Source organism: Lagopus leucura, unplaced genomic scaffold (genome assembly GCF_019238085.1).
Source record: "Lagopus leucura isolate 7727_CA_CO unplaced genomic scaffold, USGS_WTPT01 Super-Scaffold_73, whole genome shotgun sequence".
Lineage (NCBI taxonomy): Eukaryota > Metazoa > Chordata > Aves > Galliformes > Phasianidae > Lagopus > Lagopus leucura.
Genome location: NW_024962252.1, coordinates 88847796 through 88908743, shown reverse-complemented (window position 1 = coordinate 88908743; position 60948 = coordinate 88847796). Strand labels below are relative to the sequence as shown.

Genomic DNA, 60948 nt, shown 5'->3' with positions numbered 1-60948 from the left:
CTAGTGACCTGTGAAGGGAACACATGAGAAAACAGTAGATATGGGAGAGGCTGTTACTGCCACACTGGTCATGAGTAGGTCAGAGGGGAAATAAAATCACATCTGAGCATTTCATTTGCACGCTGGCTTTTACCAGGGATGCTTGCCTTGATTACCTTGGCAAACTCCTTGCTGTTACAGAAGATGCTCTTTTGCTCCAAGGTTCAGGTTAAGACAGCTGATGTCTCATTAAACAGACAGAGGACATTCCTCATTTTAAGAGGCAGTAAACCAGATAGATGCATTAAATAGGGAGTCAATTGCTTGGAAGGAGGTTTTGTCAAAGCTGGTCTGTACATTGCTGTCAGATATGCTGGAGAGATACTTGCAGTGCTGTCTTAACAGATTATGTTCGTGCGGTGAGAAAGAGGCTATGGTTGCAACTTAGCAGCAGATTAAGCTTTTAGCATAATTTTTCTTTTGTGGTGATAGTAGCAATTTCCTCCACACTTCAATTCATGAACTGGCCAGCAGCAGGAAGAGCTGTCTGTTGGAGCAGAAGCATCCCTGGCTCCTGGTGTGCCGAGGGCTGTAGCTTCCCAGGGGGTGCTGTCTGGGCTGCAGCAAGAAGTCACAGTGCTTTAGCATGCTTGGCATTTTCTTGGGGGATCCATAAGGCATGATATGTGAGCAACTTAGTGATAAGGGAGGGAAGAGGAACTTTTAGCATGATTGGTAAATAATGATCGGTAAAGTCATGTGAAGATGGCGTATCAACATGAACGGAGAGAAAGATTGATGTGGGAAGTGTTACGAAGAGCTCAACTCGTTTTGAAGTAGATGGAAAAGTGTAGGGGGAAGATCAAGAGCAAAATTGTGTAGGTCTGATCCGTAGTTCTTGTGCATACTTCCATCATAATTATGTGCAACTGGATTCAGCAATGTATTAATACATTTAACTATTGTGCAGTGCTTAAGGTTTTATGCTCTAGAACAAATACCTGATTTTCAGCACAGATAATGCAGACTGTGAGAAAGGCAGACATATCCCCAGGTTTTGTGCTGGGAGCACAGAGAAACGTCATTGTAAGCCAGTTTGCATTTAAATTGTATTCGTTGTGGATGTGTGATGAATGCCTGATGATGTGACTATGCATATTGACAATCATTCATACTAATTTCTTCCGTGAATATTCTAAATGGCTGGGAAAAAGAACCCCCTGCACACCTTGAATGTTTTAAGCCAAGAGGCCCTGAGATCTGCAGAAGCATTTTGAAATGGCTGCAAATTTCTTAGGCGACAGCCTCGTTCTCTTTAGACAATTCTCGAACCTGACCGTCCAGTTGGCGCCATCCTGCTGCAGTCCCTGAAATATTCCCCCAAAGATGCTTGGCAGTCTCATCTGAATCTTAAGCACTTCTCTCAGTCTTTGCAGCATACTGTGTTCCTACCTGTTATTTATAAACCAGCAGCAGAGATGAAGGTTGTGGTTTAGCAGAGGTTTGTCTGTGTTTAACTAGATGCCTTCAGCAAGACTGAAGATTTAGCTAACATCAAGTCACTTAAAGCCACGTGTTGTTGGAGGAAGTAAGCTGCAGATGTACTTCTGTTGCACTACATTTCTTTGTTGTGTTGCACTGTAAGTAACTAATGATGAACAAATGGCAGCCCCCTGGTTGGTTTGCACTGTGCATGGTGACAGAGGTGTGTGCTGGGCTGGGGTGACTGCAGTGCACACCGCCAAGTTCTGTCACGTCTTACAGTGTGCATTGCAGAATGTTTCCATTTAAGGGATTGATTTGTCTGTTCTGTCCAAAAATCTTATTTAAAAAAAAAAAGAAAAAGGAAAAAAAAGACTGAAGAGTGCAAAGCTGCATTATACGTACGCATGACCCACTGTAAATTCTCCCTGTCCAACAACTACTGTACACCTGTTGCAAATGAAGTATGTGTATTTGTTAAATCAAGAAATCTTGATCTGTTACTTTTTGGTTGAGTATGAGCTCGTGGTCAGATAACTTTATTTTGAGCCAGTAAGTATCTGACTTCATAATGTTCTAAGAATAGCTACAGCTTTCTGGGCTATGGAGGTGGAATTACATTAAAAAGCAGTTGCCGTTTGCATGAGGATGCAGTAGCTGTCCTAGCTGGTTGGCAGCTGTGTCCCTGCAACTTGATTCCAAATCCACAGTTTCGATGTAAATAACTGGCAACGGTCTTAAGGGTTATAAACGCCAGTCCAGGCCTGGACCCGCATTCCTAAGTCAATTAAAGCAGAACTTTGCTTTTTGGATTTATATGATACCTTTTTTCTCTGTCACCAGGGTATTTTTTGGTGTAAAATTGGAATGGTACATCCCTTACTTAAGGTCTAAGTCATACATATCACACCCATATATTTCTTTGATTATTCACTTCTGTTCTTTTTCGCCATATTGTATTCCAGTATATTCTGCATTTGCCTTGACCATGTGAAATGAAGCATGGTGTTGAAGTCCAGGGTGACACAAGAAGCAGGTGTATATTTTGTGTGCGTAGATAAGAAAGTCAAATCTTGATGAAATCCCTTATTAATGATTTACAGACAGAAATACAGAGTTTAAAAGAGAGGTAAGTGGGAATAAACTTATCCTGTGAGATCTGCAGACATGTCTGGAAAGCCAGTTTGTGTTGCTGATTTTGAACATTATGCTAAAACATTTCTCCCCAAATCAGTTTATGATTATTACCGATCTGGAGCAGATGACCAAGAAACATTAGCAGATAATGTAGCAGCATTTTCAAGGTAGGAGAATGATTTAAGGTTGTAGAGTGTGTGTATCTGTTTGCATTATTAGCAGATGTGGTACAATGTTAGATTTTGTGCTAACAAAACTTATATTTTCTGAAACTTCTATAAATTTTAGGAAGAAAACTCAATGAAATCCTTCTCAGAACATCCGTTCCACCCTTTCTTTCCCCCAGCTACAATTTTCCATCAGAGCACTCCCTAAGATTCATTAGCATGCTTTTGGCTTTACCTGCATTTTGTTTGTTTTGTTTAGGGAAGCAAAATGTCTGGGTGGAACAAATATTTAGTAAAAGTTGATTAAATTGTTGTTGCTTCTATATTTTAAGCTGTTGTACAGACAAAAGATTTCTTGTTTTACTGTACCTTTTAGGTCTGACTGAACTGAACTGTTCCTCCTAAATTGAATTACTGTAGTAATTTAGTAATTTAGTGGCCTCCCCCACTAAATGTCTGTGCAGTATTGCTGAACTGGAGCTGTGCATCCTAGCAGTGCGCTCAGGAGCAAGGTGTGAAGGCCAGTGCTCAGTACCGTGTGCCTGAGCTGCGTTCAGATTTCAGCCGTGGTCAGCACTTAACCATGAAATATTGTATGTGATGGGAACTGTTATAAAACTGGTTTTGACTTGCAGTCTGTAGCTCTGTTCCCTGTCCTGTTGTCCAAAACCAAACTCACTCCTTTGTTCTATAAATGCTGGGTTCAACCTGGAGTAAAGCAACGTTTGGTGGAGGAGTGTCAAAACTGATACCCAGTCGCTTTGTGTTGCCCTGGTTCCCCATTCCCTGAATTTCTGCTGCTGCTCAACTGCCAAAGCATCGGTTCAAGGGTGCCTGGAAGGAAGGAAGGCAGCCAGAGCTGTTGAAGGTCACCCAATAAAGCAGTGGGAGAGCTGGGATTGGAGTCCAAAACCCAGTCCCTGGCATAAGGTACATTGTCCCCTGGTTTCTGACACCTACAGCACTAGCACAGAGCTTCCTTACAAGAAAGAGCATCGTAATTGAAGTTGTCTGCCAGGTGGTCCTTCCTTTTTGCAAAGGTGAACCCTCCCACCTATTCCAATGGGATGTGGAACTTCAGAATCATTTGAGCACAGATTTCCAGGGCCTGGATCTTCATTCTTAAGCAGTCCCCACCTGTAGCTGCTGAGGCACCTCTTGTTGTGGTGGGATTTCATTTATTAGCCCTTGTGTCTAGAACTGTTGAGTGCAACATCCGCGTGTCTGATGGCTTCCTGGCAGCATATCTAGAAAGGCAAACCTTGTATATGGATTTGTGATTATTCTGTGTTTTAGGACTTAACTTTGGCATAAGCAACTTCAAAAAACCTTTATTTTTATCATGGTGATGTTGAGAGGGGCATGTCCTAACCATGGCAAGAATGTGGGACTGCTGTTGTGGGGTTAGTCCTTGAATCTCAGTCTTCGTGTTTTTGAATGTGTTATTCATTATCTCCCTATTCCTGAGTGCAGCTGATGGGTAAGTATTAAGCAAGATGGACTTTACACCCACAACAATCACGAAGTCAGACAACTTTGTGAAAGAAGTGCATATGTAGAGCTTTGCTATCAATGATCAGACAACTCTCATTGGTTTCTCCAGTCAAGAGCTTAATCGTGTGCTTTTTCAGAACATAGGGTTCACCCCAATTAAATATGTTTAGAATGTCTTTGAATATTTATATGTGTAAATGTTTGTATTTAAATGAAAAAGAAAAAAGAATAAAATAGAACCCATAGTGTGAATTTTGTAGCCCAGACGTTTGTGGTGTGCACTGCAAGGTTATTTAGTTGGCTGGCATATAGAAAAAATATCTGTTAATTTTGAGCTCTTAATTTTTTGGCAGTGTAATGGTTGCACTTACAAGAGAAATAGATTATCATTCTGGAGCAATGTAGCAAATGAATGGTTGTGTCAATAGATAATGCAGTACCTTTGGAACGGCTCATGCAGTTTTTGGAACAGTGCAGGTCATATCCATTTGCTGATAAAATCAAATGTCCTGTCCTCTCGACAGCACAGGAGCTTAAAGTACTTTGGACCTGTAATCAGATACTGCAGTATAAAGTGCCCCCAAAGGACCAAGGCTTAAGATGAGACTAATGAGAATTACAGCAACTCTCCTCTGGCTTCCAGTTTATCTGAGATTGATGCTGATGTGAAGAACCAGTGCTTGCATCTCGACATCAGCATTTTCCTGCTTAGAGCCAGATCAGTTTTTCTTTCAGTTTTCATATGAAGTGGAGACATCAGTTGCACAAATGAGGCATTAAGGATAGGGACAATTATTTAGGGCATGAGAGCATACATTACTCCCTATGGCATCTGTCTTGATTCACCTTGTGTTTGTTCTGCATTCCAAAACACCATGTGTCCTTCCAACACTGCTCTGTCTGGTGATTAAATTCGCTCTCAAATTGTCAGGAAACCAATGGGCCTGAATAAAGAGTACGTTTCAAGACAAGGGTGAGTTGCCTTTGGCTTGATGGCATTCAGGAAATCAATCTGAAATCTCTCAGCATTTTAATGAAAGTGAAGTGCGTGTGTTTAGGAACACATTTCCAATAATCTGCTGTGACAGGTTCTGCCACTGACTTCCCAGTGGCGTTTGGAGAAGATGCATTTTGTTGTCATGTACAAGGAACATCGTTTCTTGTTTATCTGTGTTAGCATTGATGCATATTTCCTGCAAACGTGTCATCATGTAGTTGGGTGTTAAGGGTATTAAAATGGCTGGGCACGGGCCTTTAAAAAAAATAGAGACTGAAAATCTGACTAGGATCAAACAGGCGTGTCAGGTCACAGGGAGAAGAGAGGAAATGAATGCTTTTAGTAATAAGTTCTTGTGGTTTCTGCCATGTCTTCCACCTCAGATTCAGAGTGCCCTGAAAAAAGTTGCCATATGGATGATGAGACATCTGAGAAGAGCAAATATGTTCCTTGAGCAAAAGCAGCTGTTCATTGGCCCTGTGCAGCAATAGCATGTGTCTGTTATGATGGGAAGTTGGGAAGTAGGAGCTGGAGGAGACCTTAACCTCTTGTTAAGGTTATCAAAGCAGGTAGGGGCTGGGACAGGGCCTTCCTCTGAGCAGTGTGTCCTTTCCCAAGCACTCTGCTAGTGATGCTCTGTTGAAGGGATTTACTGTGAATTTGGAAAAGTGGGAGATGTTGCTTGAAAATGTTACATTTTGAAAATTGCAGTGGTTCTTCACAGCAGAGAATGAGTATGGAAAGTGAGTCTTGCCCAACTGCAAGATTTACACTTGTACACTGGGAAGTACTGTGCCTGTTTTTGCTTACTGTTGTTAAGGGTATATCCCCATGGTTTGTCCAGAAAGTAGGGTCGCTTCAGATGCCTGGTAAACTTGCAGCTGAAAAAATTATGTTAAGCAAAATCTGATGCTGCTTCTGTCAAAGAGTGTAATGCCAAGGTGGTGACCCCGTCAGTTTTTGCGAGACCCAGACAGTGCTCAGTTAGGAGGACTAATTTGTTAATGGTCTAAAGCATACAACCTAGTGAGATGCAAGGAGAAAAGCTGTGTTGTTTTTATGTTGTTTGTTTATTTTAAATAAAGAAGAGATCAGAAGAGAAATTTGTTTAAACGCTGGGGCTTAACAAATCTGGCACCAAAAAGCTGGTGGACAATTATTTGATACATTTAAGAGTGAGTGAGAAAGGAGGGCGTTTGCTGCTTCGAACAGCATCGTTAGTCTTGTATGTTCTGCTGGGGGGAAATAGAAGATTTTGTCTCTTTCTGCTTCTCTGAGCTAGAGGCACTGAAGGAATTTTGCTGCTTCAGGACTGATACTCAAATGTGTGCCTGGAAGTGGCAGTCATTTGCACCAGGTAAAAATCCTATGGGTCAGGAGCAGCTGAGAACTAGGAGACTGCAGAAGGCATTTTGCATCCTTATGCTTCTAAGCTGGCCTGTAAACATGAGCAAGGTTATGAAAGGATTTGTATTTTCTTTGTATTTGCTGGGGAAATCAGTCTCAGTGCTAGAAGGAAGCTCTTGGAATGAGGATTAAGAAGAAGGGGGATAAAAGTCATGTTTTCTTTGTCCCACCCTCAGCTTATTTTCCCCTGAAAAATAACAGTCTGACACAATAGCATGAAAACAAGTCCAAGGAGGCATACTTACAGTGTGTGTCTTGGCATCAAATGTTACAGCCGAGTCCCGCAACTACATCCCTTCCAAGCATCATAACCATCTTTCTCCTCCCTGGAGAGTGCTTTCTGGAGAACTGGCATGGCCTCGTGCTCCATGGCTTAAGAAATTTGGGTCTCATCCTGACTCTGTCACAGATTTCTTATGGAAATTTCTCTTGATCTTCCAGTAATATGAAGCTGTTGTCTGTTTTCCCCCTTTTTTCCTCTCTTCCTGTACCCCAACCAGACTGGTTAGTATGCAAGCTCAAGCTGACTGCTGCTCACAGACGGAACATAGCCTAAGGATAACGAAGGCTCCGGTTGCCATCTCCTTGCTAATGACAGTACTGTTTCCATCAGGCATTTTAGGTAGTCATGTTCAGCAGTAGCCTAAGCTTTTAATTATTTTCTTCTAATTAAAACTCAATTGCCATAATCTGCACTCAAAGCCCTTTCAGAGGGAAGGGTGCATCAGTAAGACATTGAGACAGTGAGCGTATTACTGCTTGCAGAGAACCTTTGCACCTTGCTCGGAGCAAATCCCTGAGAGCTAGCACCTGCTGATGCGCACCTTGGAGATTATTCTAACAATGCCTTGCTACAACATTACCTCACTGATAAGAAAAAGTCTGATTTCATGGCTATCCCCCCATGAATGCATCCGTACTGAGATGGTTTGAGATACTGAAGTGCCGTCTAGCTGATGCTCTGAGAGGAATTGTTGTCCAGTTGGTGGCAGAAGGCAAAGGTAGATTTTTGTGTGATGTGATGTTCAGCCTAATTGCAATTTCAGGTGGGTGTTTTTTAGTTCTTATTTGGAGTCAGCTTCTGTCTGTATCTGAGCTGCAGGCCCCAAAGGAGAATATGGCGGTGGCTCTGGGTTGGTGTGGTTTATGGTGGATACATTGGAAGCAAAGCGAGGTCAGGAACAGTTGAGTGGGTTCAGGCCAAGTCATTCAAGGAGTAGATTATAATTTACTCTCTCAGGAAAGCAATTGTGCTACAGAGTCTTTTTCTGTACCAAATTATAGTGCCTGCATTTGGTCTTTTCCTGGAAGTCTCAACTCCTTGTGGGCCATCCCTGGGCCTGCAGTAACTTTTCAGTGAAGTATGTGTCACACAACAGCTTGTAACTGCTGGGGATGGGGCCTCCTGGGGGCTACTGGATTGCAAAAGGTGCCAATAGAAATGTAGAGCAGCCAATTTCCCCAATTATCTCATCTGAATACAGCTAAGCTAAGGCATGCTCCTGCTTATCTGTTTTCTGCAGGAAGAGGCACGGCAAATTGTTTCTGTGTGCTCTCAATGCAGAGACCTCTAGCATAGGGACAAGGTGGTGTGAGAGCACTGGTCAGGCTACTTTTATCCAAAAATTGTGTCCTTTGGCTCCCTGGTCTGTTAAGGGAATGACTGAGGGAGGTGAAAGGGGAACTGGTGACTTCTGTTATAGAATCTTATAGTCATTGAGGTTGGAAAAGACTTCTAAGGTCACTTTGTCCAACCATCATCACTACCATGTCCGCTAACCCATGTCCTTCAGTGCCACTTCTCCATGGTTCTTGAACACCTCCAGGGACAGCGGCATCTCCACCTCCCTGGGAGCCCGTTTCATTGCATTATTACTCTTTCTGAGGGTAAGTTTTTCCTAATATCTAATCTGAGTCCTGCGTATCCTCTGTTATCTAGTTCTGCCACAGGGCTTTCAGAGAAGCTAAGATTCACTGTAAACATTGTTTTGCAGCTCCTGTCTTTTCTTTTAAATAATTCCAGCCAACGCTTTTCAAAGGATCTTTGCTTCCTTTCACCCTCCATTGCTTTGTGTTTTTTTTTTTTTAAATCTCTTCTAGCCTGTTTCTTCTTGGCTTTGTGCCTTTTGCAGCTCCCTTTATGTGTCTGGGTCACACAATGAAGCTCTGCTCGAGGTCCAACACCCTGCTGCTTTGTGCTGCTTCCTCCCCTCCAGCTTTCACCATTTTTTCTTCTGATAACAGGAAAATCTGCTCTTGGACATTCGGAGCTCTAACCTCAATGATGCAGACGTTTTATTCTGTTTCTCTGTGTCAGATGGAAGCTGTACCCCCGGATGCTCAGGGACGTGTCTGTAATGGACCTGTCAACCTCAGTCTTGGGGCAGAAGATCAGCATGCCTGTCTGCGTTGCGGCGACTGCTATGCAGCGCATGGCTCACCCTGATGGAGAGACGGCGACCGCTAAAGGTAAACTGTGCAGAGTGCCTGCAGTCCTCTTGCTCCTGTCTCTGAATAAACAAAGTTAAGTCTTGGTGGGAAGAGGGCAGGCGAGTGCTTTTTTTTTTTTCAGTGCCTTCAGATGGAGAAGATAGACGCTCAGGACATCAGAAAAGGAGGTGACCTTCCTGCATCCCAGATTCAAGGCATGTGTTTTTTGCCCGTACATCTTCAATTGCGTTTGCAGTCTGATAACATGTCAGTCTAGCAGCTCTTAATTTTCAAGAGTGAAAAGGGAGGGGGAAAAAAGTGCTATCCATTTTAAGCCAGGTCACCCAACAAATACACACCGCAAAGTGGGGATCTGGGCTCGGGGGAGACAAAGTGCAGCGAGTGCAACATCCCTGTATTGGTGATCGGGGCTGAGTCATGACCGTAGGAGTTCTCTTTTCAACCCTTATCTCTTGTAAATGCCTTCCAATTAAAGAGTGGTGTCATTTTGGAGAACTGCCAAAGAGGTTTTTGTAATCTTCTGTAATGTAGATAAATAGGTTCCCTAATTGTTTGTAGGGCCAGAAGAGGCTACAGTGCTTAGCTAATATGACTGCACAATGTTAGTCCAACATCTGCTGACAGGTTATTTTTGCACTGCTTTGGCCCTTGTGGGATAGTCTCTTGGTCTTGATTTGGGAATGAAGTGGTAGAGAGAAGTCACCAGAAGTAGCAATTAAAAAATAAAAATTGTCTGATTTCTGGCTTGAGCCTCTCTCTTGGCAGCTTTGGACACTTTTTGCTTGGCTGAAGAGTTCTCTGATGTCAGAAATTTCTCCTTGCCCACTTCACCAAGTCCTTCACACCATGACAGCTGCTCTGCTTTCTTGTAACAAAATATTTTTCACTGGCCTGTAGGAATTCTAGTTTTCTAATTTTAAAAAATGAAAACAGGATCTGTATGTTTTATATACATTCTATAAATATAAATGTATATGTGTTTCCATGACAAGAAATGCTCCCTTTCACAAAACCTTTTATGAACCCCAGAGGCCATCCATGCCTTTGCTTCCAGAAATGCACAAGCTTTTGCCTATCTCAGAACGATCTTTTTTTGTTGTTGTTTTTTGCTTTATATATAGCTCTTTGAGCACATCCCAGGGAGCCAGCAAGATAAGGGTCCTCTGGGCTAAATTTGACACAAAGGTGCTTTCAAAGTGGAGCCTACAGCCTAAAAGGATGTGAGAAATGGGATAATTCAGATGTGAAATTTTCTCGCTCATTTAACTCAAACTGCAAAATGATTTCCAGAAGAGGTCACACTGTATGCAGCAGGCAGAGTCAGGGCATGCATCTCAAAACTCCAGAATAAGCAGAATAGCAGAATGAGAAAGGTTACAAAACATACAGACTCGTGAGCTATTTAATTTGATAATATTTCCATGATCAATGCAGCAATTGCCAGTGTGAAGTGAGTCTAATCGTATTGCAGTGAGCTCATCTCGATCCTTGTTAACAACCAGCATGGCTGGGGTGTGCCCTGCAATGAGCCGCAGCCCTTCTGTGTTGCTGTCCCAGGGCTCTAGCAAACTCAGCCCTGTCACAAGGTTTACATTTTGCTCGTCAGCAAGGAGCAGTCTGAATCTTATTTCTGCCAAAGGTTTCTTTGATTGTAGTGTCTCTGTGCTACTTTATTTTTTTTTTTTAAGAGACTTATTAGAAAGGCGGATGGTATGTGCAGGCACACTCCACACGATGGAGCTCGAATACCTTGAACTGGCTTGAGAAGCTGTGTTCTGTCAGCTGTGTTAGTGTTGTCCTGGCCTTTGGCAACACTCGTAGATCATTTCTGGCCTAGGTTATGCTGGAAGAAAACCCTGAAGCATAGAGCTGTTAAGTGCAAACACATTAATGCCATGTTAAGAGTGAGATTAGAAATGCACAAAATCCAGGATGTTCCTTAGCAAAACCTCCCACTGACACTGTTGCCTGGCCACATCTTCAGTCGTAAATCTGTAACTGCAATCAAGTGATAAAATAAAGCTATCTATCAGGGCTGAGTTACGGCTGTGGTAGATAACTTAATTTTGGAATTTCCTGACTCTTTTGCATTTAGTTTCAAACTTTAACATATGATTATTGCATTTAACATTCCTGGATCTTCAAGACAGCAGAGCTTGGTGTACTGGCAGTGGTTTGAGTATGTGGCCAAATAAATGTATCCTTGGAGCTGGTAAAATTTTCATCACTTTCAAAGGAGAGTGCAATTAAAATCACACCCTCTGTATTGCATTAGCATTTCTTGTAGAAAAAAGTCTTTGGTTTTGTGCTCTGTTAGAGGTGGAGCAGGGCATTCAGTGCCAAGCTTTTGGTCTGACCTTATAAGATGACAGGAGTTAGCTGTAAAGTACATGTTTGGCTTAAAGCTTTCCTTAAAATTGGGACATTTGGGATCAAGGATTTTGCTACATCCAAATTCTCTTTAACTTAGCAATACCTCAGAAATGAAGTGGCCAGATTGTTGGTTGCTTTAAATTGGTTTTTGCTTTAGCTGCACCAAGGTTCATGCAAGCCAAGAAAGGCTGATCATAGTCTTGTGGCTTTTGGAAAGCACCATGTACTTGTATGCTTGAATTTTGGCTCAGGTATGTAGGAAGCGACTCATGCAGTGGTGCCTCTGCTATCGTGATGGCCCTTGGAAAACATGGTGTGGTCTGAGTCTTGTCCCTCCTGGTCTGAGCAGGCATAGTGAACCTTGACTCACACTCAGGAGCGTGGCAGCTGCCCGGTGCAGCACCCACAGTGCACACATGTGCATTGTGTGCTCAGGCAATGCGCAGCAGGTGCCACGAGCAACAAGATTTTTCCATGCTTAAGAGCAATGCTCATCCTTCCAGCTACCTCTATTAAGCAACAACATTTTGCTTTGAAACGCTGTATTCCTTCAGTGCCTTCATCCACACATGAGGGCATCTATGTCATGCTGTCTCTGATTAGATTAAACTCCCTTTTCTTGCAGACCCTTTGCTTCAGGGCTTGTTGGATTTTTGGGAACTGCTGCTGCTCAAGTGACACCCCCACACAAGTGACCAAGCTGGTGGGGAAGAGCATGTATCTGATCTTAAATAGGTCTAAGTCAGGCTGATTCCCTTAAACATACCTTCATCAACAATCCTGTTTCATTGGTAAAGGTTATTTTTTAGAAAAAAATGTTGAATTGTAATATTGAAAGTTCCTGATGATAAGACTGAACACAATGTTTGTAAGTCACTCAAGTTTAACTAACTCCACTCTTAACAGTATAGGCTGTAATTATGGTCAGAACTTGCACGATTTCAAATTCTAGAGAGTAGATTGTTATACTTTTTGTTAACTAGACCGTATAGATATACATATATAGGCAGCAGTAAGTTTCCTCCTCAGCTTTCCTTGTCTAAATGGACTTGGAGTTCTTATAGAGAATGCTTCCTTGTCCTTTAAACAATTCCATGGATCTTGGCAGAAGTTAATCCATTTTTTTCAGGGCTTTCTTTAAGTATATTCCCTGGATTACAGTTACAGTCAGTTGGTGTGTATGGAAATGTTGCAAATAGTGGATTTTCTTTTCATGAGAAACTGAAAAATTGGGTGGAAAATAGTTTTGGATTAACTGAAATGTTTAATTTTATCTAAAAGACAATGTTTTATTGAATTTTCCTACCAGCCAATGCTTTTAACCATAGCTTACTTTTGAAACATAAGTGTTAGCTTGGAAGAAAAACATTTCCATTTTGAAAATATCAACGCGTGACATTTTGACTTAGTGATTTTTTTTTTCTTGTCCTTCTCACTCAAACTTCAACTCAGTTAACTAAAAATATTTGCCAAATTTGATGAATAATTTTAGCCACCGTTAAAGAGCAAAGGGCTTTTCTCTAAACACCTTTCAGCAAAAATTTTCTAATTCTACACAGTATTTTTCTGCTTGTCCGAAAAACGTTCACTGTTCTTTCATGCAATGGCATGAATTTGCCACCCCAGCTTCACAGTGTGCTCACAAACCACTGTGATTTCCTTATAGTCTTCATTCAGTACTCCCTTGAAGTAGAGTAGCACTCATGGTCCTGTAAATGGGGATCCACCTTGCAGTATACTTAAGATGGATACTGCTTGAGATTTTATTTCTTAACAAGAAATAGCAGTTTCTTGACTACTCAGTTCATCATTAACAGATAGGAACAATTATTTTTATCAAGACTTCTACTCTATTATATATTGATGCTATTTACATATTCCTGTCTTAATTCTTACTGACTTATTTCCTAGTATTCTGTTGCTTCAACTCAGAATCAGTACTGCAGTAACTGATTTATCTTAGACTTGCTTAAAATCAGGCTGAACAGCTTGACTGTTTTCTTGACCAGATCTTTTGAAAACTTGGAATGTTAGTTGTTCAGATCTGATGATTTTATTTATTCTCTGCAATTGCTCTCAAATAGGTTTCTGAGTTACTTCTGACTCAAGAAGGATTTCACCGCCACCTGAGAAGCATCTGCACAGTCTGCCAAATAGAGAATAGGAATACTGACTGAAATGCTTTCTCCAACTCTGTTTAGTTACTGTCAGCCCTATCATTTTCACCTAGGCTGGGAGCAATACCTTATTCCTTTGGCTTTAACAGACTTACGAAATGTTTTTCATTTGCTTTAATGCTGCTGGTCCTCTGAATTCAGGTTCCTTGTGCTCATCTGGTGTGCCCATCCATGACACCAAGGGAGAGATTTTGTTGTCTGTTGCTCTCTGTGCTCAGCCACAGTGACTACAGTGGGACTTTGTACCCATTCCTCACCTGCTGTTCTTATCATGTCCTTTCCCCCCCCCCTCAAAAAGAAAAGAGTCTGTATTACAGTTTGGTATGGCTGGAGACTTTCTGGTATAACCATACACAGGCTCTTAGCATGATAGACCTTCCAGACTGTCTAGATCCATTTTGGCCCTGCTGCCTTCAGTTTTCCTGCACAGCTGACAAAATGTTGTGTCAACAAACTGCAGGCCCAGCTTGCACAGAAAGTTTTGAAAGGGGTAAGTGAGGTAAGGCTGGGCAGGAGATCTCTCAGCCAAGTGCGTTTCATTAAATAATTTAAACAACTCTGTTTCTTAGGAGATGCAGCTCAAAGAACATAGCTACTTCTGAGAAATACCGCTGTGACAAAAGGGCACCATGTTGATCCCAAGTGTGTACTTTGCCCCCTAATTCAAGGGCAGCGGGTAAAGGGAGAAGTGACTGCAGTGGGGCATCTTGACTGCCGTGAGATGCCCCTGAAAGGAAAACAAGGGAAATTTGCACAAGAAAAAAAGAGCAAGATTTACCATTGTCATACAAGGTAACCATGACAAAATATGAAAGCTCAAACTGGACTCTACTCAGGCATCCTGTGCTGAAGTATATGCTCTGGGTTGCCTGCAGGAATAAACTGTACCTTTTTATACCAGTTAATGGAGTGATATGCCATCAGAGGTGGGAAGGAGACACAATTTCAAGATGAAAAGTTGAGTTGAGATATGTTATTATAGAATCATGCAGTTGTTTGAGTTGGAAGGAACATTGAAAACCATCTGGTTCCAACCCTTTGCTGTGGGCAAGAACACTTTGACTAGATCAGGCTGTCCAACCCAGCCCTGAATGCCTCCAGGGTTGGGGGACCCACAGTTTCTCCAAGCAGCTGTGCCAGTGCCTCACCAATATTGCTCTGTTCTCCTGTGGACTTCCTAAGTCAGTCCTGTTCCATTACCAACCTTGATTTGTTGTTGCATAAAATACTTCAGTGGAAATACCCAATACTGAAGAAAATTCTGTTTCATTGAAGTTTATCTTACCTGGTGAGAAGAGTTGTCTTTGAGGCTCAGTTCACTCAGTTCATGTACGTCCAGTGTCTCCAGGCTTCCCCAGGCGAAGTGCAGGCAGATGGCAATGTGGCTGAGGCACCTGTGCAGCTAAGTCAGTGGAGCTTCCCCTCACCTAGGCACCCCATAATATCCCTATTCGTGGTACACTGGGCCTTGTAATTGTATGAAGCACAAAGAGCTTAAAGCTTCACCATCCTGATAGTGACAACATCCCCAAATCTTTCCTGTGTGCCCATGTGTGCCTGCTACCAAGCTTTGAGCACTGTCACTGACCTCGGTGGAAACCTGCAGTGTGTGTACAAAGGTAAGTGTATCCTTCAGGGAACGTTCCGGATTTGTGCTTAAAAGATGACTTTTTAAAAGAAGTTATCTGGATAGGCATGAAAAAAGGCTGGTAAAAAAAAAAAGAAAAAAAGATACTAAAAATCTGATGTTTAAACTTTGGCAAATGTTGCCTGTTGCTGAAGGAGTTTCCCATGAGAAAATGGATCCTGTACTGACTTGTAATAACAAATAGAGATATTTGCAGTCCCCCAGATTTGAAATGTAAAATATAGTTGTTAAAGGAATTGAACTGTTTCTATTTTCTTCAACTGCTGTTAGACGTGTAAGAAATTTGAGTATATTTTTAACAAATCCTGATTTGAGGTAGGAAAAAAAAACTGGCAATACTTCAAGACTATCATCTTTTTTTAAAGTCTACAAAAATGGCAAAATGAGCTTCAAGGGATCAATGTAATGCACAGGTCAACCTGGGATCTCTAAAATATCAGAATTGTTTTTGTGCAAAGACTTGGAATTTTACTATGAAAATCCAAAATACGTAGCATGTTGAGCTGCTGCTTTACCAGAGTGGTTAAATAGGTCAGACAAGGGAAGAATTTTGTAATTATATTTTCCGCTTTTGCAACAATTCTCATGTCCTTAAGGCCGTATATGTTGAGTTGAGAATAAGAGATTATAGATAAATGAATACTTAGAAAGAGATTGAACCATAACATTTACATTTTCTCTCTTATCTGATCTGAGGGTTTTGCAATTGCTGGATTAGTTAACCCTCTCTCATTCATGAACTCATATTTGACAGAGCAACAGGAATGTTGATCCATTGTTTCTTAGCATCACATAATGGGTTTGACTGAGCAGATCACTTTGGAGTTGTGACATCCCATTCAATATATGGTTTTTGGTTTTTAGAAGAAGTTTATTTCTGGGTACTTCTCTGAGAATGAACTGTTCCTAGTAATTTTAAGGGGATGGATCAAAGGATTGCGATGTTCTTGGTTTTTTGGTAGGTGGGTGCTTGTTGCACCATTGGAATCTTGTTCTCTCTGCACACCCTTCTACATATCGTAGAGGGGTTCTTTTTATTAATTACTAGTATGAGTACAGCCTGGGATTTTAATAAGATGAATGGAGTCATTTCTTTTCCTCCACTGAATAATATTTTGAGTCAGTTAATATTTGTACTTTTTCAGCCCAGATTTTTGTTCCTATGCATTTCAGTAAGCAAGAACAGCAACAACAGGAATAGCCAAAACTGAATTTAGAATTGCAGTGATTGAAGTGGATGGCTGCAGTGTAATTCAGCTTATCTACCTTTAATCATTTACACACACCTATTTACCTGAGGCTGCCTTTATAGCCAGTGGGAAGAACTGTCCCCTGTACATGGCTATTTCACTTCACTGACTTGAAATGTCAATCCAGGAGACTATCCTGCATGCGTATACCTGTATTTAATCAGATAAATAACTTTTATTTAGACAATGGGTGCATTTCCAAACAGGCTGGTTGACTACTGGATACAATAAAAACAATTGACCTGTGAGATATTTTTCAACAAATAGTTTGACTCCTTCATACTTTTCATACTTTTAAGTTGTAGTGTGTTTTCAAGGAATTGGTAACGAAAGTAAGTCAGTTGTTTGTAAAGCACTTTTTCTTGAGTAGGCAGTGGGTGATAAGCTATCTTACCTAATTTTCCATTAGGACAGTGCAGATTCTTCTACATCTGTTTGCGTTATATTTTGTCTTTTGTCATGTATGCTTTTTTTTGGAAGCAGAAGGTAAATGGACAACACTTTCTGAAGCCTCTTTTAGAAGTCTCTTTAGGCTACTCTTTAAAATCCCCCTTGATTCTGCAAGTTACAGCTCTTCATGGAGTAGCAAAATCTGCAAGACAAGAGTGAAGCATGGCTGTTTCCAGTGACTGAAAGCTGCCTTGTGGCTGTAGGAGGGTGTATCCAATCTGATTGAGCAAGTTCTTTGTGAATTTCCATTCTGAGATCCGTAGTTCTTCTCTAATAAAATGCTGTCATAAAGACCACTTTTGAATGCCTCCCACAGGCTGGAGATGAGATTTTGAGACAGAAGTCTATTTACATTAAAAATGTGTACTATAGCAGACCAAAAATAATAAGGCTTTATGTAATATTTGAGTTTTACAGTGTTTTTCTTTACATTAAGTAATAGATTACTCCTAAAATAAGTAATAATATATTCTCAGAAATATAGTTGTATGAGTTTAGCTGGTTTGTCATTCAGCCCAGGTTGGAAATCAGCCTCGTGGAGGTAGCCAGGACAGAATCTTGAGCTGCTTGACCTCATCTGGGATTGTTTGGTGATGTTTAACCTTTGGCTGCTCGCTCCTTATGATGGATTTCGCTGCAGTGCTTTTGAAGGAAGGGGGAGGAAGAGAGCCCGACATGCAGTGTGAACTCTCATCCTTTTGGCCTTAGTGGAGCTTTTTGGAGACTACTTTGCTGGCGTATTCTCTTTTAGGAGCTGCTGGGTGGAGACTGCAAAGACTGAAACTTTGTGTGGGATCACATGATAGATGTGGGGTTCCCCTCCTTCAGTGATGAGGCAGAGATATCAGAAGAAAGAATGGTGAAGGCTCCCCATCAAGTCTATTAGTCCCCATTGATCCTGTATGTGCATTGATATTAAATGTCGTCCTGTGGATGGCAGTTTTCATAACATCAGCTTTGTATTCCTAAGTTTATCTCCACTCTTGGGTAGGTTTGGAGCTGAATGGAACGTTGTTCAATGTTTAGGGGGAGCCAACTCATCTTTTAGTTTTTCAGTTGGAGAAAATGCAAGTAGCTACTTAATCTGTTTTCCACTGAGCTGTACTACCACACTCGTTCACTATCACTTGCAATGTGTAACTACACAGACATTTTCAACTTGTACTATTACTTTTTCAAGCAAATACTTCAGGAACTGTTCTTTTGCCCATTTTATAAGATGGTAAATGAACAACAGAATGATGTGTTAACATAATTCAAAATGCAAGGAGAGAGAAAATGAAATCCTTTTCTTGCGTGTGTATGAGAAATGAAATGGTTCCCTTGTAAGTATGACCATCCTTTCAGCTCAATACTTAGTGAGAGGGACAATACACTTAAGCTGGTTCTTTTGGCTTACATCTGTGGGAAGTTCCTTTATGGAGAATGAGAAGCTCTTGGCCTTGAAGCCAGTAGCTGCCTTTTTATAGTTACTAAGAGCCATAAAAAGAGCAATATTTGTTTGATGAGATCCTAGACATAATGGGAATCATAGGTATGTAATAAGGTTGTCTGCTGGACTATGTCCTTTTCTCTCTTTCATGTTCTGAAATACTCTGTAGGGATGAAAATAGGCACCTTGCTCAGAGAAGTGGTGGGAGAGGCCTTCAATAAAAATGTGCAATGCTTGTGAACTTTCTAGAAGTGGGAAAAAGTTGTTAAAAGGCCACGATCAAAACTTGCCAAAGTATCTAGTGCTTGAGGGGAGCATATGTGGCAAGGGTGAGGAGGATTGAGGTACAGTGTTGATAATGACAGTCCTAAAATACCAACCTGTGCAGCCATGTGGCAGCAGTCAGAAAGCTGGAAAACTTAAATGCATTTTTTTAGATTGTTTAAGACTGTAAGTATGTGATCATGCATTTAAATGTGTGTTCTAAAATTCTGGTAAGTGATAGCCAAACTCCAGGGTCTTACAAATAGGTTCCCATTAGGATGAATAGCTAATATGAGATCATATTTATTTTAATTATAATGCTTTTTTTTTCTAATATTGAAATGGGTCACCCCAAACATTATGTAGACAGCAATTAATGTTAATTGGCCTATAAGCACAGAAAATAAACCAGAGAGCTCTCAAAGCAGCCCACTGTCAAAAACTATCAACATAATATTTACTGGAGGGCTGAAAACACATTAAAACTGAGGGAACGAAAGGAAAGGCAGTGTGAAATTACGTGCACTGACACTCGTGTTTCGGACAGTCTTGAATGTGACCTTGTGTTCCTCCAGCATGCCAGGCAATGGGGACAGGAATGATGCTGAGCTCCTGGGCCACCTCCTCCGTTGAAGAAGTTGCTGAAGCAGCTCCTGGAGGCCTTCGCTGGCTGCAGCTTTATGTGTACAAGGACCGAGAGGTTACCAAGTCCCTAGTGAAGCGTGCAGAGAGAGCAGGTTACAAAGGAATCTTTGTGACTGTGGACACACCGTTCCTCGGAAGGCGTATTGATGATGTGCGCAATAAGTTCCAGCTTCCTCCCCACCTCAGGTAGGTGCCTCCAATTGGGGTGTGGGGTGAGCATGCCGCAACGCAGCCTGTCTTCCAGATGACACACACTGAGCTTATGTACTTTGCTGTGGCTTACGGGCAGAAGTATGCTATCTTAGTATTTTCATACAATGTAAAACTGTATGTCAGGCTGCATGAGGCTGCAGACTGGCAAAGTTAGTGATGAGGCATTTCTTTGTGTGTCTGGTAACTAATCTTTGGGCACCTTCAAAACTCAAATGGGCACAATCCTCTGGAATCTGCTCTGCCTTTGAAGCTGAATCCAGCTGCAGGGTTGACCATGTTCTGAGCAGGAAGCTGGACTAAGTGACCATCAAAGACTTCTCCCAATCAATGACACTGCAGTGCATCTGGGACCATGTCAATACTGAATGTGGAGTCTCTTTCCAAGCAACTTCAACTGCCCTTTTAGCCAAGTACAGAAATGGGGGGGATCAGCTTTCTTGAATATCACACAATCAATCCACCCCTACATCTCTTCTGGGACTTTTTCTGTATCTCAAGGAAAAGCTAAAGGTCTCTGCACTAATTCTGGTTTCTCATTATATCAGGGCCCATGCAGCATTTAACTTAAAATAGAGTTCTCCAGCAGTGTTCTGTGGGTGCTGATGCTGGCCTGATTTCACTGCATCCTGCAAACATGAATTAACATACTGTAAGGTCACCCTGAATAATGTTTGCTGAAGTGCTGGCACAGTGTTAGCACTCAGTCCAGCTGGAACAGTAAAAGAATGAATGGGATACGCAGGATTTTTGAATTTGCAAAATGGAGCTAAGAATCTTCTGCTTACAAGGACCTGATATTGGCCACAGTTGGTCATGATATATATAGACTACTGCCCTTATTTAGAATCTGTAAATGAAATCAAAATGAAAACTAAAAAAGGAAAGAAAAAGTAAAATATAGTTGAAAGTATCTTGAAGTGGATTAATTTTGGTTTGAGTTCTAGGTGAGAGCTAGTTTTGAATATTATTGATGAATCTGAAGTGTTCTTCCAGTGTCTCTCACAACTGTAATATGCTGCATACATACTGTACCTAGCATGAAATATAGCAAGAAATACAAAATATATATTTTTAAAAAATGTAGCAAGAAATATAAAGCCAAATCCTAAGTTCCTTCATTTTCATAATTTTCGTTTCAAAGATAAACCATGGGACTGTACCACCATGGGGTGTCAGGTACCCTGCCCCAATATGCCAGTACTTGAAGCTAATGGGTGAAGTGGTAAAGATAGGCAGAGTTAAGGGTTCTCTCAACGATTTCTGCATAAAAGGACCATCTTGTGAGGAAAGTACCAGAATACAAAGAATCCTAACAAACTTGGCAGTAAAAAGTAATGCACATATCAGTGCATATGCATATGCCCCACTTATTAGTCTGCTATAGATCTTTTACTGACAAAGCATCATTGATTGTCTTTACCCAGGGAGAGTTGCTTTAAATAGTTTTTTGTTTTTTTTTTTTTAGGAGCAGTGTCATTTTAAGACCTGGGGTTATAGAGTTTCTGGATGAGAGTCAAATAACGCAAAATATTTGAGAAAAGCAATAGTGCATTTCTGACACACTTTGACCCCACTTGACCTAACAGTAACAGTTTTGTTTGAGTGAACCATACGGAATAATACGAAGTTGGAGCGATCTTTTAAGGTTCAAAATCCTTCAGATTTCAGAATGGCACTCAGTGTTTTGTTGCGGAGTCAGTGGTGAAACTCGGTAGTGTGGGGCTCTGCTCAGTTACTTGATAACTTTTTCTTGGCTTCAGAATTTCAACAAAGTTTCAAAGCAACAACAAGGTGCCATTGTGCTCCAAAATGTATGTAAGGCAACATTCATTCAAGTGTTGACCTGCATTTCACAGTCCAAGAAAAACAACGTTTATTTATATAATCTTATCCATGGTTCTGTTTTTCTCTGGGTACCCCACCCTCCACAAACCAACAGCTGAAAAGCTGGATCTTGCTGAGAGCCTGCTCCTTTCTCATTTTCTTCTTTGCTTGGAGTTGAACAGAAAACCCAAGTGAAATGTTGCTTGTTACAGGCATGAAATCAGCAGTGAAACTAGCCAGTTTCCGTGCAAAAATACTGTGTGTTCCCAAGATGTGGAATATGAGTATAAAATAGCACAACGTGAATTGATGCGCAATCTCCAAAGCATGGAGCAGTCAACACAGTGTGGGACATCGGAGTCCTGGGTTGTACTGGTGTCACCAATGATGATCTGGTGCTTGAAAGCACTTGGGCTGCTTCAGTTTCTAACATAAATGCAGCCTCAATTTCTCTGTATGCCCTCATTTTCCCCCTCCCCTGTTTTGTCTACTAAGACTGAACTCTGGTTCAGGGGCTGGTGTTTGCCATTCAGTTCCTAGAACTTGTGAGGTTGATTTGGTGATAATAAACAAATAATACCGAGTGTTTTCATACAAACATTTTCCTCTACATTTTGTAGGCAAATGTACAAAAAAGATGAATTGTATACAAGAACTATTGCCTGGATGTTCGTCTTGTCAGTTAGATGAAAATTCTAGTTTCTTTGCCAGAGTTCATGCAGACCCATCTAATTTAACAGAGTTTTAAAAAATGTCCCTTTTCCTCTCCCATCTAGGTAGTCTCCTATTTACTCCAGTAGCTGAATTCACTAGATGAAAAACGAAAGCAAAGAGAATACTTGTTGCAAGAAAGCCAAGGAGATTTTTTGCCACAGATAGTGGATAGTAGAGGTGCACCTTTTAACTTCAGTGGGAAGTGAATTATATGTTATGAAAGACTGATATTCCCTCAGCAGACACATTCTCTGCTCCTCAACGGTCTGGATGGCCTACAGCCTCTGCTGTGTTTATCCTCACAGTGCTCCAGAAAATGTGGTTGCTCCTATTTTATGATGGGAAACAGGCAAAGGGAGTGACCAAATGTTCAGCCCAAAGTCACAGAGGATGTCTGTGGCAGGATGAATGGTTGAACCCAAACCCTAAGTTTCATCTTTGGGTTTTTCCTTTCAGTTGTAGATTTGATGCTGAACCTTTAGATTTTGGACTTTGTCTTATTTCCTTTGAAAGCATTAGGAGGGTTGCCTTGGGCCAGTGAAATTTGCAACAAAGTTATCAAATATTTCTCAAGGAGGAGGTTTTGACTTAAAAGAGTTCAGAAATAAAATACTGGGTAGGCTTTTTTACTTCTGCCCCGTATAATACAATGCACATTTAATGCAGATGTGTTGAGTGCTGACACTAAGGACTGATATTTTATGGCTCCAATAAATATTTCACAGACTGTTTTATATGCTTTTTGTCATTTTAGGTTAAAAAATTTTTCAAGCAACAACTTGGCCTTCTCCTCAGGGCAAGACTTTGGGGAAAACAGCGGACTGGCTGTCTATGTAGCCAACGCAATTGATGCAAGTATCAGTTGGAAGGACATCAGATGGCTTCGTCGGCTGACATCACTGCCCATTGTTGTAAAAGGAATCCTAAGAGGTGTTGTAGCTCTACTGCTTTTCCATGGAGAGGGCAAGGCATCCCTTTTTGCAGGGGCAATAGGGAAAAAGAAGTGCTTGTGCTGCTGAATTTTCTGTAGAATTGCACTACATTTCAATGGCAAGCATCTGTTTTGCTTACATTAAATATGATGGGTTGTACATTCGTATTTGTATACTGTGCTAAGCAGGGAAGATTTGCCAAAGTAGATTGCAAAACAAAGGAAAAAGTTCTCTTCCTTGTGCATGATTAGGATGTGGAAGATTGCAGACATGACCAAATGTCCATTTGTTTTGGTTAGGATCAATGCAATATGAACTGGTGAGGGTGATTATTGTGCTGCCTTTGTGCATTAGCTTCTCCTTGTGGAAGGCAGTCTGAATCAGAGAAGCTTTTCTTCCAGCAGAAACTGAACATTATTATTTTCCTATCTGGGGAAAAACTGAAGAACGGGATTTTGCGTTTTGGCAGTCAGAGGTACGGGTGAAGGTTTGTGGCTTATAAGGCCTGGATGTACTTTTTACTGGCTTTGATGGAACTGCAGAGAATGCAGGAACGCACATGAGCCAAATAGCCAAGAAAGTGAAGACTCTGCTTTAATAAATACCTGGAGTTTTCAGGTGGTTTGTATGGCTGGACTATAGAATGTGCTCACCTTGAAGTTCAGTAGGCAGGGATTGAAGTCCTGTAGCCTGTAGGCTTTGCCATGCCATGGTGTTTGCTGGGCTAAGCAGTGGTTGGTGTCCCTATTTCCTTGTCCTGTGCTGTGAGTTCTTCCTTAGCCCATAGTCTTATCTGGGAGATCTATGAAAAAGGATCATTTCACTTTGCTGCTGTCTATCTGTGAAAATGCAAGTGTTTGAAGAGAAAAACAGCATGAGTGCTGGGCCCTTAGATTCTGCATAAATGAAAAAAATATTAACACAAAAGCAAAACTTAAAAAAAAAAAAAAAAAAAAAAAAAAGGCAGGCCAAAAGAACCAACAACCCAACCAACACTTTAAATTTTCAGGTTGAGTTGTTGGTGTAACAATAGTTATGTCTAAATTCAGATGCAGTCAGGAAGGACAGCTCATTGTGCTTGTAAGCCCTAACTCTATTCTAAGTTGTGTGCTACTTGAAGGAAAGCTGGATTTCCATTCCGTTAAATGAACACCGACACAGCAGTGTTTTCATTAGCTGTGGTTTATTACCATAATCTTATTGTTAACTGGCATTGAGGGGAAGAAAAAAATCAGCAGAAGAATTTAGTGAAGTGCTGCAGGATAGACGGGGGAGAATAGGGTTAGAAAGGCTAGCCATGCAAGTTGCTGTTAGTCCAAAGTGATAAAATGTTCTGTTCCAACATTTCAAGTGACCTTCCTATCTGTACTGCTTCAAGATAGAACTGTTGATCTGTGATGAGATGAGCCTATGGAAGGACGAAGCCCTAAGTGGCTTCCCAGCATCTTTCACTGTTTTGTTTTTGGTTTTGTTTTGTTTTTGTTTTGTTTTGCTTTTTTTTACTGATGTCATAATTTCCCTCATCATGATGTTCAACATCCCAGTTCTGGAAAGAATATTTTTTTAATGTATTTTCAGCTGATGATGCTAAAGAAGCTGTGCAGCTTGGGGTAGATGGTATACTGGTGTCAAATCATGGAGCACGTCAGCTTGATGGAGTTCCTGCAACGGTAAGTAGTGGTGCCAATAAGTACCAAGTTCTTTCTGCCTTTGGCTTCCTGCTTCCTTCCACTGAATACACGGTAGCTAGAGGGAAAACCTGTAAATACATGTTGTGTGCCTTAATGCACGAGAAGTAATCTCTTACTACAGTTGTTTTCGTTTTCAGTACTCTCCAGAGACTTCTGAAAAATTGGAGTTACAGAGTAACTAAAGGCAAAAGGAAATTCTCCCCTTTTCTCCTTTCAAATCTTTCCAGTTTTGGAAAAGGTTCAGGGTGATTAAACTAGAATTTTTTCCTTTTCCTTGTCATGCTGCCCTGTGCCCTTCCAAAGGTAAAAATGGATTTGAGAAGTTCTCAACTGGTAGGGGAAAGAAGGAAAGGAAAATGAAAAAGTATGTGTTCAGACTGAAGTAAAACCCCCCAGACTTGAGTCATCGCTCACCCTTCTTCATTTGGAATGATAAAACTGCATAAGTAAAAAGAGCAAAAGGGAGGAGAATCAAAGCCTGGTCATGACTGTTTCAATATCCTTAATGCACTGTTGTTGAAAAACCTCTGGTTCTCCATGAGAATTTTCTGAACAGAGGAGACAGGTAAGCCCTTTTCCACTGCAGGATGTTTTGCATGCAAAGATTTAGCAACTCAGTTCAGTCTGCAGTCAGCTTGGCAGGCCCACTGCTGTGTCACCCCTTCCTCTAGAGCTCTTCTGCTCTCTGAGTCTTTCCTAGGGGACAACTGAAGGTTTCCCCATTCAATTCAATTCACTTGCTGATTTTTTTGAAAGTCTTCAAGTGGACCCACTGGTTCTTTTTATGGAGTGTGGGTGCCAAAACTTCTGAAATCAATTTTCTTAAACTTCTGTTCTCTTCTTGTTCTCTGCAGAGAATGTATGCTTCAGTTTCACCAAGAGTATTGGAAAATCTTGTGCAAGTCTGTGTGAGGTAACCCAGCAGGAAAAATGTGAGGACATTAAAAACAACAACAAAAAAAAACCAACAACAACAGAAAAATTTTTTTGAAAAATGAGAGCTCAAAAACTAGGAATTATTTTCTACAGAAGCAGAACTGAAATTAAGCTTGTGAACTACTTTTTTGAGTTTCTTCTTTACAGTGTCATTGTGTAGAGAAGATGACGCTATCAAAGCCAGTGTATTCACTGAATTTCATCTTACAGAGAGAAGTGTATTTCAAAATGCAGTTTCCATGAGAATATCTGTATTGAATCATTCAGAGTTTCTGTTTTTGAAGTATAATTTCATGGCTTTTCAGAACATGAAATGGTTAATAGTTACACATAGAGGAAATCTATGTTTTAATTACGGTTTGCATCATATTTTAGTTATTATAGCACTTTAATGTTGATACAGTTTGTCAGGATGTAGAAAGTAGTTTCTGTGTATGGAAATAAATCCAAAATATGTTTGGCAAGAGAGGAAAACCAGAGGGAGGGGAAAAAATCACAGCCACTGCCAAACTTCAAGAAAATTTTAATCCAAATCTAAAAACAAACTGCGCTTTCAAGTTTTTTCCCCAATCTCCTAGTCACTTTTTATCCATTAGAAAGGAAATGAATTGCATCCGTGTTTGAAAGACATAAATTGGTGTGCCTTTTATTTTACTACTGCACACTCCTTAGTACTTGGCTTCTCGTCTTGTGTCTTTCCTGATATTCATGAATAGGAACTGTATGCATGTCGTAGGAGCAGCTGCTATGTAATTAATGCTTGAGCGTTGAATTCAAGAGGCTCATCTCTTCTTGAAACTTCTTGCACAGTGTTGACATTTTAGCTAATTCCGTAGTTACTTTCCTGTACCTTAGGAACATCCATTCGTCTTTGCTTTTACCACTTGTGCAGGGAGTAAGTGCAAATCAGTGAGAGAAGTAAATGCGTTCGGAAGAAGAAAGTGTTTCTCTCCTTGTTCAAAACACAGAGCAAGTTGAATTTTTCTTAGGTAAATAAGTTCCCTGTACAACTATTCCTGAGATCAAGATGTGTTCAAATGAAAAAAAAAAAATGTTCTTTTATTTTTCTGACAGATCTCTTACTCATTATCTTCAGACACAATGCCTACCTTTGTGTTCCTTAATGCCAGCCAGTGCCTTTTATTAATGAATAGTGAATTTAAGCAAGAAAATGAAGATGCCTGTTTAAGAAGTCAGTGACTGATTTCCTAAGTGATTTAATTCCTAAATTACTGAACACTGAATGTTAGGGGAATTATATGAAGGAATAGGGTCTCTTCCGTGTCTGCTATTTCTTATATTCCTCCTAATAGCTTGTACAGCCTGTGTTGGATGCACGTCATGAGATTAGATGGACATTTTATGTGACCCTGCTGATTCTCATTTTAAGTGGCTATCCAAATAAATTTGACCTGTGTATATATCTGCTAACATCCCAGGACACACAAAGCTGTATTTATGCACACAATCAGGCAACTAATTGCTCACTTAGCTTTTTTGAAGCTTGAATCCTGTACTTAATAATTTATTCAGAAGATAAATAGGGTTACAGAAACTGTATTTCTGATTTTACTCTTCTAGATTGATATCTTGCCTGAAATTGTTGAGGCTGTGGAGGGGAAGGTGGAGGTGTTCCTAGATGGTGGCGTAAGAAAAGGCACAGACGTACTCAAAGCATTAGCTCTGGGTGCCAAAGCTGTATTCATCGGCAGGCCTCTCATCTGGGGCTTGGCTTATCAAGTAAGTAAAAGAATAAAATCTGAAAAATATGTTCATAGATGCCTATACTAGCTTTTATGCTTTGTGTATTCACGTGTATGTGAATCTCTTACGTGTGTGTATCCAGATCATACAATAATCTAAAATTTGCTATCAAATACTTAGGAGTCAGAGTTGTCCATGAAACTTTCCTGATATGTATTTATAGCTTGTCTATAGACACAAATACACATAACAATGCACGCTGCATCCTACTTGCTTAGGGTGAAGAAGGAGCAAAAGAAGTTCTCCAGATGTTGAAGGAAGAGTTTCGACTGGCAATGGCACTGACAGGTGAGACATCAGTGTTTCCTCTTAGTAATAACCACCTCTCCCTCACATTTTGTCACAGCTCTCATTCGCCCTGTGCAAGGCACCATAGTAACCTATAGAAGAAATGAATATTTGCAATATAAGCAGGTTAAGCTGCAGAGAGATGAAAAAAGAAACCCAACTTTATATATAGGATATCTATATATGTAGACAGAAAGAGTAAGTAAAAAATGAAAAAATATTTTGGGTTAGAAGAGCCATAGGTCTATAGAAAAGTGATGGCAAATCCTCAGTCACTAAGGGGTGGATTAGATCTGACTGAACATAGCTTTCTATGGAAAAGAAAATGAAGCAACTTAGCATGGGGTTTGGCATGAGGCAATTGGAAATTTCGACTGATATTCCTTGGCCACCATTCCCAAATTTCAACTGATATTTGTTGGATATGAGGAAAATGTCTTCTACATTGAAGCATTGAAGGTAGTGTGGTACTGGAACAGGCTGCCTAAAGATGTGGTGGAAGCTCCATCCTTGGTAGCATTTTAGGCCAAGCTGGATGGTGCTCTGAGCAACCAATGGTGCTGTGCAAGTCCCTGTTTGTTGCAAGGCAATTGGAACAGAAGATGTTTAAAGGTCCCCAATTCTATGATTCTTTGTAACTTGCTCTCTAGGATGCCGGACTGTAAAAGAGATTGGCAGGACATTGATACGAAGACATGAAGTACTACTTTCCAAGATTTAGATCTGAAGATGATCCCCTCGCTTGTTGCCTGTTGTACAGAAAGCACACTAGATAAAAAAACAACGCTGTTTGCTCTTTGGGTCTCATGCTGCAATTCTGACTGAAAAGGAGTCTTCTGTAAGCAACTGCTTGTTGAAGAAGTTATTTGCTTCAAGTTTTACAGCCTATTCTGCTAGGCTTTTATGGAAAGCTGCTGTGCTGTTAGTTGTGATTAGAGATGAGTCTTTATGCAAGACCAAGACAGAAACTTGAAGGTGTTTTGCAATAAACGCTGATATTAGCTTTCAAACCTTTTTAGTACTAAAACCATAAAACCATAAAAGAACATGTTCTGATGGCAAACAGCTATCAAAATGTAGAAAATTAAAATGTAGAAGGTACTTTTCTCACTGGTTAGAGAAACTACAGTGTAGATCAGAAATTAAATCTTGCTCTATTATGAATATAATTTCTTCTCCCTAATAGTGATGTGCTGTTCCTTAATAAGTATGTGGACTTACATCATGTAGGCTGTAGAAACTCAGAGTTCTTAGTTATAAAGAACTGCACAGCAAAGTGAAATTGGAGAAGTGACTCAAAGCCCTTTGCAATCAGACAACCACTGTGCTTGTGAATCAGACACACATCAGATCTTTGGCTTGTGCGAATCCTGGTAGGTCTATTGCCTTCACCAGTATACCCAGCTGGATCGCTACGTTATGTTTTTAAACTGGACTCAATTCTTCACAGTTTTTTAGATTATTGGATAAATCTGTAGCATCTTGCATCAGCACTGCAGAAAGGTTTTTAAAATCTTGTTCTGGAATTATTTTTTTTTAAGCCACCATTACACTGTTCCACTGTCACTGATATCACTGTCTGTACCATTTGTTTCTCATCAATGTCAGGAGAACTTGTGCATTCTGATTCTCCCTTTTTGCTTTATTTGAAATATCATGTATTGAGTTTTAGAGGCAGTTTTGTCATAAATGATGGAATAGTACAATATGAACTAAAGCAGAGGCTGGAACTCAAAACAGGGAGAAAACCCAAAAGGCCACATGCTTGCCCTTCAGTTGTAAAATTTGTTCTCTTATTTACTGCAGATTGTAGTGTGTTGTGTAGGGGTTGCATAGCAACAAAATAAAGTTTATCTGTGTAAGGAAATATGAATGTTTCTCAGAGCATAGAGAAGCATAATTTCTGCTGTTTACTGCACTTATCATATCTGTTGCAATGTGGACTGTGTCAGATGTCAATTACAGACTAACTTCAGAAAGACTGTTTATTTTAGATAATATAAATGTTACTTAAAAGATAGGGGATAATATCTTATGTTTACATGTTTAAGATCCATTTCTAAAGTTTAGAAGATGCAGTTTCCTGTCTTAGCCCCAACCAAATTCAAGGAAAGTTCTGTAACTCTGTGGTCCAGGGTAAATTCTGCTGGTGAGGAAACTGATTTTGTTATTTGTGCAAAATTAACTATTTCTAGTTCCTTTGGGCAAATGGGCTTGTATTCGTTCTTTCCTGCTTGTTATCTGAGAGTTGCCTGTCTTCCTTTTCAATCCTGGTAAGAATATACATGCATTAAAAAACAAAAACAGAGTCAAGTACTGAAAGGCTGTGAGACAAAGTTGACAGAAATAAATTAGTTTCTGTTTAAAAGAAGTAGTATATATATTTCACAGTCAAGGGAATTTTACTAGATTTGGAGACAACCAAATACAATTGCTTCTTGAAATGCTAATGAAACTTTTTTGTGTGTTTTAATTATTTGTCATAGAATTGGGGAAGATCAATGAGACTCAGCCATTCTGAACAATGCTCAATCTAAGTAAAACTTTAGCTCATGGTACCTGAACATACAGCTGAGAAGGAAGCACCCCATGCATAACATAGTAGTGGTGGATCTTTCTGGAGGTTGAGAATGTTTTTGAGGATAATTTATGCAATATAACTAAAGAAAATAATAAGCCTATAGGAGGCAGAGAAGTAGAACAGAACAGTTTGTACATTTTGCATTTGTGATGCTCTAGTATGTCTTCCTATCTCTGTGTCAAATAATGAACACACCATCTTGTTTAACTGTAACATTATTTTCTGACTTTACCTTTGCTCTAAGCCATAGATACCAAAAGAAAATGGCTTCATAGAAAAATATGTGGTAAGGGAAGTACATTGAGTCATATCTATCTACCCAGAAAGCCAGCAGTCAACTGATGTGCTGGGTGACTGAAAAAAATCAACCCACCTGATAGGCTGGTAACTGAACATTATCTGAATGGGGTTTTCTAACTGCTTTTCAAGTAGACCGGAATATTCTGTGGAAAAAATAGAACTGCAACTCTTAGTGGATTTCTCCACTATTTTCTGAAGAGAGAAGATCCAGAAGCAACACCTGAGAGTGTACAAGATGAGGATCCTGGACTTTTGAGAAAAAAAGTAGTATCTCATAAGAGCCAAAGATGTGAAGCAGGTTTTTGTATACTGTGTGGAGGTTTTTTTGTGTTGTTTTTTTTTTTTTTTCCTTTTTCCCCCATATTCAGCCTGTCTGGATTTCTCTGGTGCTGTCAGTTTGAAATATTTTCTGAAAATGTCACCATAAAGTTATCTTCTTGGCCTCTGTAAGCCCATAGAGGATTAAAACCCACTAAAGAGAGTACAGAAGAGCACAGCTCTCTAGCAAGGCTATGTAGATACATGTGTGAAGCAGAGAGGCTTCAGCTCTGGTGCGGACTCCCAGAGACTCATTCCTAGCAACACGCGCTATCAAAGACAGTCTGTGTCAAAGTGGAGGGTCAGTGAAAGAGCCTGTGGCACTATCTGAACATCTGGTAGAGCGTATCAAAGCCAGACATGCAAGGAGCAGGGCCTTCCTAAGAGAGGAAAAAAAGCCAACGTGCTTCTGCAGAAGATCTTGAGTTGCAACAAGAAGGTGGGTGTGTATTTGGAGGAGAGATTTGGCTGTATCAGGAATATATTTGCTGTTAGAAATGGGCAGTTATGTACAGCAGAAGAGAGTGCTGAAGCATAAGGAGTACAGGACTGAGGCATAAGATGGCAGCAGTCAGCTGAGGATTGTGAGACCGTCTCACTTTTCAGATGTAAAGGGAAGGAGATTAGAGTAGCTTTGGGATAGGTTTTACATCCTCGCTTAGCCCGTCAGTTCTTTGAAGTAGAGACCTGCTGCTTTTTGAACATTCGGAGCCTGCGCACAGGGTGGGGAATCCACTAAGTAAATAATAGGAGTCATAATTCAGTTCACTTGAGCTGAAGAGCTGTGAAAGACATGATCTGTTTTCTTGTGACCTCCGCCTCTTGCTGTAACTCTGGGACACATTATTGTATTTTGCTTTTTACCCATGGCCAAGTCAAACAAATAGCTCTGGGACTGGTAAGAACTCCACCTCCATCCCCGATTTTTCAGGTGAAGGATGAAACTTGTCTGTCTTACTGAGAATTTCTGAACATAAATAAACAGATACTCAGAGAAACTTGATTTGATAAACGGGCAGTGTAGGTCAGGGCCTGTTGGATATGTAGGTGACACAAAGATGAAGCAGAACTGGGGAAGTAGGCAGGAATGGCTCTGCTTTTCTTGGCTTCTCAAATGGTTTTCAGGCTGAAATCAAATACTGAGAGCACGAGGAAAGCTGGCTTCTTAAGTCATGATTTTGCACTGAACCTCACTGTAAGGATATCTCTTATAAAGCTACTTTTGATGTGGAAATTTGGCTCCAAACCACACTGAAGACCATTATAAATAACCACTTCATCACAGGACACACAGAAGTTGCCTTCCTTGAACACTCCTAGAAAGCAAGTCTAATATTATTGAGCCATAACCTCAGCTAGTGTAAATCAGAGAAGCTCTATTGACTTCATTAGCTCACACTGATTTACACCAGCTGTGAGTGTGGCCTCACAATATAGGAAGATATGTCAGCTTTTAAATTCTATCACTGAGTGTTGAAGAAAACTGTTTTTAAAACAAGACTGCCAATCCCAAATTTGGATACTAATGAGACACGGTACTGTAATTGTTTCATGATGCCTGTATGCTCCATTTTGTTTTAATTTTGCATTGCTTCTGTTTTTCTTATCTCTTGCCAAACAGAGGGAGAGTATCACATATGTTACATTCATAAGAAAGATGTTTTGCTGCTTTGAGAACATGTCCTCCAGATGCAAAATGTTTTTTTGTTGTCATTCAGCTTCTTCCTTTGCATAGGTTTCTGGTTTATGTGCCAACATTAGACTGCTCTAGAGAGTCAGCCTCATGCTTCTCCAGGGCCCTGGAGTTCTTGAAGGGGCACCAAGAGGCTGTCCCAGCCAAACCTCAAAGATCTGATTTCCTTGTAGTGGTTTTCAGCTCCAAAATCATTATTGCAAATGAGCAGTGGGAACTGTGCCTAGGAGCACCTTGATAGGAATGACCCTGAGACCATCAATACATTTCTGTAACATTTCTGTTGGGTGTTCATGGGGTTAACTTCAGGAAGTAATCCATTGTACTTGCACCTTTATGGTATGCAAGGCTGGTAGATACATACAGATGGTTTGTTCAGGAAAGGGGAAAATAAATAATCTTGACAATGATTAATATTTGTTATTTCATTACAACAGCAGCTGTAAGTTCTAGTCAAAGTCAAGATCTCACTGTACAATGCAAAGATGCTTCTATGCCATCAGCAGTCTCTGCACAACACAGTCTGAAGTGTGAATTGACAGACACAGAAAAAGAATGTTTTTATTTCTGTTTTATAAAGAGACTAACCAGTTTCACCAGCACTCGGTCACAGGATGGAACGAAGTTCCTTGAACGTCATTTTCACCACCTTAATTATAAACCTTGCTTTTCTCCCTAAGGCAGATGGCTTTGAGGTGAACATTACATATTGCAAATACCCAGCATCTTTGGCAAAGGTCCAAAGATGCACTCTGGAACAGTGAGTAGACATGGGTCACAGAAGAGCTCTTAACCTCTGTGCTTTTCACTGTGAGAGGAGGGCTCCTGATGCACCTGGGACCATATCTAATACTCTGCCAGTTAGCCAGACAAACTCTGGCTGTGGTGGCTTTGCAGGAGACTTAATATTTCTTCCTTGTTATCTGTAAATCAATCAAACACTGTGATTTTCTTGGATTCTCCCCAGGCCCTTCAGTATGCTAACACCTTTAGTTCTGTGTACTTACCTTGAAGTTTCCTGTTAGGAAGAATCGTAATGGATATAAAACACATTTTGCTCATTACAAGAGTTCCACAGACAAGGTATTTATGGTTAAGCTAATTTTACATGAGATTTGTCCAGTTTTCAAGATTGGCCATTAATTCTACAAAGAGAGATGCAAGAATCCTACAATAAGCCAATGTGGTAGAAAGTTAACTTTTGTACGAATTCAGGATATGTGTACTTTTCTATTTGGTGAGGCTAGCAAATTAATTCAGCATGTATTTTTACTGGACCCAGAATTCTGCCATGGATATGAGATAATTTTCATAACAGGTAAGATGTGAATGATGTCTATGAATAGGAATGTGATCAGCAGCAGCATCTCACATACCCAAGCTCTCCTCAGAGTCTGTAGTGTAAGTAGAGTCTAAGTTAGTGCTGACTCTAGAGCTATACATCTACAGCCATCAGATGATTAACAAAAAATATTGAATTTGGTATAGTCAAAACCTTTCGACAAGCATACATTTTTCACCCAGAATCCTGCAAAAAAATTTTTTTTGCATGCCCTTCATACAAGAAACTCCACTCTGTAGAAAGAGTTACAAGCAAAGAAGTCTATATTGCAAAAAGAGAACTTGATTACAGTTTTAAAATGACACAAATATTATCTGGTAATAAAGACATCTGCAAATAAAGAATGGCAGTAACTTACCTCATTTTCTTCTTGCCTGATGATTATAGCTTTTTCAGTGGTTGCAAGTTCAGGGGTTTCAGCTCTGCGTTGTGACCTTACATCTAATTGTGTCCTGCCTAGTGCTGCCATGTCAGCCTTTGCTGCAGCGTCCTTGGTTTTGACCTTGCAAGGAAGAAGTAATAAAAGAGATGCTTAGGATCTTCGGGTAGAGTCTTTGTCACTTGCGTATATTTCCAAATGAAGTGTGGATGTGTGTGGGTATTGGTGGATGGCATTTGCCCAGAAGATAAGAGATCTGCATAGATGGGAATTTGGCATGAGCTATAGGTTGCATATGGTGCTTTAATACTTTGCATAAGTAGACAAAGCACATCTTGGCAAAGAATCCCAGTCAACTGGTTCCCAGGGTACGTACAACCTAAAGATGTTAAGCAGGAAGCCAGCAAAGATCTTGAAATACTGTTGCCTACATCATGTTATAAGTCAGTAATATTGTCCAGGGGCCGGGGTGATGGAGACTGCTCTTCTGGAAGTTTTGCTGCAAGGGTTATGCATTTGGGTAAATAAAGAAGCCTGCTATCATTTATTCCAATTAATCTGTTTGGATGCCGATTCCATCTTTGTCTAAAATGTTTAGGACCAAATCTTGAACTAGTGTAGCTTTGATGCAGTTTGCAGAGTTGTTCTGATCTCTGTCAGCTGAGAATCTGAACCTACAGGTGTCTCTTTAACTGTCCTCCAAAGAAGCATCAGTTTTCATTGATTTAATTAAAAGGTTGTTTCAAATTTCTTTAGGTCCATAATAACTGAATCAGATACTTGAAGTTACCATACAAGATGATTGATTGTCACCTTTTATCAGGAATTATGAGACAGCTGGAGGAAAGTAGAAAGTTCTGTGCTGAGGCCAAGATGTTCTTAGCTGTACAAACTTTACCAAACTGCCTTCTGAATGCTGCTGATATTTCCCAAGCAAAGTTGCCCTATTATAGAACTGAGATTGAATATCAGGTCTTGTTCTTGTGTGAACAGCTCTGGTGTGTGACATATACACTAACATACAAACAAGTGCTTCCTGACTTCTTCACTCTTTATGCTGTCTACCCATAAAAACTATGCCTTACCAGAATTAAATCTCCCAAACTTTGTATTGTATGTGCTTACTGTTAACTTGGAAGACTGCCACAGCTGTGCAGTGGGCTTAAAACTTATCTCTGACAATCTGATCCCTAGCTTATTTTCTGGTTATGTAGTGGTGCCAGAGAAGCTCTGTAAGACCTCATGATACTTCATTAACCATATCTTCTCATGTTAACCTGTGGATAGTCATTCACAAAAAAGAGGGCTGTTCCAAATGCAGTGCCTCAAACATTATTATTATGGTCCACAACATTAGAGGTGGATGTTGGTAGTATAGCAGTTAAAGTTGCACATTCCTGCCAACATTCTTTTTTGTTGCTGTGAGACAGATGGACTTGGAGGGACAGTCTGACAAAATGGTAGCTATCATGGAAGTGTATATGAAGCAAAGGTGTATCGCTGAATTCCTCCATGTGGAAAAAATGACACCTATTGACATTTGTCAACACATCTTGAATGTTAATGGAGACCAAACAGAGGATGTGAGCACAGTGAGGTGGTGGGTGGTGAAAGACAAGACATGTTCCAGATGGCAATGTGTAGCTGTCACACCATGAAATGAAGAACAACTTGATCTTGAGCATCTTGAACTCATTTGTGGAGTATTACTAGGAAACTGTACTGTGCTAAATTTGGAAATGATGGTGTCAGTGTTAGAATATCACTATGTTGTGCCAGGTGGATCCCATGAATGTTCACACAGGAGCAGAATTTGTATGCAACTTTGTCAGGACTTAATCAACATGAGGCTGAAGGTGACAATTTCCTGTATTACATCATTACTGGTGACAAGATATGGTGTCACCACTATGAAATAGAGTCAAAATAGTGGTCCATGGAATGGCAACCTGTAAATTCCCCAGAAAAAAAAGGTCAAGACACAGTCTGTAGTAGGTAATATATTTTGGGATAGAAAAGAAGTGATCCTTCTGGATTTCCTGGAACCCAGACAGACCATCAGCTCTGACCACTGCATCGTAATGAGGATGAAGCTGAAGGCTCAAACTACCAGAGTCAGACCAGAGAAGACCATAACCTTTCTCCTGTAACATGATGCATGCTTTTGGCCTATCACAGAAAAGGCCATTTACCATAAAGGTATTTCTTTTGATTTTCAATCCTTTTTCCATTTGTACTCTAATATGTATGGAACATGTCAGTTATTACAAAAGATATAGAGTATACAAAGAAAAAGGAACTGTAGAGTACATCAAGCCCACAGTTCTATATTAACTTGTGTTACTGTTTGCTGGGGTGACTGAAAATCTTTGATCTTATATGATAAGAAATAATTTTGTCTGCTAAGTAAACTTCTCTAAGCCAAGAGGCGTTCGCTCTCCATGCAGACTCACGAAGAAAGCCTTCATTCTGACTGAATCTTCCCTGTAATGTACTGAACAGTCTACCTTGAGAATTTTTATTGCCCCTGTTAGAAGCCTCTTAGCTGTGAGTACAAGAGGAGTAATACGTATCTGGGAACATGCTCTTTCCTGGATCCTCATATAGTAGTATGTCTCAATCTTAATTGCTTTGCATGGTTAGAATAGTACAGTGACTGACATTTTCCAAAGAATTTGAAATTTTTACAAAAGCAGAATGTCTGCATATCATACAACAAGATGCATCGAGGTAAATGTGTTTGGGGTTTTTTTGGGGTTGTTTTGTTTTTAAATTCAGGTGACAGTTCTTGTAAGTTGTATTATTTTCTCTACAGCTAGCTATTTTTTTAATTTCACCTTCTTGCTGTCTTGAGGAAATGACTACGAGAAGTTTCTTTCTTCTTCTACTCAGAGTTGGTGAACACTCTCTTCTCCACTTCCTCATCTATTGCAGAGAGATGTTGCTTTGATTAATTTTTTTGTATTATTATTTTCTTAGTTTTTGTTTCCAGTGCTGGCAATAGGCAGACTGTCTTCTGGTGCAGCATCATAGTAAATGCTAGAAGCAGCTTATCTCTATTTTGATATGTTGTCAATTAATTACTGTTCAACTATGCAATCACAGACACTTTAGTTATCCCAGCAAAATGTTCCTAAGCAGCATGGTAGCAATAGTAATCAGCTATAGCAGTAGTTGATATCAATGAAGTCATCACCCTAGTAAGGACTCTGGATTTTCAAATACAGTAATTTGCTGCAAGAAAACAGCATGTAGCTTTAGTGGAGCATCTAATGTCAAAAGTAAAAATTTCTGATACATTTGTGTGCAAATAGATGTGTATGTGGCTGATTATTAAGGAGATTGAGAGAGGACTGGATGTTGTTTAGGAGGTAGCAAAGAGAGAATGTTGAGGTTGTTTCATCTCAAAGTAAAGACATACAGACTTGAAGCTGGAAATATTAAAAACAATGTATGGGATTTCTTTTTTTTTTTTTTAGCAGCAAGGGTTATAAGTGTTGGAATGTTCCCAAGGGCTGTGGTAGATTGTCCATCCCTTGCAGTATTTAAATGAAAAATAAATGAATGTGTTTCTAGAAGATATGCTCTGCTTTGGCCACAAACTGTTGGAGACTTGTTGGATGAAATGTTCTGGGTTTTTCAAGGTAGAAATCAAATTAGGTGATCGCAAACCTCAAAAACCTTCCAAAACTATCACTTCTTATTTTATTTTATTTTATTACTGCTTTTGTGTGTTTGTGTGTGTCTTATTTATGGCAAAATCAGTATGTAATAGGCAAGAAAGATAAATTTTCGTCATTGTTTGACCTAAGCTACAATGCCACGTTATCAGAATTATGCCATTACAGTAGTGATTTAGGATTTTTAAGCCTCTAAGATCTAGTGCTACTTTGTACAAGATCCTCTTCTGGGTCTATTGGTACAACTTTTTTTGGCTGGATTTGTACCTTGCTCAATTAGACTCAAAAAGTATCTGCTCTGTTTTCTTGCTTCTCTGACATTTCTGCTTTTGGCTTTGCTAGTGTGAGCATGTCAGATACCCACTGTCTTACTGACCTATAGTAGGTCTGAGAGCATAATTCCAGGCTTTGTGACAAGGGAACATTTGTAAAGCAGCAGCCCCTTCCTAATCTGCAAAGGGAAAGCACGTGACAGGCAGTGGGGATTCCATTTTTCAGGATCGAGAGTTCAAGACAGGCTTATAGGAGTCTTATTAAAAGTGTTTTCCAGTGCATATGGCTCCTTCTGACAGCACCCAGGTGGTTCAGAAACCAGCATTAAGAATTAAAGCTGTTTCTCTTTTCTGCACAACAAATGGTTCAAACGTCTGGTATTTGATTCAGAAAGGAAACCTGCAGCAGTCATGTCCCCTGAAATAAACCAACCAACATTTTGAGCTGCCAACACTTCTGTCTATTACGTCAAGGCATCACAAAGTTAAAAGTATAGTGAAGTAATATATATATATTTCTCTGTAATCCCAGGGTAAATATTAGGTAGACAGTATTTCTGCTTTGTGCATTAAAAACCCGACTGAATTTGAAAAGCCTGCTAGTGCACTTTGGGGATTTTGGAAAGTGTTGTTTGGCCATGAGCTAAGACCAGAAGCTGCCATTTTGCAGATGAGGCAGGAGGGAAAGGCGTTTGGCCTCATTCATAACTTCGCAGCTACTGCAAACATCAGCTGATGAATATTTATGTTATGCCTGGCAGAGGCCCTGAAGTCTAGTTGGGGGAGGAGCAGAGAGAGAAGCTTAAGTTAGGAAAATGGTCATCTGAACTCTGTGGGATTTCTTTACCAACACTTTCCATGCTTGAACAGTAGATGCTGAATGAAATCATTATGTACTGAGCCCCTGCACAGGAAAACAATGTTTGTCAAGGCTCTGTTCGTAAGCACCTTGTACTTTGCTTGAACCTTAGAGGTTTGTTGGGCCCTATAAATGGAAACTTTTCTTCCACAAATCAAGCACACTATAGAGCTAGAGAGATTTCCTTTGTTTAGTCATTCCTACATTGGTGGTGGGACTAAGTGTAAGCAGGATAAGAGGGGGTCAGACAGAATACGAAGTGATGCAGGGTGGTATGGGTATTGAGGAGGTGCTGCTCCAAAACCAGATAAGACAATAGATATAAAAAGGGTTAAGTTAGAGATGTCATTGAACAGACCTGTAGCGTTTGACTGTGTTCAGCTGTTTGTTGGTGTCTGCAGGCTCATCTCCCTCACTAGGAATCCGTATGAAGCAGGGTCTCTATCCTGCAAGTTGCTGCACAGCTATTGAAAAGAAGAAATAGAAAGCAAGTGACCTGAGTGCAGAGCTGGGAGATACCAAAAAACACTGATGCATTCCTCTATACTGTGCTAAACTTAGAAACAGCACATATATTTTGTCGTGTTTAGCTGCTGCAGGCAATAAACATTGCATTAAAATGAAAGTCGTACTGTTTTTCTCAGTGTAGTGTAGTATAGTTCCATAGTAATTCCTGCATGTACTGGCAGTCTACAGTATTAATGGGTTAGTAAGTATTGCACCTGAATTTTGAGGAAGAAAAGAACTTTAATGCTCTTCCCACATCAGATATAATCAAACTTGAAAGTAATGTATTTCTTCATATTTGTATTATCTCTGGTCAGCCACCGAGGTAAAAAAAAAAAATATCCAAATCTCTCTGCCTTCACCAGACATAAATTAAGAGCAAGGAGCAACTTTCACTAATGCTAATGAATGTGATTTCACCATTTGGATGAATCGAGCCTAAGAAGGAAATCAGATGAAGGAAGTAACTGCTGAAAGTCAGGCTGGGTTTGCTGGCCAGGCAGGTGGGTGGCTCGTCCGATCCTCCTTCAGAGCATAGGGTCAGAAAGCAGCAGCTTTCTGTGACTTTCTGCAAGCGCATTTAAAGCTGCTCACCTTGGTTATACAGAAACCCAGAAGTGCCTAGGACGGACCAGTCGCTTCAGAGTCCCCGGCTGCTTTGCAAAGTTTAATCCAGCTCCCGCCCCGCGGGGAGATGCTCCCGCGTCCCTCGGAGAGGCACCGGCAGGTGGTGCTGCAGGACACCGAGTATCGCAGCGCGAGCCGCGCAGCGCGGCCCGGAGGCACCCGGTTCTGCCCGCGCTCCTTGGGGCGCAGCAGTGGCACCCTGAGGCATGGTGGGCGCTGAGGGCTTTTGGCGGGAAGGTGCGCGCCTCTTGTGTGAGGGAGCTCCCCAGGGCTAGCAGCCCTTATCGTGACAAGGGGTTCGGCCCTTCGGCAGCGCGGGGTTTCAATTTGAGTGTGCCCGTTAGGGAGGGCAGCCTCAACCCCAGCTCACCTCCAACCCGGTGGTTTTGTTCCTGGCGGGTTTGTGCACGCGGTTCGGAGTGGAGGTGAGTCCTGACTGTAGCGTTGAGGGTACTGAGTGAGGGCGATTTTTCCTTGTAAATGAAATTGAAAACTACACAACTAATGATGGTTTGGTGCCCAGCGCCTCAGCCTTGCTACCAGTCCAGCCCACTGCCCCACCTTCTGGAACTTTCTGGCGCTCTGTGGAATTCTGCTCTCCCTAGCAGCCGGGGCTGCACCGCTGCAGCCTCTGCATCTGTCTGCACCAAAAACTGTAGGAAACCCCCCAAAAAAGGAGCAGCTGAGGAAGAAAAGCTCAGAGTGAGATGCAGAAACACCCTCACATGCTGTGAGCAGGGTATGGGGGGGAACTCTGTAAAACATGGCGACGTCAGCTGGTAGCAGTGTAGATCCGATGTGTTATTTTCCCTCCCCAGTGGAAAATCCTCAAAATGTTTGCTTTTGGTGTGTGTGGCTGTCCCTGCCTGCCAACCCAGGGCCTGGCATCTCTCAGGCTGACCGTACCACCGAGGAGCTGCAGGCAGGCGGGCGGCAGCGAGATGTGCTCTGAAGGAACCCGGCAGTGCTGCGCAGCTGTTTTTGTTATACCGCTGAGCTGTAAAGTTGAAAAATGATTTGAAAAGCAAGGGATGTGCTGGGAGTACTGGCATGTCCCACTTATAGGCACTTAGGGCATTCTGTGTAAATTGAACTTTTTTTTTTTCTTTTTTTCCGCCTGTTTTTTTGGATGGCATAATATCACAGTGGTGGAAGGGAAGAGCATCTACACTTCTGGAGTGCAGAGCCTCTTCCCTGATGCCTCTGGCACAGAACTGCACCAGAGTGAGCTGAGGACAGAAGCAAAGCCAGGCTGTTCCGTAACTTGACTTATTTCAGTATGGAGGTTGTACATGAGATGGCCCCTAGTGGTTGTTATTTTTCTTAATAAAATATAAAATAAAATAAAAAAGACCCTGCTCCCTCAGAGAATTTGTTCATTTTAGTGAGGGAAAAGTGGTTGAAAGGCAATTACTATGTGTTCTGGCTAATGCAACAAGTGACTCAAAGCATAAAGCAGGAACACAGACAAGATAGGCACTTCCTTGCATCTTCAGTTAAGCATGAAGTGTCAGCTTGAGATGTGAAGTAATGCTTCTGAAGCCAGGTTCCTTTGACTTTGCATCTGGAGTTTGAAGTTAATCTGTAACTCAGATAAGATAGAACCTATTAGAAATATGATCTAGAAGTCTTTGTTGTAGTCTTTGTGCTTTCATTTAGCTGGTAGAAAGCATGTTTCCTGCAGGAATGCAAGAGGATGCTGTAGAGGTGAAGCAGCCTTGTGTCAGGGCTTGCAGCTGTCCTGGAGGCTCCTATGGCTCAGGAAAAATCTGTGAAGTATCCTCATCTTTTCTCCTTGCCAAGTTTTCCTCTGTCACTCTTGTATTTGTTTTATACTGCAGTTTTGGGTTTTATCTTGGTGTGGGAAGTGGGTGCTGACACTCCTTTTGCAGGGTGAGAATTGTGAACTGCCCTTTTCTGTCATGCCTGTCCGTGTCCTTTCTCTAAGGAGTTTGAGAGACTTTGACTCAGACAGGGAAAGGATAGATCTTTGCAGGGGATCCGCTTGTGCACGGGATGAAGAGATAAGCTCTGAGTGGAGAACAAATAATTTATTTCAGCTTTCGCTTCCAGAGTTCACAGCATGACTTTAGGCTGCTGATGAGGGATAATCAAAATAATAATTCCATAAAAAGTGGATAGTTATGATAAATTCTGTAAGTCTCCCAGAAAACTGAAGATTGTTTTGAGAAAATGTGAGGAGAAAAAAAAAAAAAAAGAATTGGACTGTTTGCCTTCGTGTTGAAATTTTAAAAATTTTATATAACTTCTTAAAAATATGTATTCTCCTTTCTCTGTATTTTCTAATACAGAGAATTATTTTGTTACAGGGGAGCTTTATCCTCCTGTTCTATAAAACAGAAAATATCAATTAAGTTGACTTATTCATCGGGATATTCTACTGTCAGGGTTTCTGCTGGAGGGCAGTTGCCCGTGTTGTTTGCTGAGTATTTCTTGGCAATGCTCCAGTCCCACTGCCCTCTAAGCAGGGGCCTGCTAAAGCATGAATGCAGCGCTGTCTGTAGTTCTTGGTAAGAGGATGTGCACTGAGAAGAGAAAACTCACTACTACTATCATTAGCGTCTCAAGTCTGTATTCTTGTTTAAAAGTAGATTTGCTGTTCCAGTCTGTACTGCGAAGTCTCTCTAAAGCATTATTAGCAGCTTTATTGTTGGTGTGTACTGAGGTGATCTTGGTCCTGGGACAGTCTATGTGGACTTGGTTTCTCTCTGTTGTAGGCAATGACGTGCTTGTCTGGAATGATGGATTGTGGTGCTGTATATATATATAAACAGAGCAGCTGTAGCAAACACCTTCTGCAACATATATGGTTTTTGAAAATTATAGGTTGCAAGCATTAGTTTAAAAGAGGCAAGGAAATGTATATGCATTGAGAAAGGGAGTTACGGAACTGACACTGTGTTATTAAACTCTTCCCTACCCTTTCCTCTTTCTTTGAATCACGTGTTCATGTTTTTGGACTCTGAGCTTGAGCACAGAGCTATCTTAAGGTAGTACATCTGGAAGGAAGCTTTATAGGTAGATAAACGTTTGTTTTTCAGTGGAAACCATGGGCTGCCTTGTGGCAGCACACTGCAGAAAGTGTCTTCAAAATGTTGGTTAGGTACTCCTGCCTGTGGGAGGGCTGCTAACAGGCTGAGCTTCTCAGTGTGGGGGATTAAGGGAGTGGTGAATGAGTCAGGGCAAGCTAGAGGTGAGCAGGCCTGTCTGTGAGCTGGTGTCCAACAGAAAAGATGAGCTTCCTCCTGCCCCACAATGTTCTGTGACTGTATCCACGTTTCCTTCAGAGCCAGTCATAGGAAGTAGCACATTCATGTGATTCCTGCTGCATTGTATTGCTCTAGAGGATGTTTTTTCAATGAATTATTGTTTCCCAAAACATGTTGTACTGTGTTTTGCAGTAGAGTGGTAAAACACTGCTTTGCTTATCAGCCGTGGGACGTATTGTGAACGGCAAATTATTTGTTGTCTAACAGACAGAAATTTCACGTGTAAGAAATGTTTTTAATTTGGCTTTAAGAAATGTTTGTTCTTGTCATTTGTTTTTATTTTTCAGAAGTCTTTTGAGAATAGAAGGAAGTTAGGCCAATGCTTACAAAGGTAGTTAGGCCAATAGGGAGGCATCGAAAGCTGTGGTAGACTTGGCCATAATTTTATGCAGTTGCTGTAAACATGTTTTTTTAGCTCTGATTTTATTTTTGACTTCAAGGAAACTAATTTAATTTTTTGTGTTGGGCTGTGACTTGCAGTCGTTATCCCTGAAACTGGACAAAACCAGAAAGGAAAACTCACGTCTGGAGGTCTGCTTTGGAAGGGATTTCAATTTTCTTCTGGAAATCCACAAACTTAGATCACAATATACCTCCCATCCAGGAAGGTGTTGTGCGGTTTGAGGTTTTATTATAGACATTTTCTACAGCTCTACTCGTTCTAGATTTGTACTTAAATGGAAGCCCAGCAAGGCAAAAGCCAGGTGTTTAGGATGTGGCATTGGTGACTCAGTAGGTGGTACATTTCCTTCTCCGTCAACATTAAACAAGTGCCCTTGTGTGGTAACAGGGATGGGTTGCTTCTTGGCTGACATGAGAAGAAAACAAGGTCACTACTAAGATTTTGGGAACTGGACAGGAAGGTCTTCTGTTCTCTGTAGTGAAAGGGAATTAGCCTCAAGATCACTTAAACTGAAAAACCAACTCCTTTTACAAAAGAAAACTGTAAAGGGTTGTAGTGCAGTAGAAATCCCAGCTGAAACCAGGATCCCACTGTGCCTCATATTCCCATAGATAGGAAAATGCACCATTCTTTCTCTTCAGCTACATCTGGACCTAGAACATGAAATTAAACAGCAAAATTTGGAGTCCTGACAAAATGAAAAACTTCTCTGAGCTCAGTTCTCATTTAAAATGCTTTATTGTGACCAGAGGAACAAAAAAATCCTTGTTTCCATAAACAAAAACTCAGATTCCTCATTACAGTTAAGGAACAAGTAGCACCTTTTGCATTTCCTGAGTTGCAGTTTAGGCTCTCTTGTTTGAAAGGCCACAGAATACTTTTAAAATGCAAGTTTGAGCTTCATTGCCTGTCAAGACTACAGAAGGTTCATGCTTCCAGTGGAAACTCTGTCTACAGTATTTCTTTTTGCTACATCAAGTTATGATATGGGATTATGAAGTAATAAATTTAACAATTTCAGAAAAAGGTGTATGTGTTTCCAAATGCTTTTGTAGCCTTACTTCTGCTAAATGTCTGCCTTACAGTCAATGGCAGTTAGGTGCTTAACCTTCATAGAGACCTTTGAGAACCCCGTTTAGCAGCAATCTGCTTAAATTGTTTGGAAAAGCCGACCTGCAGTCTCTCACTGCATCATTTGTGTTATTCAGTGATAAAAAAAGAAATATCTGGGATAATACTGTTCTGCTCTTTTTTATAGACTTAGCCATCTTCTTGACTTCTGTCATATTCCTCACAGAGGATTGACTGCTCAAAGGAAATAAACCTTTCTCCTCTGTGCTTACTAAACAAAATAAAATGCAGCAGTTGTGAAGCATGAAAGTATCTATACATTCAGGAAAAATCTTTTTGCTACTTTAAAAAAAAATCAAAAATCTGCCAGATCAGAAGCAATAGTCTTGGAACATACTGAAGATGAGTATCATGTGGTTCACTTTTAAGAATGAGAAGAGGAAAATTACTGATTTGTTGTTGTTTTTGCTGTTTTGTTGCTGTTTGTTTGTTTCTTTGTTATCCAGGATGGTGGGAATTAAAAGGTGATGCCTTCATTGGGACAAGCCAATGTCCTGATTCGTGGTACACAGAGAAACATCTGAAAGACAGACCAGTAAAAATAACCATTTTTCCTAATACGAAGTAGGGAACAATGGTTGTAAAGATAATTTTGTCTGCCATTGGTTCAGGGGTAGATCCAACTCAGCTGGAAGTAATAGGTGATCCATGGCACCTGCTTGTACAGAATTACTCAGAAGAGATAGGAAGAAAGGAGCAATGCATGCAGTTACTGGTAACGGTAGTTGCTGGAGTAATGTTTCCACTATGATGTAATCAAGTGTACTGCCTGCATTTCAGAAAGGTAGGAAAAATACCTGGACTTATATCCTGATTAGTCATTGACAAAGGAACGAATCCTAAGGAAACTTTTCAGTGAGTTGCAGTGCTTACTCATGACAAGTGGTTTGTTATCCCAGATGGGGATTAGTACTGCAGTGAGACACCCAGGGAGTGACTAGAGTTATGATGACCTGCATTCTCTACTTGTCATGTTTTGAAGGTAGCATGTAGGCTTTCACTCTCTCTCAAATGATTCCCAAATTTCTAGCAGAATCATTTCTTTACACTGAAGTGCTGATAAGGGCAGAGCTCTTCAAACTTTACAGGATCTGGGTAGTTTGAGCAGCAGTTGAATCTCCTTTCAACGTAGAAAGAGTGAGATGAGCTCCAGTGGATGTGAAAGTAATATGAGATACTGGCATGCAGTATGTGGTAGGAAGAAATTCTCACAGGTTGATCTGGCTATCCTGGGAAGTGTTGGAGTACAAGTGCTGAAAGATGTGAAGATTGAGTTCTGCTGGAAAAAAAAAAGCTGAAAGGTGAGAGGCAAGGAAAAAGCCAGTGTGTCACGGAACCCAGACTGTCATAATCATGCCTATCTGATTCATTGGACTCTTTCCTTGCTGTCTCTTAAAGTAGATGTGGCTTTGTCTCCCAGCGTACTGTTTCTTCTCTAGAAAAGGAGGGGCTTTTCTGTTGAAAACTAGGGTCACCTTGAAAGTGCTCTTCCAAGCACAGCTGTTACAATGCACTGTCTGAACTGGGCTCTAATCCCAGCTGCTATTGATGACGAGGGGCCCCATGGCAATCAGAGCTATGTTAGCATCAATGGAGCAAGCAGAGGTCAAATGAATGCCTGGAGTAACCCGAAAAGATCTCCTAGAGAATCACAAGACTTGTGTTCTGATATGCTGGTTTCTCTGCCAGTACTGCATCAGCTTTGTATGTTGAGGAGGTGGGGAGAAGGAATGGGAGGGAGCCAGAGCTGACAGACCCTGTGTGGTCACAGATTTTTGGATCTTCCATCGTCATGTGTTTGTGGTGGTGATAATTCCCATGACCTTGGGATTTTGCTATGAAAGGAAGGATTTAAAAATTATTCTCATATATTTATAATTATAAATAGTAATAAAAACAGAGGCAGTTTCTGGGACCAGTAAATCCCTCACAGCAGGATTCCCCTTTGACACGGATCTGTGTTCCAAGACACCCTTCAGTCCTTTTCCAGCACTAAACTCACTCTCCTCCTAACAGCAACCCTGTGTTTCTCCCTGTAGCTCTGTAGCAGCATAATGAATGATCCATGGTGTTGATCCTACAGTCTCTCTCATCCCACGCCTATCTACGCTGTTGCCACAATATCAAAATTAATGTCTAAATTAGCTTCAGATAAATGACACCCAAGCATGCTATTTCTGTATGTTTCCAAACAAAGCATGTGCTTTCTTGGAATTTTAAGGCAAGTAATGCAGTCCGAATGAGGCAAAACTTAACAGAATCAGCAAATATTGACTTTTATGATAGAATACTATATTAGTGTGAGTAATTGTGGCCAAGATCTGGTGATCTAGATCTGGAAGGAAGATAAAGATAATTTGCTTCTTAATATGACCTGATATTTCTTAACATCTGACTTCTAGGAATAAATCTCAGGTCATAAAACCACAAAGTTAAGATGAGAAGAATAGCATGGAAGTTCTACAAAAAGTTATTTTCTCTTTTTTTCCCTTTCCTCTCCTTGCCAAAATCTTGTGATAATTTTTATGTTACAAAATATTATTGTAAGTATTAGCAATATAGATCTAATACTTGCCTGGAAAATAATTTCCTCCTTTATTTTATGAAGGAAAAAAAAAAAAAAAAAAGGAATTGGTTCTAAATGCCTTGTTCCAGAATAATTGCTATTTTAGCAAGTGTACTGCTGATACGTATGTGCGAGCTATACTGATTGACAACAGGAGAGAATCTGTCCATTTGGTGGTGGTTTGCTCTTTTTGGATGAGTTTTGTTATGAGCGTGAAAGTTAAATAATACTGTTGATAAGGTCAAACCATTGTATAAGCATTTTCCTTTTTTCCAGGTCTCCAGATTTGTTAATACTGGAATGTTTGCACTGTTGTCACAAAAAGAAAATGTACCAAAGAGGGTAGATTTACCAAAACAGAAAGGATGAGGAGGAGACTCCTCCCTGGAATTTATGTATTTTGAGTTTATCAGCTTTCATTTTTCATTGTTTTTCTTTAATCCAAACACCCTTGGTATTAATTTAAATTAATGTCCTTTTAAACATCAGCTAACTCTGAGCCAGCACAGGAGCCTGCCCTTAGATTTTGGCCTCAAGCACATCATCAAGTTACCAGTCATCAGCTGAGTTGTAGCAACCGATCACACATGTTTTCTTAGACTGATGCCTACAATTAATGTGAATGGAACTGTATGTACAGCCTCCCTAGTGAGAATTGGACTGTTTGACCAATTTAAAAATACTTTTTATTTTGTTCATTTTACTCTGGAGACAAATTTGCTTTTATTCCAGTGGAAACGAGAGAGCTAAACTTGGTCAAAGTTTAAATTTGCTATTAATGTTACGTTGTATTTTCAGAAATTTAATCAAGCCGAAGTTCACTCAAGGAATTCAGTTCCTCTTAATAGCATAGCAGCCTCTTTCTCTATGTTCTTCATTGACAAACTTTGTCTCTTTTTAGTCAGGACAATTAAATTAACCTCCTGTTCATCAGAATCCAGGCTTCTACTGAGTTAAGGCAGCACAACCTCATACAGTCTTAGAACTGGCTTTAAGAGAGCACATTTCTAAGCCATTTTATTTTGCTGCCTCTTAGTATCTGTCAGAGATAGAAGCTCGCTTTTATGTAAGTTCTTTCCATATTCCATCAAGAATATGGAAAGTGCTTGATTGGGTTGGATTAATTTTAATGTGACTGAAATGCTTTGCCTTTTTTAGATTGCCAGTTCCTGGATGCCTTTAGAATTGTCAGTAGTGGAAAAGGGCTGTTTCTGTGGCTGTGCAGAGTGATTTTACTACAGTACTGAGTGGGACTGTCTGATGTTGTACATCCAGGGCCTTCCAGAAATTCTGTAAAATTGTCTAGGCATTTGGACATGCTCAGTATTACAGCAACATCCATGGAATAATAAATATTGCTTTTTGAAATCAAGGAAGTCAGTCAGTCAATGGAGTCTGTGAATGGAAGAAGGGGAATTTGCTCCGTATAGCTGTGTAAACACAGATCCCACTGCATATAACTCAAAAGAAGACATGTGCACCCCTGAAATCTTACATCATACATCTTCAGTGTTTCCTCTATAAAAGGGTCAGAAAGTTCTGTGAGAGCTGTTTGCTTGAAATAAGTTATTCAGTACTGTGTCCATCTAATCCAAAACTTTTCCATCAACACTAGACCAGAAGTTTCCTGTTCTTTGGTTTTCTGTGGTCTACCTTCTTACTCACCATAGCCTCTTGATTGCCAGGTCACATGTGACTTGTAAGTTCAGACCTGCGTTTGATTATAAGATGAGCTTCTAAAATCCTTAATTTAGATACTAGTTCTTTTGGGAAAGACTGAAATAAAAGTTTAAAAATAAAATGTTAATTAATTAAAAAGCTCATTTGATTAGTATTTAAAAAATGTCTAGTTTCATCTGAAAAAGCCCAGCTTTTTTTCATCTTATAACATTCTAGTGAGATCAGGGACACACTTACTGTATTATTTTTGGCCTATTCATAATGGCTTTAACTGTCTTATCTCAGCCAAATTTGTGTCAAAAGGGGTCAAAAAGGAGGATATAGTAGCCACACTAAGAAGGTCGTTTTTGCTTAATAGGTTGGGTGTGCTCGCTTAAACCCTGGGGCTTAGTATCTAAAGAACATTTGATTAGCTTGGATCAAGTACAAGTGCTTCTATACTGGAAACTAATCCTGATAGATTTTACAGGATGTTTCAAGTTACTAAAACATAAAACTCTGGATGATGACAAGTTAGAGGGAAGGAGGACCCTGCTGAGCTTGCCTCTGGAAGAAATGTCAGGCTCAAAACGACTCATTTACTTTAAGGAGGATGAGTGAGAGGGCGTTGGGACACTGACTAAGGCTGACAGACCCTTGGTGGCTGGGGAAATGGGAGTTGCACACTGTTTCCATTATGTTAATGTCAACTTAACACAAATGTCAGTTTTTTAACTCTCTCTACTCCACATAACCTTCTAGCAGCTAAATCCAAATAATAGCATAGCTGTTGTGTTCCCCTTCCCTGAACTCCACGCAGCACTCATCTTCAAAATGAAATATTGGTGGAGGCTATGAAAATAATTTCTCTGACTTCCACTGAGAGTTTCTTGAGTCTGGGAGTGATTGTTTTAAGGGCGATGGTAGAAACAACGCGATAACCAAGGGAGAATAGGTCATCAGAGGTGAAAGAGAGGTGGCTGAAGTGCAGGTGGTTGAACAGCCCCAGGGGTTGAGTGAGAAAAAGACAGGTGTAGACCAGAATCAAACTGCATTTTGTCCAGATGGTTCTTTCTGAGGAACCTGTGTGTGAGTCTTCTCCTCTGGGGAACTGAGAAGAACTTTCTGTTTTTAAATGTCATCAGGTAATGATGTCCTGATACAAACTAGCTATTGGAGAATGAGTTTCAGTCTTGCTTTATATATCATTTTAAATCTTTGAAGAATTGATTTTCGTTGTTTGTTTTTCTACCATTTTATTGGTAATAATTCACCATTAAATAACTTCTCTGGAGATAGTGAGCCAAACGCTTGCTCAGAGAATTTTCTGCACAAGCACTTCTACTCCTGCTTTCTCTATGCTGATTTCTCAGCCAAACAGATAGAATGATAAAAGCCAAATAGAAGAAAATACAGGCAGATTCTTAATTCTGTTTATCCCAGAGCTGAAAAGAGCAAAGCCCTATTAGATGTGACATTTGTGAAGCTGGATTCACTGGAACAAAAGTCGTGTGAAAGATCATGTTCACATTGTGCTTGAATAAGAACTTTAGCAACCTGCTCCTTGAAAATTCAGCTCTGATTTCTGCTTCTTGCATTAAAATAGCTCTAAGACCTTACACAGAATTCATTAAGTTGGTTGCAAGTCTTGCACTGATCTCAGTTGAAGGTTCAGGCCCTAGTGAGATTAACAACATAAACAACGTCTCTAAGAATAAAAGCCAAGGAAACAGAAAATGTGGACTACATTTCTGTGTTTGACTTAGGTCAGGAAGAAAGAAAACAACAGGAATACTGTTCTTTTCACAGAGAAGTGGGTAGGAAGCACAAAGTGTGAAATCTGTTGTGTATTTCTTCCCTATTTCTGTTTGTTGGAAAGCAGTGAGAACTTCTTCACTATTTCACCGTGAGTAAGGAAGGGCTGACCCAAAAAAAAAAACCCTGAGTTTTAATTCATAGCTTTCTGATAAACTTTTTATGTGACCTTGAGCAAGTGATTTTGACCATTTTAACCTCATTTCTCTTTACTGGCAAGGGGAGGATAGGAAATCTTTTTTTTTTTTTTTTTTTTTGTTATTAGCTTTAGGCTTATTTTTTTTTTTTTTTTCTTATCTAGTGCTAGTCACCAGTAAAACAGTGAACTACTTTTTCTAAGTTACTTTCCAGAGAGCAAAGAGAGATAGATACCTACAGAGACATCCTATCCTATCTCATGAATGGCTGAGTTGCCACTTGAATTCGCCTGTCAGCGCCGAGAGCACAGGTAGTCTTTATGACCAGCTCTTAGTCAGTGCCTGGTTTTCACACAGCAGTTTGTAGGCATGGGCTGACTCTGTACAACACCTAGCATACCTGAGGTCCTACTTTACTTGTTTTTATTTCTACTGTGAAATATTACCTGGAAGCAATGATATCATGGGAAGGTAAGACCCTGGCTGACTGGCTCCTAGAACTCCTAAAGCTTCCTGAGATCAGTAATACAGGATCAGTTTTTGTATGAATCCCTCCTTAAAATTTTATTTTAAATGTTCACTCGTAGCATTGGCAGAAAGTTGGGAAAAAAATGGCTAAGTTATGTTGGATGGGGCCCTGGGCAGCCTGTTCTAGTGCCTGATTTAGTGATTGGCTATCCAGTCACCAAATTTGGAACTGGATGGTTTGGGAGGAGAGGGCTGGATCTAGATCATCTTTGAGGTTCCTTTCAACCCAAGCCATTCTACGATAATAAAAAAACAAAAACAAACAGAAAAAAAAAACCCAAAAACAACAAAACCAACCCAACACTGGAAATGGGTAATTTGCAACTCTTTTAGGGTGTATGTACAGTGTGGCATGTTTCAACTAAGCACAGACCTGTTTCCATTTCTGTGTAGAAATCACGTCAAAAAACGGTTTGGCACAAATCAAAATGAAAGCACGAAATGGGCAACCAATTGGCATTCACTTTCATTCAAGTAGGCATGAATAGACTTGCTGTTTTCAGGACTGCTTTTCTGAAGAGAGCACATGGTGGTGAAAGAGAAAAACGTTTCTGTGAAAAAATAGGAATTAGGTCATACAGTGACTACCAGAAACTTTATTGACCAAAGATGCTGAATGATGCGGTGGGGCTGCAGAACTGCAAATGCCTTGTGTTCAGCGGTCTGGGATCTCACCCATCTCTGCCCATGCAGCTACATAGTTGTATCAGCTTTTGTTTTGAGAATATTTATGATTGTGAGAGTGGAAATCTTAAAAACAAACAAACAAATCAGCAGAAATTCTAAGCTGGGATATTCTTTTGTATGCGTGTATGTATATTATTTCTGGCTACCGTGGAATTTTTCCTATTAAATTTGGCTTTGTTAGATGATAGTATTGCTTTGGTCAAACCAACGACATTTCCAGACCTGGGCTGCACAGACCATTACTGAGGTGAACAGAGGGGTTTTTAACAAATAACCTCATTAAGCTGTTATGCTTTTTTTTCTCAGGAAGAAAATATTCAGTGTGCAGTTTTGCAGTTCTCTGGGCTCTTCAAACTGTAATTTGCCCAGCTTTTCACAAGCTACTTTTCTTGTCACGTGTTCAGTGCTGTTTATCACACATACGTTACAGACGGTAATTTTAATTTAGAAAGCCAAATGTAATAAATTCAGTGGATTAGTATTTGGATTGAGTGCTGAAATTGTTCGATTGACTGTTGTGGAAAACACATCAGCCAACCTCATCTCTGACCAGAGAGCAGTGGTTCCATCCCCTTACAAACAAAGCCTTTGTTATGTTTTTCTAGCTCTATGACTCTGGTCTCTGCTGTGCATTTGTTTCCAAAGCAAAACAAAGAATTTATAATCTTTGGCAGACTGAATATTTCAACTTGGATTTTCCTGTTATACAATTTACTGGCTAGATGACTGAATTTAAGATATTACCTTGCTGCATAAGAACAGTGCGTTTTCAGATTCATTCAGCCCTTTTTGTTTCTGATGAGGCTTTAAACAAGAGTGAACTCTAAAGCATAGTCTGAGAATCAGGAGTTCAGTATGCTAAACCATACTTTATGCTGGAAGACTGACATCTGCTAACGTTTGGAGTTAAAGTTTGGGTTATATCATTGTTACATAGTAAAGGAAAAAAGAGCTTCTTTTTAAATGGTAATTCTGGGAAAAATGCTATTTTTATTTGAGATTTTCATATAGGATTATGTATGTATATATACATATGTATATATATATATGTATGATACTATGTGTATATACAGAAGCTACTCCGAAAGTAATAATGCCTCTTATTTTATTATGTTGAGCCATGACATCAAAGGTGGATGTTGGTGAAATGGTAGTCGAGGGTGAATCTTCCCACCAGGATCTAATATTCTGTCACATATTGCTGCTGTGCAACAGATGGCAGCAGAAGGGCAGTCTGACAAAATGGCATCTGACGTGGAGTTGTGTAATTGAATTCCTCCATGTAAAAAATATCACACTCACTGACATTCACTGACACTTGTTGAATGTTTATAGAGACCAAACAGTGGATGTGAGCACAGGGGGGTGGTGAGTAGTGCATTTTAGTAGTGGCAACAGTGACAGTGGTTTACTTCTACTGCTACAGATTTTTATGAGTGCCAGTATGCAGACTCTTGTTCATTGGTGTGAAAATGCATGGCTTAATGGTGGTGACTATGTAGAAAAATAGCGTTTTGTAGCTGAGTGTTTATCAAACTGTGTTACTGTGCTCTTTGTATCTGCTGTAGTTTCTGCAGAAATAAATAGAAGACATTAGTTTTGGAGCAGCCTACATCTATGTGTGTGTGTGTGTGTGTGTGTGTGTATATGTGTATACACATACTTTTCCTGTGTATATCACACTCCCTATTATTTTATTGTAAAAAATATCTTCCTCTTTTAAAAACACAAGCATTCACAAATGTACGTTTACTCTTGAGTGTGGGGAAGCTGCAGAGAGGTGTGGATAATCAGCATCTCGTACAGGCTTTGAATGTTTTAAGTACACTTTGCTATTGCTTTTCTCCTGGTTATTTGTAAGATGTCTAGATCTCTGTTTAATGAAAAAAATCATGCAGGCAACAAAGATTTCATTTATCCATCCTGGTTTTTCACCAAACTGATATTGGCTTGGAGGGCAGGAGGGACACCTTTATGCTATGGAGACAGTCTGGAAGTCCAAGCATATTGCAGAGTATTTACTAGGGAGAGATTTTAGCTTTACTTTATAACCCTTGTTATTACTTACTTTTCCAATGAATCATGTGATATCAAGTTTTAATTTTCTTTTTTTTTTTTTTTAGTTTCCAGAAATTGAAGGCAACATTCAAAGAAGTCTAATGGAGAAATGTAGGAGAAGATGTAAATGACTCTAAGGTAACAGGCTGTTTTCTGTTTGCTTTTCATCCTTTACCAGTTCAAACTGTGTGATCTATTCGCTGCATTATCATTGACCATGACTGAGCCTTCAGAAAATCAGCTTTCAATTTAAGAAGTGAGTACACTGCCCAGATAAGGACTGCACCAGTATTAGGTCTGAACAATGACCACTAAATGGCTCTTAGTTTTTTATGAATATTTGTAGGATTAATATAGAAAGTTGAATGTTGAACTAGCAAGAGGAAGTGAAAATGGAAAGAATGACACTCCTCTACAGGTTTCTCTGCCAAAAAATTTTCCTCTCTGAGAGAGCACTGTTTGGATAGTTTGTAATCATCATTTGTTTTATTTTAGTATTTGAGGATGTCAAGACCCTGACCAAGACAGGAGATTTGTTATGCATTACAATTATGTAGGGACAGTTCTGCTCATACAGCATGTGAAGTGTAGGAACAGAAATAAAGACACATAAAGGTGTTATTTGTTTCCACAGGGTGACGGAAAAGGTTAAGCAGTAGGTCAGTAGTATAGCCAAGAGAAAACCCCAGGTGTGTTGACTCTTGGTCTTGTGTCCTGCTTTCTTAACTTTGCCTTCTTTAGCAAGAAAATAGAAGCCAAAATGCTGCAATCATTGAGTGGGCAATGGATGGGAAAGAAGCAGAGAAAAAAAACATGTTAGCCTTGTTACGTATCTGCCATAATCATAATTTGTATTCTACAAGGGACAAAATGGCCTGTGCAGTGTTTGTTTATTGAATTTTACTCTTCACCCAAATTTATTAGCTAGTCCTAACTGTGAATTCTCCCTCTATTTCATCATTTCTCTCTGCATAATCATAATACTTTTGATTGTTTTATTACTTTCCAGTGATGAGTAGTATATATACCCAGTAACAATCTGTGAAACTAGACAAGTTCAGCATCTTGTGCATCATTAAGTGGTAAAGGGATGGAAATTTAAAGTGAGGCAAATTGACTTTTCAATAGGGGTTGCGGAAATGTTCTGACCATTCTCCTGAAGCCTTTACACACTGATACAAATACTGTGGTTGCAGTAACCTTTTATTAGAGCTCTTTTTCCATTTCTGACAGTGAACAGTGCTATGGCATCTACAGTATTCTTTGTGTTCACCGTAGGAAATGGGTAAAGCATACTATGCCTATGGCAATCAAGCTAAGTGCCTGCCACTTCTGAAGATATTTTGGCAACTGCTGCATGGGTAACAATTAACATGTTTAGAGTATGATGGGAGTGTTGGACTCTGAGCCATTCTCCTGAACAGTGAGCTGATTTAACTTCCACAAGTTACTACTGAGACACAGATTTATGCATTTATAGTAATTTGTATGTTAATATGTAGGTGCTTAATGCAGATTGGTTTCCTCTGAAGGAGACAGGAATGATCAGATTTCCTCTTTGCTGATGGTTGAACTGGAGCCACTGAAAGATTTCTTGATTTGTTCACTCAGACAGCCAAGACAAAATATGGGATTCCCAATTCCCTATTTGTTGTTCTAGTGATTGGTGGAGGCTGTTTCCATTCCTAAACAGTAATGTCTGTCCTAAACCATTAAAGAACACTCCTTCTTATTTCATATTCCAAACTAGAACAAATAGTACTTATCTAACCCTAGCTGTAAAGCTATAAATTTCATGTACAAGGTCATTCATAGGGGAGGAGAATTAGTATCAAAATATAAGAATCTACACAAGGAGAAAACAGAGGAGGCATAGATAACATAATCCCTATGACTTGTCGCCATATGTGATTTGTGTGGAAGCAGTTGCACTGAGATCAGAAAGAAATCTGTTGCTTTTGGCAACCTGGTAACTCTACAGCTCAGTAGTTATTAGGGCCTCTGTGTGATGCTTTCTGAGCTTTCAACTTACCTTAAAGACTTCCTGTTCTACAGCTTTCCATCTTGTCAAATGTATGCCTTAGTATGGTTCAGTTCCATTGTTATAATGATTTCAAGATTTACAGTGAACAGCTAAAAGATTAAAAGATAGTAGAACTGCAAACGTGAAGATGAACGTAATCTAGAAAGGGAATTAAAAGTCTACAGAAGTAAATTTCTAACTGGTTGTTGATTTGGCAGTATTTTAGGTACTCTGTGTTTTCTAGAGCTGTCCTAGTCAGCTTATTCTCCCTATTTTAAGTTAGCACTTAAAACCGCTTTTCCTTCTGTCAGCTAGCTGCTGTAATGCAGCATGATTTCAAACAATTATTGAAGAAGAGAGAAATTGTCAAATTAAATTTGTCAGATTTGAAAATCTTACAGAAGTAACTAGAATATATGATGAATGAAGCTCCTCTGTACTAGGTGTTGTACAGACTTACAGAGCATGAAGAGATGGTCTGTTTTTTTGATAGCTACTGTAAGTAACACTAATTAAAAAACAAACAAACAAACAAAAAACCAAAAACCAACTATCTCTGGTTTTAGTCATGAACCCGTAGAGATAAGTTTGAAGATAGCAAGGAAAATTACAGCTATGTTCCTGAGGAGGGAGAGACTTGAAAATAAGCCATTATTTTAAAAAATGAGTAACAGGCAAAAAATTGCAGCACAGGAAGTTCCATACAAATATGAGGAAGAACTTATTTACTGTGAGGTTGACAGAGCTCTGCAATGTGCTGCATGGAGAGGTTGTGGAATCTCCTTCTCTGAGGATATTCAAGACTAACCTGTATGCTTTCCTCTGCAAACCACTACAGGGAACCTTCTTTGATGGGGGAGTTGGACTTGGTGAACCCCAGAGGTTGCTATCAATGCTTACAATTCTGTCATTCTGTGGAAAGGATTTGACAATATAAGGTCTTCCAGAGACAACAAAGAGTCTGGCCATCACTGGGAAACACTATAAAATCTTCCTCTTTATTGATCTTTTCAGTATTGACAATGTCCTTCTATCTCAAGACTCTCCAACCCCGTGAAATGCAGCTTGCATCATACCAAATAACAATAAAAAGCTGTGAAATAAGTTGACCTGAAAATCATGGATCAATGCACTTAGCAAAAAAAAATGCCAAAGCAGAATTCTGAATTCCAAAGACAAGGCAGATAGACACAGAGAATTTTCTATGGGTATTGTGAGTGTTCTCGATTTTCTGTGATTTTCATGCATCAGTGTCCTCATGTGCTACTGAAATGTGGCACCATAAAGTAGAAAGATCAAGTAAATAATATAAAGTACAGAAGATTTAGTTTTCATCAGCAGTTCTTGAGATGTGGGGGCAGCACATTGTCTACAAGTCCAGCTTTCTTTCCTAAGTAACATAATAAGAATCTTGAAGAAACAGATACAGACATGGTTAGAGTTCCTTATACTTGAAAGAAAATGCTCACAAGACAGAGAGAGAATAGGCAAAGCAAACCAGGATAGATATGTCACACTTGTGCAAGCTCTGTGCTAGAACTAATAAAAATGTTAAAACATGACAATTTCTGGTGAAATACAAACTGAAAAGACAAGAAAATTGGAAAAGATATGCCCTTCCATGCAGTATTGTTCTCCATTATTAACTCACAATGCAGCACAACTCTAGCACTGACTTAAGCAGCATTTGGACAACTCTTTTCTCCCTGAGCTACAAGTGATGACTGGTGTAGTTGGTTTAAATTCATGACTTACTGTTCCTTGTTAGGACACAGCTTCCAGCCTTCCAGGCAATATTTTTGGTAAAAGAGCAGGCTCCAAAATTATGACTTATAATTCCTCTATGTGATGATAGTTACACTGTCTTACTGGACTTTAGGAAAAAAAAAAAAAAAAAAAAAAGGAAAAAAGGAAAGGAAAAAAACAACCCAGAATTCCAGCTTTTCTAAGTTACCTAGTCCTAAATAGGACATATGAGATGGGAAACCTTGGTTCTGATGAAATGTGTGGGAATGTTGCTATTGTCTTGCAAACGGCCAAGATTTTACTCAGGTTTCAACAGCAGGTAAGTCTGAAAGGGAAAGTAGAGTACCTCTTGTTCAGCTTTGAGGGCATGGTAAGCTGGGCACACTTTAGTATTTTTTCTTCAGCCACTGGAAAGATGAAAGAGCTTCAGACTGTTTTGGAAAGGGAATTATGACTTAAATGTCCTAAAATAAAGTGTGAATGGATGAATGAAATAATGGACTAGTTCATAAACTTGCATAAACTTCATGTGATCTCCTTTGGTGTAATGTCACCTTTCCCCTTTCACTGGCAGGTTTTGTTGTTACATGTAGTTAATAGTTTAATTAAGGAAGCATAAATTTAACATGAAAATTTTACTGACCTCCCTCTCACATTCATGGCATAAGTGAAGAGATACCTATCTGACCTGGCCCTATGATATGTGCAGCCAGTCAGTCAAAGATCTTGCTCTATAGAACAGCTGTTCAGACAGCAATTCACAAGATTTACACAGGAAAGAGATTAGATTGGACACTGAACCACATGATCTCCCTTATTTGTCTTGATGTTGGAGGGGAAAAAAAACATGTACTAACAGATACAGGACTGGACAGGAGTGGAGTTGACAGCCTTCCTCTTCCACAGAAATAATTGCATGTGTAGCTATTTGCCTTCACTTGTACAGCAAAAAGATACTTCTGACTGTGCTGCTGAATTTGATGCAAGCATGGGCTCTCAAAGGTGCTGGCTTAATAACTTTTGAACTCTGTTGAGGTTCTTCAAGGGATGTTAAAGTAGCTTTGGAAAAAACAGCTTATTTCTGTTATTTTTGGGAGAAGAGAGCTTCAGTGGCAGCAAACATACTGATTTTTTGAATTGTGTCAAAAAAAAAAAAAAGAAAAATCTGTTTTGAACTGTTATTATTTTGTCACTGTGCAATTGAAAGGTCAAATCTGATGTTCTTGCTCAAGCAAAATCTTTCTCAAAGCCAATGGAATTTTGCCTGAGAAAACTCTGAAGAGAAGGATGCGCAAATGTCAGCAATGGGACTGTATTTGAACTGTATTCAGACACTAGCTAAGAGAGTTCCAGAATAAGCTCTAAATGTAGAAAGAAGGCCACTTTTGAAAAGGGTACCTTTGTATAGGAAATATGGAGTGATATCCTCCACTTACAAAATCATCAGAATGAGAAGCATGTGTCTGTAATTCATGGCTCTGCTCCTGTAGTTATAGAGATGCCAATTATCAAAGTGTTTCCAAATAAATCTGAAGTCAGTCTAAATGCTACTCTAGTATGAGCCAGCTGGCTGTCCACATCCTGACCCTGTTCTCTACTCCTAAGCAGGTGGTATAAAGATGGCTTTTAATTCAGACCTGTTCATAATACCTATGTAGCCATATTTTTTGAATGTGCATGAAGCAGCATGAATAATTATAGTGCAATTAGTGATGTACCATGCAGCAACCAAGAAGTGCTGGTAGAAACAGGATTTCATATGTGTTTCAGCCACGTATGCATCCCTATTGCATGTCTCTTCTCATCCTCAGCTAAGTCTCACATCAAAACTTGCCTCCTGCATTCTGGTCTCTTCTTTTTAGTACTTTCCTATAACATTCATAAGAAGATAATTTTATGTGTGAATGCTCAAGCACAGGCTGAAACACTGTTTCTGTGTCACGTTCTTAATTCAACCTTTGTAGATTTGATGTAAGTATCTAATCATTGAATAGAAATAGTGACTGTTTTTTGTTGACAGCATGCACAATGTAGTGTACTAAATTAAATAGTAAAATTTTAACAAAAACTTCTCATAAGTTGTTCTGCGAGGAAAATGTCAAAGAAGTTCACAAGTCCTCTCAAAAGAATCTGAGAATATCTCGAGCTACTCACAAACAAAAGAAATTGAGATTTTCCGAAAAAAATTATTTTATTGTTCAGCTCCATTCCTATACAAAAGGTTGGAAAAGTGAACAGTCACTTCTTGCTTTTCCAATTTTAATTTATAAACAGGGAAGTACACGGACTAATGAGTTGTTTGTGGATAGTCTGGCCCAGAGCGAAGTCTCTGTGAGGTGGGATCAAATGTTTGCAAGTCTATGGAGGTCTTTTGATAACAATGAGTCCTATATGTTGACTGCTTATACTGGTGTTTTATCTGCTCCAGTTACACTGGCAAGTGTGAGGGATGGAGGTGAAAGTATATGAAAAGCTTCGTAATTCTTAAAATAATATTATCCTTAATGATGATATTAAATACTGGAGAGATTAAATCAGGTATCAGCTATTTTTGCAGTAAGTCACGAGATATTCCTTATACACAGACTATTTCCATTTACTGGTTATTTAAAAGGCAAGATAAGGTAGAGTA

The 60948-nt window shown here is 39.9% G+C and overlaps 1 protein-coding gene and 1 long non-coding RNA gene across 2 annotated transcripts; both read left to right on the top strand.

Annotated features, from left to right (window-relative positions):
* The first annotated feature begins 2586 nt into the window (after positions 1–2586).
* On the top strand, positions 2587–29582 carry HAO1 (hydroxyacid oxidase 1). The gene is made up of 8 exons (XM_042876535.1): positions 2587–2765; positions 8981–9132; positions 19284–19539; positions 22859–23034; positions 24615–24706; positions 27245–27403; positions 27646–27715; positions 28366–29582. The coding sequence occupies exons 1-8, from the start codon at positions 2629–2631 to the stop codon at positions 28434–28436; spliced, it is 1113 nt and encodes a 370-aa protein (XP_042732469.1). The 5' UTR covers positions 2587–2628; the 3' UTR covers positions 28437–29582.
* Positions 24713–26110, top strand: LOC122182895. The gene is made up of 2 exons (XR_006180034.1): positions 24713–25292; positions 25582–26110. It is a non-coding gene; the product is annotated as an uncharacterized LOC122182895 (long non-coding RNA).
* Positions 29583–60948: the final 31366 nt, after the last annotated feature.

Excerpts from the sequence above, each read along its gene's own strand:
- HAO1 (XM_042876535.1), top strand. The coding sequence starts at position 2,629 with ATGTCTGGAAAGCCAGTTTGTGTTGCTGATTTTGAACATTATGCTAAA. Across the intron at positions 27,404-27,645 it reads TCTGGGGCTTGGCTTATCAA|GGTGAAGAAGGAGCAAAAGA; the intron begins GTAAGTAAAAGA and ends CTACTTGCTTAG. Across the intron at positions 27,716-28,365 it reads ACTGGCAATGGCACTGACAG|GATGCCGGACTGTAAAAGAG; the intron begins GTGAGACATCAG and ends CTTGCTCTCTAG.